This window comes from Hyperolius riggenbachi, chromosome 8 (genome assembly GCF_040937935.1).
Source record: "Hyperolius riggenbachi isolate aHypRig1 chromosome 8, aHypRig1.pri, whole genome shotgun sequence".
Classification (NCBI taxonomy): domain Eukaryota; kingdom Metazoa; phylum Chordata; class Amphibia; order Anura; family Hyperoliidae; genus Hyperolius; species Hyperolius riggenbachi.
The window spans coordinates 253,091,178-253,163,266 of NC_090653.1; the positions used below are offsets into that span (position 1 = coordinate 253,091,178).

The 72,089-nt window shown below is 46.8% G+C and overlaps 1 protein-coding gene across 1 annotated transcript; it reads right to left on the reverse strand.

Moving 5' to 3' along the window:
- Positions 1-16,942: 16,942 nt before the first annotated feature.
- Positions 16,943-48,740, reverse strand: LOC137527760 (CCN family member 1-like). Its single transcript, XM_068248638.1, has 5 exons — positions 48,502-48,740; positions 31,754-31,967; positions 27,347-27,718; positions 25,825-26,018; positions 16,943-23,861 (listed from the first exon to the last, which is right to left on the reverse strand). The coding sequence occupies exons 1-5, from the start codon at positions 48,562-48,564 to the stop codon at positions 23,559-23,561; spliced, it is 1,146 nt and encodes a 381-aa protein (XP_068104739.1). The 5' UTR covers positions 48,565-48,740; the 3' UTR covers positions 16,943-23,558.
- Between the last annotated feature and the right edge of the window lie 23,349 nt (positions 48,741-72,089).

Here is a 72,089-nt window from a genome sequence, read left to right on the forward strand (position 1 = left end):
CAGGAGACAGAACAGAAGGATCCCCAGCACTAGCGCTAGGGCGAGTGCGATCCAAACACACGGCAGACAGAACAGATGAGGTAGGCAGAAACAACCGCTGTTCCAACCTACACTCCAGACTCAATCAGAAGGATCCACAGCCGCTAACGCTAGGGCTTGTACGATCCAAACACAAGACAGACGGAACAGGCAAAACAGATAATACAACCTGACTGGACTAGAAGGGGAGCCTAAAGCAACCCCCAGGAATTAACTTTACTAGATAGCAATGGCTGACACTCCAGCAGTGTCCATCAGGAACAGACCATGGAAGGGAAATGTCCAGCAAAGCATTCTGGGAGCAGAATGCTTTTATAGTGCCAGTCATCAAAAGAAGGCAGGTAACGGATTTGCATGACTAATGTATGCAAATCCCTCAGCAACACAAGCTGCACAACTGACAGAAGGTCTCCTTTCCAGAGTCCTGCAGCAAGCAAACCCAAACAATAGTCAAAAGGCTGCCTGCCTGCGCAGGCAGCTGAGCGGATTCTCACAGCACCCCTCCCCGATCTCCTTCTCCCCTAAAAAAACACCAGTTGTTGGCCTATCCCCCCAATCCCCTTCCGTGACATGTAACCTCTTACTGCACCCCTCCAACCCCAACGCACAGTACCAGGCCAAGTATTAAAGTCAGGGAGAGGGCGTCCCACTCCAACACCATCCCCCTGCGCCCCTCCGCTATCCACTAGCTATACACAGTGACAGAGCAGGTGCTGGCTGCATTCAATGGAGTCAGGGCCGGTTTAAGCAACAATGGGGCCCCAGGGCAAAATAAACCTGGGGGGGCCCCCCAACATATACCCCGGAACAAAAATCAGCATTAGGGGACCTTTTTTGCAGCTGGTATAGTCAGGGTGTGAAGTCCCAATCGGTCGGAGCTCCACATTCTGGCTATCCCAGCCTGCATGGGGGACAAGGGGTTAAAAAGTTTCAGGAGGGGGGACCCCACATAATTTAAAAAAAAAAAAAATTCCCACACTCTAAACATACAAAAAAATTTGGGAAAATAGGAAAAAATGCCAGGGATCTTCATACAGCCATATTGCGGCTGTATAGCGATCCCTGGCCAAAGCGCTGCAGCTGCGTATGGACCCCCTGGAAACCCCGTCTGAAAATTTATTGCGCTTTCGTTTGATGCATGTAAAATTACACTACCGTTAGGTTTGCTACTAAAAGTGACATTTACCGCATTTAAAAGTATACTTGTTTCCTTCGAAACTTTCAAATCGATTTTCTCAAAAACTATAAGGTCTTTTTGAAAAATTGTTTTTTCCTCTTATTCCTAATGATCTCCTTAACATGTCCTGCAAATTTGGGGTTTCTAGCATTTAAGGTGGATTTTCTATTAACCATTAAAGTCGGCAGGTTTTTAAATGTGTATTTTTTTCCTTTGAAACTTTAAAGGGAAGGTTCAAGCAAAATAAAAAAATGAGTTTTACTTACCTGGGGCTTCTACCAGCCCCATGCAGCCATCCTGTGCTCTTGTAGTCACTCACTGCTGCTCCAGTCCCCCGCTGGCAGCTTGCCGACCTCGAAGGTCGGCGGGACGCATTGCGTACATTTTTACGCATTCCCGCTAGTGCAGGAACATCAACACATACTTTTTTACGCGTTATTGGTTTAATGCGTACATTTTTATGCATTGAACCAGTAACGCGTAAAAATGTATGTGTTGATGTTCCTGCACTAGCGGGAATGCGTAAAAATGTATGCAATGCATCCCGCCGACCTCCGAGGTCGGCAAGCTGCTAGCGGGGGACTGGAGCAGCAGTGAGTGACTACGGGGGCACAGGATGGCTGCATGGGGCTGGTAGAAGCCCCAGGTAAGTGAAACTCATTTTTTTATTTTGCTTGGACATTCCCTTTAAAATCGATTTTCTCAAAAACTATAAGGCCGATTTGAAAATTTTTTTTCCTCTTGTAGCCACTGGGGGCCCCTACAAGCTCTGGGGCCCTGGGGCAGCTGCCTCCTTTGCCTCTATGGTAGCGCCGGCCCTGAATGGAGTCACATGACGACACAGTCAGTGTCAGTTAGACCTGTCTGTCACTGGCAGCCGCGGGCTTCCTCTTTCCTCCTCTTCACGGGTCCTGTTGTCTCGCCCTCTGGCAGCTGCGTCTCTGCTGTTATGTGACGTGGTTGCCATGGAGATGCCACCAGGAAGTTGTTCCTTCCTTCACCTCATTGGCTCCGTGACTGTCCCTGGATCTGTCGGCGGAGGGGAGGGCGCCAGCAGCCAGCAGGCCGCCAGCAGCACCCAGCAGTCAGAGAGTTACTGCAGCTGCAGTCCTATAAGGAGGAAGTCCAGGGGGGAGGGGCCAGGGTATGTGAGTCACATGAAAGGGGGGGTGCTTGAGTTCCCCCCACAGAGTCCCCCCCCCCTCCTTCCCTGTACATGTGCCTGTAAGCAGACCTGCGAGGAACTAAACGTTAAATTTAGATAAGTTACCTAAGTATTAAGGTGGCCACACACCATAGAATTTTTTAAATATCTGTTCAATTTAAGAATTGCAATCAATTTTTCTGACTGATTGTAACATTTCAAAAATATGACCAATGTACCATACACCTATGTTCAATTTTTCCCCAATTGTGATAAAAAATGATTGGAAACTCTGACAAAATTGCTAGGGTGTGTATATTAATAAATTGACAATCTAACACACACCATACAATCTTTAGAAAGATTGAAAAATATATCTGGCATTCCAGATCGATAAAAATCGAAGAAAACGGGAAATCCGATCGGATTTTTCAGTCAATTAAAAACAAGCTTTCGATTTTTTCGGAAGATCCGATTGTTTTTATTAAATTGCCGTAAAATCTGATCATTTTATTGTATCGTGTGTGGCCACCTTGGTGATTTGCCTTCTTAAAACAGAAGGAAATTTGCAATAATTCAGCTATAAGTGAACATTTGTGGTTACCCACAATGCACTACTACTGAACATGCAAATTATCTCTTTTTTGCCCTGTAAGCCAAGCTAGCATCCAGAACTGCTGGTGTATAGCAAGCATATAGCTTTACATTTTACACATCATCACCAAACCCCACATGTAGACAGCCTGTTTCAGACTTTTGGTCATCATCAGTACATGGCAGGGATTGATATTGTTGTATGGGGATAGGGCTTGACCAGTACAACAGAGTAACCAAGCAGCTCGGGGTGACCCAAACCACTAAGAAAGTATAGGGGGATAAAAGAGACTGAAAAGCCCTTCTACTAAAAAGCAATGCTTGGCGTCATCTTCCTTCTTAAAACAGAAGGAAATTTGCAATAATTCGACTATAAGTGAACATTTGTGGTTACCCACAATGCACCACTAATGAATATGCAAATTATCTCTTTTTGCCCCTGTAAGCCAGGCTCGCATCCAGAACTGCTGGTGGATAGCAAGCCTATAGCTTTACATTTTACACAGCCACACCAACCTCACATGTAGACAGCCTGTTTCAGACTTTTGGTCTTCATCAGTATAGGGCAGGGATTGATGTGGCTGTATGGGGATAGGGCTTGGACCAGTACAACAGAGTAACCAAGAAGCTCGGGGTGACCCAAGTATTAGGAAACCTCCAGAGGTTGGTCCAGAGGTTTTCCAGATCCTCCTACAGCCCACCACTGCTGCCTGGGACCCTCTTCTTCTTTTGTCTGCGTTCCTATCCATGTACGAGCTGCTCCATACTGGGCATCTGCAATTAGAGTCCATGCCTGCAGGGATGGCAGAAACTACCCCAGTGCGGATTTACGCATCGTAGTTCACATGTACGCATCGTAGTTCGTAGGTGAAGTTTCAAAATTACACTTACGAATTTACGCATAGCGAAGTACCGCTACGTGTAGCTTACGCCCACTATGTGTAATTAACATGTGTATTGCGTAGTGAACTGCGAATGCGTAACTCGCGGCTAATTTTACACGTTTGCGATTGTAGGCTTACAAATTTACACTTTGGAAAGGGGAATGAACGCATAGAAGAGTTCCCGGTATAGGCATTTAAAGAGGAATTAATGCGTAACATTTTCTGCATACGGGCATAAGCATCTGCATACACTACTCTTCGCACTACGCGTAATTGCGTATTTTAACGTGTAGTCTACGAAATGCATACGAAACAAATATTTGATTTCAAAGCCATAGTTTGGCGAAGCGTAATTGCGTAAAACTATGCGTAGTTCCAGCGTAGCGTAGTTGGCTGACTACAACCATCCATGCTCGCATGCCCAGTACGCAGCGATGGTTTAAGAAGTAATGGGGCCCTAGGTAAGGTAGTAAATTTGGGGCCACCTTTGAGGGGTTTTTTTTGGTAAGCTGGAGTGGAGAGAGGTGAAAGAAGGAGGCAGGTTGGCCCACTAGGATTCAGGCACCGGCCTAGGTTGCCTGGTGAATGATCCTGATGACGTGGCTATTAACATTGCTGTCTGTTGGATGCTGCCTCTTGCCACCAGCAGGTCCAGTGGGAACCAAACCTCAGAACATTTTCATTGTCCTTTCTTGTCCCATTTATGCTTCAAAGAGGAAACTATTTAACAAGGCATTTTGAGAGCATACAAGTCAGTGGTCACAGTGTTGAGCTGGACCTGAATTCCTGCAATGTTATGTCCCAATGAAGACAATTCAGTTGGATGAAAGTGCACAGGTCACGGCAACCACTGAAAGGCTAGGCTTATGGTAAAGTTGTGAAATACCTTTTGTGTGTTTTTAGCGGGTGTTTAAAATCATCAGCAAACACCTGTTTTTTTCCCTCAGTGTTTACCTGCATTCCATTGTGGTCCTGTGTGAAGACCACAAACAGGATTCTAAACTCCAACACCAATGTGAAGAAGTCAAGGACTGTACTCTGACACCTCTCTATTTGTGTACCATAGTCATTAGAACAAGCTGAGTATAGCCCTGCCTAGCTCAAATTTGTCCAGGAACAAGATACCTGCCATTGAGGTTAATGAATAAAAAAACCTGGCTGTACAACGGAGTTGGTGCATAGGCCAAATAGGGGTGAGGCTATCCAGGGACAGATGCTCAGGGAGTGGCTAGGCACCAGAGAGAAATATTGTCTGTCAATGATAGTGTTACAGGTCTTGGCTCGTCTGTGAGCAAGAGCATAACTAGAGGGGAGCAAAGGGGCCCAGAACTGTGGGGGACTCCAACTACTAACCTTCCCTTCCTCCGATACAGGGGACTATACGTCAGATCAGGTGTTTTTGTGGCTACACTTGTTATGGGTGGGAAGATCATGATGGCCACACTTGTTTTATGACTCTCGTGAGATGGGCGCCAAGAGCGTGATGGACACCAAGTGAAGGCAAGGGAAGGGGCTCCCAGTGAAACATTGGGAGGACCCCATAAAGTTTCCCTGGGGGCCCCATCAGTGCTGGTCGTAATGGAAAAATCTACGCTTATGGATCATTACGCGTAATTTTACGCTATTACGCATTACGCAATTACGGTTACGGCGTAGGAAATTATCTACGGTACATCACTGTAATTACGCATAAACTTACGCAATTACGCGTAAGGATACCGTAATGAAGGCGCTTACACTACAATGTTACGCGTAGTGCCGTAATACCCATTAATTTTTTTACGCATGCGGACGATATGTACGCAATAGCCGTCAATGTGACAGTTATTGCGTACATATCATTCGTATGCGTCAAAACGTACGCTTATACTGAAGGGCGGGAGAAGATACTATTGCTTGCTTAGGATGTTGACTGATTGGCTACTCTTAGAAAATGGGACATTTTACGTTAGTAATTACGCGTAAGTGTTCGTAAAATTACGCATGCCTAGCAATTACGGTAGACAGTGTAATTACGATACCACTTACGGTCTTACGCGTAAATAATTACGCGTAAGACCGTAAGTTACGCGTAACGCTTACGCATAAATTTACATTGAATTACGATGCGTAATTACGCTCATGCGTAATTTCGGCCCAGCACTGGGCCCCATTAATTGTAGTTATGCCACTGTCTGTGAGAGACATGTGACCACTTTGGAAATTCCTTTTCCACCTCACAATAGTGTCATAAGATGGGCAATCGTTTCCATAAACTGCCCTCATCTCATCATGAATTGGCCGGGCACTATTATCCTTCAAATGCAGGAACTTTATCATGCATTCTTTTCCATCTCCAACTTAGGTAATCTCTCGCACAATTTGTAAAAGTATTAAGGATAAAAGGAGCTGATTTTCTCAACATCATGCACTTAGGGACCAATGATGACACTGACAACATGTAATTCATTTACCATTATAACTTCCGGGTGGTAATTAAAACTTTACGATACCCCCTCGTATAATGGAAAGGCTGGTATTTCCACAAATGATAACCATGCTGATTGGCTAATCAGAGCTTCTGGGAGGAGGTGTCTGGTGGCAAGTAGGACACATTAGGCAGTGATATTTGAAGCCTGTTTTTCAGATGTTGAAGGCCTAAAGGCTCAGACACTCATCAAACATAATGCACAACCAACCGCACAGCATGACCAACCGAACAACAAGTTGTTTACACGACAAGTACGTACACACACACCAACCAACTAAACAACCAACTCACTGAAATACTATGCGTACAAATGAAATGACAAGCTGCACAACGTCCACATTCAAAGTTGTTCAAACGCCTTGTACATACCTGGCCAACCTGCAAGATGGTTGTGCAGGTTGATCCGCCGGATGGATTTGGCAAACCACCTGTTATCAGTTGGTCGTCTTGTTGTTTGCCACCTGTACACACGCCCAACTGTCTTCCAACAGGCCAAGTTCAGATGATAGTTGGCCAGATTGTTTGGACGTGTGAAGGAGGCTTAGTTTGAGTTTGAGGCATGTAGTTGACTTGCAAATTTCCCCTGCAACACAATTTCATTCGAGGAAAGTAAGGATCGGGCAACAGTGCATGGATTCAGGGGTGTAACACCAGCCCCCAAACCACAAAGCAAAATGATCATGGAGCAACTTGAAGTTGGGCCAATCAAATGTAGTTCCAGCTGTCTGAATTGGCCCAGTTCCAAGCTACATACAATTTGTAACAAAATTTACATCAGCTCAGAAAATAATCATCTCACGATAATCTCGAATACATGCAATCCACATAAAGTTTCACGCTCTTTTCCTGTTTGTGTTGATTTCCTCTGCGCACTCCAGTTTCCTCCTACATCCCATAGAAAAAACAACGTTTTGTACTAATACAAGGTAATAATACCTTTTAATGGCTAACTGATAGAGTTAAATGATGCAAGCTTTCTGGGATCTAGTCCCCTTCTTCAGGCATATTTCCAGATGTAAGCTGAAGTAAAACACTAATGCAGGTAAATAGTAAACACGAAGATGACAGTTGTTCTGGTTACTGTTTATCCTACATCCCAAAATGTTATGTTCGTTTTCCTTAGACTATAGTAAGGACTAGAGATGGTTAATTCAAGTTTGCATGCAAGTTGTATGCAACTTGGAACTGAGCAACTAAAATGCATGCAAGCCAGAATTATTAGTATCTCTAGTACATTAGACTATGACTATGGTAGGGATTAGATTGTGAGCTGAGGGTAGTCAGTGACTTGACTCTGTACTCTGTAAAATGTTGCAGAAGATGTGAGTGCTATATAAATACATAATAATAATAATAATAATAATAATAATAATGATAATAAAAATAATATGGTAGGACATAAGACTATGGGCTTGATTCACATAGCGGTGCAAACTGTTAGCACGCTGGTGAAAAGCCCCTTATCATGCCTAAACTCAGTTGACTATGACTATGACTATGGTAGGATTAGATTGTGAGCTCCTCTGAAGACAGTCAGTGACAAGGCTATGTACTCTGTAAAGTGCTGCACCAGATGTCAGTGCTATATAAATACATAATAATAATATGGTAGGGCATTACTCTATGACTATGGTAGGATCAGATTGTGAGCTCCTCTGAGGACAGTCAGTGACATGACTATGTACTCTGCAATATACCTCAGAAGATGTCAGAGGAGCAATATAAATACAGCAAATGACATGACTATGTATTCTGTTAAGTGCCGTAAAATATGTGAGTGCTATATAAATACATAATATTATGGTAGGACATTAAAATATGACTATGGTCGCATTCGATTGTGATGTTCCCTGAAGCCAGTCAGTGACATTACTATGTACTCTGTAAAATGTTGCAGAAGATGTCAGTGCTATAAAAATACATAATAATAATAATAATAATAATATGATAGGACATTAGACTATGACTATGATAGGATTAGACTGTGATCTCCTCTGAGGACAGTCAGTGACACAACTATGTACTCTGTAAAATGCTGCAGAAGATGTCAGTTCTATATAGAGTACATAGTTATGTCACTGATTGTCCTCAGAGGAGCTCACAGTCTAATCCTATCATAGTCATAGTCTAATGTCCTATCATATTATTAATATTATTATTATGTATTTTTATAGCACTGACATCTTCTGCAACATTTTACAGAGTACATAGTAATGCCACTGACTGTCCTCAGGGAACATCACAATCGAATGCGACCATAGTCATATTTTAATGTCCTACCATATTATTATGTATTTATATAGCACTCACATATTTTACGGCACTTAACAGAATACATAGTCATGTCATTTGCTGTCCTCAGAGCAGCTCACAATCTATTCCTACCATGGTCATTGTCTTATGTTCTACCATATTATTACGATGTATTTATATTGCTCCTCTGACATCTTCTGAAGTAGATTGCAGAGTACATAGTCATGTCACTGACTGTCCTCAGAGGAGCTCACAATTTAATCCTACTTTAGTCATAGTGTAATATCCTACCATATTATTATTATGTATTTATATAGCACTGACATCTTCTGCAGCATTTTACAAATACATAATAATAATAATATGGTAGGACATTAGACTATGACTATGATAGGATTAGACTGTGAGCTCCTCTGAGGACAGTCAGTGACATGACTACGTACTCTGTAAAGTGCTGCAAAAGATTGCCAGTGCTATAAATACATAATAATAATAAGGTAGGACATTATTAGACTATGGCTATGGCAGGGATTAAATTGTGAGCTCCTCTGAGGACAGTCAATGACATCACTATGTAAAGTGCTATGAAGGATTCCAGCACATAATAACATAGAATATAATAGAAGGAGAAGAATGTCAGCATTTTCGCAATAGTGGCGCTTCAATTGTCCTCATAAGATATCACCAAGTGCCAATAAAACCCTTTTCAACCCAAGCCTGAATACTTTTTTGTGAATTCCCAGAGTTGGTCGTTTATTAACCAGTTCAACGATCACATTTTATTGCACGTAAACATTCATTAAGTCGGTAAAGGGTGATAAACGATTGTAAAGTTATGATGCCCAAATAAAAAAAAACATGAATTAGACTTCAGTCTTGTTCCAAGATCCGTTTCTTGTAAACCCCAGGCCATGAAAACATTTTCCGGACAGTAGAAGTCTCTCCGGCAGTCTGCTGACTCAGTGGCTTGGCCGGCTGCAGATACCTCCCCACACCATGTGACTCCCCGGCAAACATCTCACCTACCTCCGAAATTCTGGGCATACCAGGCTGCTGTCCTGACAGCTCTTTCTCAGTGGTCTACCGTCAAAAGCTTCGTCCAGGCAGTACCGACCCCCCAGACTCGGGCCCACCTCCTTTCACAACCAGCCCATATCCGTCTGGGCCCTGGATGTTGGCATTTGCGAAAATTATTCCACGTATGTTACAAATGTCCGCAGCACCTTCTGAGGTGAAAAGTCACGGATAATGACGTAAAAGAAAAATGCCATATTTCGGAAAACAGGAAGAGAAAATGAGGTGTAAGATGTGTTGGATCACAGTACAAGAGAGATGGAATATAAGAAGCTGCTTGTCCTAGATGTATTACAGCACACTTGAAGCATGAGGGATATGGGGGCTGCCATATTTATCGCCTCTTAAACAATACACATTGCCTGGCTGTCCTGCTGATCCTCTGCCTCTAAGGGCTGGTCACCAGATCGGTTCTGAAGCGTTTTTTAAACCGCTTGCAGGGGGGAAAACGCTTGGCTAATGAAAGTGAATGGGACGGTGCACACCAGAGCGGTTCGTTTTTTCCACAAACGCAAACTCGGGGGCTGCAGCATTTTTTAGACTTAATGAATGTTAAAGTATAGGAAAGTGGAAAACAGCTCTGAAAAACACTAGATCAGAGCGGTTTTCCAGGCGTTTTTGTTAGAGAAGCTGTTCAGTAATAGCTTTATTGTAACAATATTTGTAATCTGCTACGCAAAAATGCTCCAAAAAACGCTCGGCATGGTTAGAAAACTTTTTGGTGTGCACTGGGCCTAATACAGTTAGCCATTTGCCCTGAACAAGCATGCAAATCAGTTGTTTCTGACTGAAGTTTGACTGGATTACCTGCATGCTTGTTTCAGGTGAGAGATTCAGACACTACTACAGCAAAGAGTTCAGCAGGACTACGAAGTACCACCCAAAGAAAGCCTAATTTGTGTCGACAAAAAAACAACAACATGTATTTAGATGTTATAAGTAGTGATAAAGTTATTGGCGAATGAATGGGAGGAGCGCTGAAATGTGAAAATTGCTCAGGTCCATAAGTGGAACAACCTGTAGTGGTCAAGTGGTTAATGTGATGTCTATATATTTAATCCCTTGTTTGAGCCTCAGTGTTTTAGTGCCTCTGTATTTTGATCAGTAAGAACCATTAACTAGCTCTACTCAACAGACAGGAGTGTGAACATTTGCCCCCCTGGTGGGTGTACAACTGTGCCTGGTAAACCTCTTTTTGGAAAGGCATAGACATCCCTCATCCCTTGATGCATCATAGTAGTCGGGCCGGTTCACACTTGTAAAAATGTATCCCTGGCTCCGTTTTTGGGCCTGGACCAAAACCGGAGCCACGGTTACCAATGTTAACAATAGTAATATCATAAACAGTTCGTAGTGTGGTTTAACCCCTATCAAATTGTAACAATATCAAACAAACAAAACAGTGGGGGTTTTTTTAACCAAAGTTCTTGTAGTTTATTCTTTCTTTGCAATCTCTCCAAATCGCCAACAAAGTACATGGGCACAAAAACCAAACTTCCACTTCACATACAAAGACTGCCTGACACGTGTTTCGCGACCAAAAGCCGCTTCCTCAGAGGCACATAGTTTACAAACATTTATCTTTCCCGTAGATAAGCGAAAGGTAACACCACGATCTGGAGTTTCAAAAGGAGACTGCACACACATGTGAGTTGTAAGAAAATAGTAGCCGTCTTCACCCAATTAAAAAAACGGATCCGTGGGCGATCTGGGGGATCCGTTGCGAAAAACTGAATGGAAAGTTCGGACTTGTTGGGACTTCACGGACCCCGGATGGGACTTACACTGAGCCCGGATACACGAAGGGGTAGTGAAAGGCTACACAAAAACAGATCTCCCTCTACACAGAGAACTTTTGCACACAAAACAGAGGCACAACATCATCTCTTATCCAATAGAAACACACATGAAGAAAGGACATACGTGTAAACGGACTGGAAACGTTTGCTACAAAAGGACAACATTTTGAAAAAATTATCAGTTTTGCATCAGTTTTTGAAAAAACTGATGTTTGAAACTGATCCGATCTGCAACTGGACAAGTGTGGACTGAGCCATAATCAAATAATAATATAAAAAGATCTGCCATGCAAGTTTCCATTGACTCAGGAAGAGGAAAAAAATGGAACAATTCAAAGCAAGTGCCTGTCAATCAAATTACCTGGCAGCTGGTTAATTAACCAACAGCTCAGTCGCTTTCATTGGCTCAGCATAACCATACAGTAGGGGTGCATTTTACTCACTGCTAGCACAGATACTGCAGGCCAGGCGGCTTGGTTTACAGATAAATCTTCTCTTGCAGGATTTTATGCTCCAGCAGAAGCTGTTTCCTACATGAGCCTCTCCTTTCCTCAGCTTGTTGTGGAATTTGTGAAAGATGCGAGACCCTCGAAATACAGGAAGAATTCTCTTAGTGCAGGGAGGGTTACCAGCAAGCTGTGGGTTGAGACAGGATATCTTGAAGCAATAAAAGGAACACTTAAAACTGTCATAGTTGATGCATATTATACGTCTGATAGGTGGTGGGGGGGATCTGGGGCTAGGTTACTACAAATTAAGGAGGTCCTCATGGAGACTTTAAAGAGAACTTGAAGTGAGGGATATGGAGGCTGCCATATTAAGGCCCAGTGCACACCGAGCGGTTTTTGGAGCGATCGCATCCGCCTATAAAAACGCTTGTCTAATGTATTGCAATGGGATGGTGCACACCGGCGGTTTGCGTTTTTTGCCAAGCCGCAAACGCGCCTCCTGCTGCGCGTTTGCGGTTTTCGGAAGCGTTTCGTCCTCAATGTAAAGTATAGGAAAAACGCAAACTGCTCTGAAAAACGCTAGTTCAGAGCGGTTTGCCAGGCATTTTTGTTACAGTAGCTGTTCAGTAACAGCTTTTACTGTAACAATATGTGTAATCTGCTACACAAAAACGCACCCAAAACCGCTAGGTATGTTTAGAAAACCTCTCTAAACATACCTAGAATCGCTCTGAAATCAGCTCCCAAAACCGCTAGCGTATTGCGGATCTGCTAGCGGTTTTGGTGTGCACTGGGCCTTACTTCCTTTTAAACAATGCACATTGCCTGGCTGTCCTGCTGATCCACTGCCTCTAATACTTTTAGCCATAGAATATTATAAGCAGTGAAAAATGGGAGAGATCATAGGTATATGCAAAAATAGAAAATAAGCTTTATTGTGACACCGAATCCAATCATGTGTAGCCAAATTAAAATCAATTAAAAGTAGCCTGTATTGAATACAGGCTACTTTTAATTGATTTTAATTTGGCTACACATGATTGGATTCGGTGTCACAATAAAGCTAATTTTCTATTTTTGCATATACCTATGATCTCTCCCATTTTTCACTGCTTATAATATTATACAACATATTTTGGTGGGGCTGATCCCTCGCATTGAGGTGTGGGTATTACAATTTAAGGTGGCTGTTGAGGCAAAGTTTATTTATGACTTTTAGCCATAGACCTTGAACAAGCATGCAGATTAAGGGCTGGCGCACACCAAGAGAGCTTCTGAGCGCTTTTAAAAATGCTAGTGCTTTGAAAAGCGTTTGGCAAATGTATTTGTATGGGATGGATCACACCAAAGCAATGTGATTTTTTCCCAAACGCAAACGGGGGTCCTTACTCCTCAAAGTTAATTATAGGAAAAGAGGGAAATCGCTCTAAAAACGCTAGAACAGAGTGATTTTCCTAGCATTTTTTTTTACAAAATCTGATCTCTTCCAGGTCAAAGTGTAGAAGAAGGATAAAATCAATACACAGAACACTCCAAAAATCGCTAGGCATAAATAGAAAATCGCTAGGCACATGTCTGGTATCGCTTTCAAAAATCGCTTCAAAAAATATTAAGCATTTGCAATTATACTTGTGATTTTTGGAGTGCACTAGCCTAAAATGTTTCTGACTGAAGTCAGACTGGATTAACTGCATGCTTGTTTCAGGTCTGTGATTCAGACACTACTGCAGGCAGAAAGATCAGCAGGGCTGCCAGGCAACTGGTATTGTTTAAAAGGAAAAACATATGGCAGCCTCCATATCCCTCTCAGTTCAGGTTTCCTTTAATCCCTCTTAGCCCAATGATCCAATAACGCACACTCGAGTAGTCCCCCCACCTTCCTTGCATATCATTTGCAGCCACCATCCTCTCCTCAAGAGAGTCCACCTTTAAGTACCTCGGGTGCAGATACATAAAGATCCACAAGAATACCTTACACAAGAGGTCTTCTCTCCTCTTGCCTACACCACAGAGAAGTGTATGGATAACCCCTCCTTGGCTGAAATGCTAACGCTTCTAGACAGTGTCAGACTGCGAGTTGGAAAAGCTGAGGATGTCCACTTGCTGGCCAAGCAGCAGTACTCAGGTGTTGCTGCTCACAGTGAAGACTTGCAGCAGGTGTCTATTGAGAGTGATAAACACAGGGTTACTGCTGCTTGGCCAGCAGGTGGATTTCCTCAGTTTTTCCACCTCACAGTCAGACACTGCTTCTAGACGCTCACTTTTGGGTAAGCCAAGAGATTGTGTTCCTCGTTCATATTGTGCTGAATAAGAAACTGATGCCCTTTGAGGATTTAGTAGTGCAGTATTTAGTCCCTCTGATGCAGAGATCGGTATATGCAACTACTGCATGCTATGTGTGCTCAGTTTGGTACTCTCCCTATTGTCATTCACAACTCCCTGGTGCTGGATTTTATCAAAGATGGCCCTACCAAACACCTCATTGGTAATATCTACAAAGTACTAATTGAACATGTTGCTTAAGACAACACAAACCAATCCAGGTCTAGGTGGGCACAACTGGTTAATGACTAGATGATGAGGACTGGGACGAAGCTTTATTTGTAGCCAAGCGAACTTCACCCAACCTGCGTAAAAGACTTACGCAACTCTACATTCTCCAAACCTATTTGACCCTTGCAAGATTGCACAAAATTAATAGAACTCTTTCAGAGGTTTACCCTTAATGTCAAGTCCCCGCCTCGTCCTTTTTCCACCTTATGTGGGAATGTCTCCTGATAGAGGAATTCTGGAGACAGGTGGTCAAATTCCTCCATGAAAAAATGTGATGCTCTGTGTGCAAAGTCCGGATTTACTGTCTGTTGAGCGTGTTTTTGGAGAAAAGCATCCAGGCAGACACCAAAAATGCAACAGGCAAAAATAACTCTGAAATTCAATCTGCTACTAAGGCAAAGTGGATGGAACAAATTTGATACCGCCCTCCTATATCACAAATAAATAAACAAGCGTATCTACATGTATAGAAACATGTCCCCTACATTCCATGAAATATGGGATAAATGGTGGAAACAATACTATCCACATGCATATCTAGAGGGGTACAGGCATGACTCATGCCATGGGCGCAACGCCTGCCCCCTCATGCTGCACTGCCTCATTTCCTATACTGGACGGTTATTTATACTGGGAAAACCTCTCATTCCCTTTACTGGAGGAGTACCTCTTACCACCTAAACTAAGGAGCTACTTATCTGAGGGGACACTTCTCACAACCTATACTGGGGGCACCTCATTACCTATACTGGTACTTGTATATCTTGAGGCAAGTGGCTACTCAACTTCATTATTTTGGGTGCTTGGGACTACTTAGTATTTTTTTTATTGGGGGGGGGGCGGGGGCATGTGACTACTGGATTGTGACTTTTTCTTTAGTTCGGAGGAGGGATGAGGGTCAGCTATAGGCACTAGAAGAAGAGAGTTTGAGTGTGAATGAATGCCTAGTAAAATACTAGCGGCACCACCCGGTTTCCAACTCATGTGGTGGCACCGCAGCACGTACTTCCATTAGGCCACACTACCTATATGGTGATATGGTGATTGGAAGGATGCAGAGATCCTGTTCTACACTGCCACTATTGAAGCTACCCTCTGCTCCGCCATTATTGTGTGGTACGCAAGAGCAACCGCCAGTTAGGGATGCTCATTCGGATTCCGCGGAAATGCAATTTCCGAAATTCCGCCGGAAATTACGGGAATTTCCGCCGGAAATTGCGGAAATTCTGCCCGACTTTAACATCGATTTTCTCAAAAACTATAAGGTCTTTTTGAAAACTTTTTTTGCATCTTGTTCAGGACATTCTGTTTAGTAAACCATGAAAATTTGGTGTTTCTAGGACTTACGGGGGCTTTGCTATTAACCGCTGAATCGGCGGATTTTTACTGTTATGTAAAATGCAGAAAATCTGCATCTGCCTATTTTCCGCATTTACATTACAGTAAAAATCCACCGACTTTAGCGATTAATAGCAAAGCCCACTTAAGTCCTAGAAACACCAAATTTTCAGGGTTTATTAAACAGAATCTCCTGAACAAGATGCAAAAAAAGTTTTCAAAAAGACCTTATAGTTTTTGAGAAAATCGATGTTAAAGTCGGGCGGAAATTCCGCATTGGAATGCGGAAATTGGTAGCGGAAAGCGGAATCGGTATTTGGCAATGCCGGAATGCGGATTTACCGCGGAATCGGAAATTGGAATTTCCGACCATCCCTACCACCAGTGATATGTATAAGCTTCAAAGAGTTAACAGCTCAGCAGAAAGGACCATTGGCTCTCCTCTGCCACCTCTAGACCTCCTCTACACCACTAGAATGAAAACAAGGGCTAACAGGATCTCCCAGGACCCGTCCCACCCAGGCTGCCACATCTTTAAGCTCCTCCCATCGGGCCAACGCTACAGGACCATCCGCCCAAGGACTAACAGGTGTAGAGACAACTTTTTCCCCCAAGCAGCCCTCCTGTTGAACTTCTGCCTCTTGTCGGCATGCTAGCTGCATTCAGGTCAAATTAGCCTGGTCTAGTCACACCTGAGCCCGGGCCAGTAAATAACCCAGCTGTCACCCTGGTGCACTTCTGGTAGAACTCTACTCAAAGTTGAATGAAGTTACTTTATCCCTTGAGCCGCACAATATCCAAACCCGGCGGACTCTTGCAAGAGCCAACCGCACTTTGTACTGCACCGACCATTAAAACTGGAGTTACTTGCCTGCCTTGCTTGTATTATTGTTATTGTCTTATGCCTGTCTTGCTTGTATTATGTTACTGTCTATGCCAATCTCTGTCTTTGCTCTGTTGCCACTGCCATGTGAACCACAACCAATTCCGGGTATGACCTCGGTCACACTTGGCAAAATAAAGATTCTGATTCTGATTGTGGCTGAAGCTAGAGGCTTACTAGTCATCTGATCAAATCAATCTACTCCTACAAAAAAAATGTCCTCAAGGAGAATGCATGGAGAAAACCATGTGTGACAAAAACCATAATAACTCAAAGACACCAAAGTTAAAAACATATGTTTTTATTTTACGTATAAAAGCTTGTAATACTGCTGAACATACAAGACTTTAATACATTAAAATCACAGTAAGGGTACAGTGTGCATTTGTACAGCTGGATATAGTTCAGCACGTCCAATACCACCAACTACAGTGGGCCTCACTGCATACAATGGTCTGAAAAATGAATGTTTCGCCCTCTCCGTACACAATACCAGACTAATGTTACATATTACTCTGCAAATGTGGAAAGTGAATTTCAGTGATCCGCTAGAGCAGATGGTCAGCTGGTCACATGATTATACCGAGAGCCAATCATTCCTTATTTAAGAAGCAGGACAGCTTAATGTTTGGCTGCACTGTACCCCTTGGGGAATGGGAGCATAGCTAACAGAATGCTGTTGACTGGTCCTCAAGGACTCTAAATGGGTCCTTCTCCCTAAGACATGCAAACGGTGCATCGTCCCCAAGGGCACTCACATGGACCATGTCCATAAGACATGCAAAAGCTGCTTCTGTGAAACTACTAATAATGAAATATTTTACATTTTTACCATTATCGTGAGCAAGTAATTATCACCTATCCAATCCATACCTTGTACTGATACAGACAGCTGGTCCAGCATGTTTTGGCCTTCAGGTATGTATGTGGTTCTGTAGTAATAAGGGGTGGGTGTGTACTAACCTAGCTGTTCTCTACAAAGCAAGTTACCTGCAAATGCCACAGGGGGAGGTTGAAAACAAAATAAGGGGGCTGAAAGAGGAGGTTTCAAATGTAGAGCAACATATGAAAATCTAGAGTGTACTGGAGTTCCCAGGCATCAGCTGCCTCTTAGGCAACCAGCTAAGTAAAAAAAAATCCTTGAAAAGTGCCATGGTCATTAAAGCAGTGCGGTGAACCCCACTCTCCCATCCCCTATCCATAGAGGAGAACAGGCTGCTCAGCAGATACTGTGTGCTTGCACAACAATCTTAAAGGGGCACTACAGCAAAAATTCATAAAATTTAAAATATGTGCAAACATATACAAATAAGAAGTGCACTTTTTTCAGAGTAAAATGAGCCATAAATTACTTTTCTCCTATGTTGCTGTCACTTACAGTAGGCAGTAGAAATCTGACAAGTTTTGGACTAGTCCATCTCTTCATAGGGGATTCTCAGCAAGGCTTTTATTCTTTATAAAGATATTCCCTAAAAAGGCTCCCTACACATTTTTTTGGCAGTTGGACAGAGCAACTGCCATTCACTAAGTGCTTTTCAAAAATATATCCTTGAGAATCCCCTATAAAGAGATGGACTAGTCCAAAACCTGTCACTTTTGTCAGATTTCTACAACCTACTGTAAGTGAAAGCAACATAGGAGAAAAGTAATGTATGGCTCATTTTACTGTGGAAAAAGTGTACTTCTTATTTGTATATGTTTGCACATATTTTAAATTTTATACTTTTTCGCTGTAGTGCCCCTTTAAACTGATCATCAGGAACAAATGTTCAGATGACCGTTATCCATGGTCAGGGGCGTAACAATAGACCCTGCAAGGGATGCAGTCGCAGGGGGGCCCAGAAGCCACAGGGGGCCCCGTGGGGGGAGAAGTTTCTTTTTCCCTGTCCTGAGAGACTGACAACTAAGGGCACAGAGAGAAAAAAACTTTCTGCTCTCTGCACAATTGTTCTTATGACTGCATCTGCTCAGCCACTGATAGGGAATCCTACAAAGTTTTGTAGACAGAGATTTGTAGACAGTTCCTATTCAATGTTCAGCAGGGTCTTGTGTACAGCGCCCAGCCCCCAACCTCTCTACCCCTCTCCAAGTGCTCTGTACTGTAGTGATGCTGGAGGAGTCTGGGCACTGAGAGAAAAAGCTTTCTATGCTCTGCACAAAAGAAGGCCCCATCCAAAGTTTTGCAGGGGGGCCCAGTGATTTCTAGTTACTCCCCTGTCCATGGTGCCAACATAACTTTACGAGGGCATAAGGCAACTACATTCCCATTAAACTTAACTGGGGCACTATAACTGCATCCTTCTTTGAAATGTGTTTATTCCTTCCATGTTAAATTGTACTTTGCTTAAAAGAACCAAAAAGTCCCCTTCTTAGAGTGCCATGAACTATATGAATATCCGGTAGTTCTGGTGCTCTATACCTTAACTGGGTAAATTAATTGTACACACTACATGTTTCGGGCAGAGCTCCGCCTGAAACGTAGTGTGTGTCCACTAAGTTCCAATGCAGCTTCTTGCTGCATGCAGCCTTTGAGTGCAGTGTCCTTATTTCGTCATTGTCTCTTGGGATTACAGTGTGGTGTAACTGTTGGACACTGGTCACCAGCTGGCCGGATAATTGCCGGTTCTCTACCCAAAGGTCTGAAGCTCTGCTCTACTTTGATGAATGAAATATACCTTGACCTATGTAAATAAGAGGCTTCACAGATCCAGCGCTAATTAATCTCTGCAACTAGCGTTTAGTCTAACTTAACTCCAACATGAATAGCTACTGCAGTGTGAAAGTCTAAGTAATCACTTAGGGTGCTGCTTACACCCGGGTCACCAGTTTGTGAAAAAATAAAAGATGAAAAAGTTGACAAGAAGGTTTGCCAAAAAACGCCAAATTTGCAGTGTTCATTTCTCCTCTTCTGAAAAAATAGGAGCAATCAATTTAAGCCACCATCTTTTTGTCTACAGGCAATGTAGGTTTACTAGTCACCCCTTTTACAAGACATTGAGGGAAGCATTCCAAATGAAGACTGTCCCTTCAAAAACCAGGATATTTTGATAGCTAACTCTATTACGGTTGTTTTAGCTAGCTTTGGAGATCAGATCGCCTAATGCTGCTATTTATAGTTAGGTTGAAAAGCATAACTGTACAGCTCTCTCCCACCACTACTTGGCAAACTCTGATAGTAGCCATTGTCTATGGTCAATCCATCACAGAGAGACCTTTTACCTATTTTATCCAGAGGTGAGAACCAGAGTAAGGTTTCTTGCCTCTCTTTATAAACATGTGCCTCCAGGCAGCGTCAGTCTGGCTTTACAAGTTATTGTAAGTTCTTTGAGTAAACTGAACAAGCCCCTCGAAAACGATGTTCTGCTTTTGCAAATACTGTATCCTGAGTTCAGGAAGGAGGATTAGTTGAATGGGTAGAAGACTACCTTGGTATGATGTGAAGCTGGGTGGGGGTGGGGAATGTCTCATTACTGATTTTTCAATATATATTTTTGGACGGGAGAGGTGGTGTGTTGCAACTAAGATTGCAACTGAAAAAACAAAAATCTTTTTAGGATGCAGTCAGACCCATCAAAGTGCAGCCTACAGCAACCAGCCTCTCCCTTTCTCCCATAGTGCACTGGGAGACAATGGCTGCTTGCTGCGGCCCAACAATTCTTCCTTCGGACACAGAAGAGAGGCTTCTTTTCAAACAAAGAACAAAAACACAAATTCAATAAAACTCAATGTATTACAAGTACACAGAAAAAAATATTTTACCCTTTAAACAAGAAAAACTAAAATATAAAAAAAAGGCAAACATGGATGTAATGTATACCAGGAAGCAAATATTGCTTAGTGACATAATGTGAGAGCATAGATCTCTACAATGGACACATCTTAACATGGGTAAAGACCTCTCACCATTTATCGTCCTTAAATTACATTTATGCATCGTAAGAACATCTTTCAACATGGACCATTCCACAAGACAAAGACGCAAATGACCACTCCTAAAAGGTCTCATGTATTGAAAATCAGTAATGAAGACTCAACAATAGTGATGGTCATATCTAGGAAAACTCATGCAGAAGCATGTGATTTGTTTGATGAGTTGATAGATTTGCAAAGCTCTGATTTGCTGTGATCACATGAACATGTCTAGCAAATCAGAGACTTGCATATTTATCACCTGACTAAACGGATGACATTCTTCTCCATGAGTTCTCCTAGACATGACCACCCCTACTCAATAACTTCTCCCAGGTGGTTAAGAAGGGTGCAGAAGAATATGTTGAACCTTGTGGGGTGGACCATGTAGGATGATCCGAGTGTGGATCTGTTAAATTAAGCACCAGATGATTAGTTGAAATACTTCAGGAGTAGGGAACATCAGTACCCCTAATCACAGAGTAATAACTTTAGGAAGTGCTTGACTACTTATTGTGTGCCAAAAAACAAGCAATTTTGTCATAAGGTCCTATCAGACCCAAGGTTCAATCACAGGGTTTGGAGGGCTAATGTAGGCTCATGGACGTCAGGATATATGGGACGTGATTTATTACAAATAGGTCTCAAAGTGACCCCAGAAGATCACCAGTGGGGATATCATGAGTGAACTCATGAGCCTCGTGAGGGTTGCACTCCAGAAAACAAAATTGAATCTAGGTTTGATGGATCACTAATGATGGTTCCACTGGGGATCCTTGAAGATCACTGGAAAATTTGGAAATGCTTTGGTAAAACCTGGCCCATAGGCTGTATTCATGAAGTGTTTTTTTTTTCCGGAGAACCCTCTACTGCAATGACTGCCCTGCGCAGCTGTCTGATGCACTTCAAAGTTTTAGGAGACTACAAATATGGGATTTATCTAAGGGCCTGTTTCCACTAGTGCGGTGCGAATCGCTGGGATTCCACCGCTGACAAAATCGCATGCGGATGCGATTCCGCATGCGATTTCGCATGCGATTTCGCATAGGCAGGCTATCAGCGATTTTAACCATGTCACTGCCTGGCTCAATGTACATTAGTTTTAGTGCGAATTCGCACGCGAAATCGCAGCAAAAAACACATGTGCGATTTCCCCTATTAAATACATTGCCTGCGAATCGCCTGCATTCCACACGCAGGAGAATTCTGCAGGCCCTACCGTGCAGAAAAATCCTGCACAGAAAAACGCACAAAAAAACTGACAAGTGGAAACAGTCTCATCCACTTGTATTGGTTATGCGAATCCGCATGCAGACAACGCATGCGGATTCGCTCTAGTGGAAACGGGCCCTTACAGTTTTATGGTCTAGTCAGTAAAGTGTAAAAAATTCTTCAGGTTATGCGATCCGTGAACAATAATCTAATTAGTTAAGACCAGTCTGTTCTGATATAATACAAAATGTTTTAGCTAATGAATTGATAGCCTGGTCAACAAGATGCTAATAATTCCAAGTCAATGCAAGCTTTATGCAGCTTGAAATGGACCAAAGTCCGTAGTTACTGCCCTTTATTGGTCCTTTTCCACATTGCATAAAATGTGCATCAACTCATAATCATCAGTATCTCATTGAATGTCCCTACCAAGTACTTTGGTTTTCTTCTTGTTGGGAAATGAGGGGAGGGGGTTAAGCAGATGTCAATCTGACTTTCAGGAAGACGCTATCTTTTGGTAGATATCTGCTATATTGATTAGTGGGGTAACACATTAAGGGGAAAGGGGGCGAATTGCAGTAAGTCACAAACTAAAAAAGGCCTTTCTAGAAAACTAGAAATTAGTCTATAATCCCCTTATTCACCGCAAACTACGCTCCTCCGACACAACTTTTACACTGGATCATAAAAATGTGAAAGGACAGGTCTCCTTCCACCAGTCACAGTGTTGTCAATTTTCTGCTTTTTTAACGAATGTTAGGAAATTGCCAAATGATTGGGAATGATTCTCATTCCGTGCCTTCAGTATAGTCCAATGCTAAAATTGTCACTCAAACATCTAAACACAGATGGGTTACAGAGGCCTTAAAATTACATCAGATTTATTTGGTCTTTTAGCAACTCTCGTCATTTTTTTTCTCCCTAAGTATTTCATGAGGGTAACCCTGCTAATGCTGGGTTTAGGATTTTTTAATTATTTGGAAGGCAAATAGCCTCCAGTCCACACTTCAATGTTGCATTGTTCACCTGTTGGGTTTAGGACCCCAAGGAAGACAAACGTTGTCTTTGAGATGGTGGGCTAAATCGTTTTGACCACCAGCCAAGGCCTCGGAAGATTGTTTCTACCAGTGACTACATTTCCCACTGGTCAGCTAACACAGTCTTAAGTCACCAACTGTTTCCAGGTACACCTTTAAGACCTTACTCACAAGGACTTTTATAAGTCCATGACGTGGTAATCTACTCTAGGGTTTCACTACGAAGTGAAGTAGTGCCATCTGCTTTATGTTCACCACGACTCCAGGAACTGAGAACAAGTCAACCCAACCGGACTTTGAACATTTACAGCTCTGTCATCACTGTTCTGACAGTTGTTTTTTTTAATGACCTTACAGGATACAAATCCTGATTTTTTTTCCTTGGCTTGTGAATATCCTGCAACAAACACCAGATCGAAACGTCTAGATATACAACATTTTACCAGCTAATGGCTGCATTTCGTTCCTGCACACTGGAATAAGTCAGCTCTGCTGTCTCTCTACCACTGCTAAGCCTGTGGCATGCGTCCCACTTTTCCACCCTGGTGAGCTGAGAAGGAGGTCAATGGAAAGTCATGGGGTCTCTAGACCACTTTTTTTTGGTGCAGATACACCATCCCTGCTTCACCACCGCATTTTTGGCGGTCGGGCCCTGTAAGTTACAAATGGTTCAAGAGTTGGGAAGCCATTGTCCATGGCTCCCACCCCAGAAGTCTGAAAAAAGAAAGGCAAGTTAGTCCAGCTCAGTCTGTAAACTTGTGGATGTCGTTGTGTAACCGGTAGTGGGGATAGGAAAGCTCGCTGTGGTAAGGGCAGTTTTGGTGACACCGACACTTTTCCACCCACATCATGCTCTTCTGGAACGTGTCACCGTCTTCACAGCGGAAGCGGACACGCATCGTCCGGGTCTTGGAGGGGGTGCAACACCGGCCATCCGTGCAGGAGCCGCAGTACTGTGGCTTGTATTTCCGAACGCTGGTGCAGCCAGCGTAGGTGAAGTAAACTGCCTGCTTGGCTTTCTTTGTTCTGGTACATTTCTTGCCATTCTGGAAGAAGAAAACAAAAAGGGTGGCCGTTATAAAATGATATGCACAGGGAAGCACATTTTGATTCTGTTGGCAATAAACATTGAAGCCACCAGAGAAAACAACTTTGCTGTTTGTTGCTGGCATGTTTACGATTTTACACACTTTCTAGCCAACTATTCATCAGAATCCCTGGAGGATTCAACAAAGAACATTACTGAGCTTTTTAAAAGCATTTATAAAATCTTATAAAATCTTATGTCTAGTGATAGTGTTTGAATTTGCAAAGAGTAATTCAACAGAGGCACCCAAAAAATTAATATACACTAAAAACAGTTAAAAAAAAGGGGAAGTGGAGGTGGACTTACCTCCCCATAGACTACTCGATATAGTCAATTTCAAACAAAAATCACTTTATTACATATTCCAATGTGCAACGCATTTCGCACATGTGACCTGCTTCATCAGGCCAAATAAGGAGTAACTGATACGAGCCCTTTGAAATCCAAGCGCCTCTGAATTTGGAAGAATGAATTCAGAAACCCGAATTCTCCTGCACGAAGCTCACAAATCAGTAGATAGGATCACGGTGAGTTCACTCACTTGCGGTTCACGCCGCACTTCATGTCCAAGTAGAAGGAAGAAGCATCAAATTGTTGTGAGCACGGCGTAAATCCCCCTTGACCCTGTCCACTGCTTTGGGTGCTGTTTGTGGGAGAATTTAGGTTTTACTCCCAAATTCAAAAACTAACACTAGTCATTTCCATTTATCCAGAAACCAAAAATGTAACATTTGTGGATCATTAGAGTATAAATAAATATTTTTTGCATGGTTCCATACTGAGGTTCTGGTTTATAGCACACCTAGCAGTGTTCTCCCTGGAACTTTTTTTTACAGCCGGTGGCATGGTAGGGCGTGATGAGAGAATACTGGGCCGGCACTTCTCTGCGCAACTCTGCTTATAGCATAGGAGGAGGTGATCAGATGACAGTTGGGTACTCACCAAAACTAGAGCACCATGATAAAAAAGCCTGGGGAGAACATTACCTATAGGTTTTACATTTTACAGACTGAATCATGTCAGCGTACAAACAGGTATATGTAGCTCCAAGCGATGAAAAAATGGGCGTGGCTCCCAACAAAGGGAATAATATGGCCCCAATCCAGCATCAGATCTCACTGCTCTCCTAACTGCCGCTTAGCTATGGTCACCATGGTTACCTCCGGCCGGCGCCTCTGACATCATGAGAGGTGCCGGGCAGAAGTAACCATGGTGACAGGATGTGAAGCTGGCGGCAGGAGAGCTGTGCAATTCAGCGTTGGATCGGGGCCATGTGAGTTACGGCAGAAGGGACTGGGGGCCGAGGAGCACTGGGCAGCCTGCCAGGGACAGCAAGGCCCCCTCTAAATTTCAAGTGGTTCTGTCTCGCTATAAAAACACGGGCCACCAAACAGTTACAGTACATACAATAGACATGGAGACAATAATATGGTCAATAGCTCACGAGGGGGGCTGCACTGAAACAGCCTGCAGTTTCTCAAGTGTACCTATCACCGGTGGGCTGATATTGTCCTTTACAGAGACCGTCCTATAAATTGGAGGCAGCAGTAACCTAAGTACTGGTCCAGCCCACACGACTGAAACACCTGCCTGCTCACTACACAGTAATTGTGGTGGAGAAAGGTCTTATGTGTCAGAGGTTTAACAACGCCTAAACCTTAAACTGCAGTACAGTAAAACAATCACAAGATGTCACTGTGTGTAAACATGATGGTATTTATTATGGTATTGTTACTTCCTGTATTCTCTCTGTGTGCTCCTCTCTGTTCTAAGTAAGCTGCATTCCTGGTGATGATGGTGTATGATTTATCTCTGCACGTTTTCCTTCAGTAAAGACTTCTAACTTGTTATACTGGGTGCCTATCTGCGTGTACCGACCACTCTGCTCCATCATCATGTAGGATATGGATGGAACACCGTACCTTGGTTTTCGTTGGTAAGGGGTCTTTGCAGGGCCGTATCTGGCACAGGCGCATCTCCTTCATCAGTTTACACTGTGGATTATCATTGGTCACCCTGGTGGACATGCCCATACCGCAGGATTTGGAGCACTGGGACCATTCGGTGGTCTGAATGGCACAACTGGAACGATCTGGCTGTGGATGCGGCCCAAGACCTGAGAAGTACAAGAGGAGAGGGTTATAGAAAACCACCAGCAACATTACATGAAAACCACCAATAACATTCACAGGTACAAGAAGAACCCAAGACCCGTAACGTACAGCAGCTTCTTTCCATAGGATCACATGACACGCATCGGGAGCCCATGGTGAGACACTGCCACACGGTGGTAGGCTGGGGTAGTAAAGAGGAGAGGACGCGGCGATGGACCAGGTAATTGTGCACCGATGTGGTTGCTCTGCATATTACCATGTTGCTGATGCCACCTTCTAGATTTTGCCACCAGAATGCAATGATTCAGGGGGCTTCATGGTAATACCGGTGCTGTTCCTTTCCTTGTATTGGTTTTGATAAATCTGCCCCACTCCTGCCGTGGTTTCACAGCTTCCCTTGCCACCTTTCCCATCCACCATTACCAGATTATATACAGGTCATTATATCTGTAATATGCATATCAGGGCTGGCTCTTAAACTCTCATCTATTCCTTTTAATGCTCATATTCACTGACCAGACCATATGTAGAGGTAAAGAGGGCTAATCTTAAAGCCTAGTACACACCTTCAACTTTGATTGCCTGATCACTGACCAATTTTACCAACTCCATGTAGTACGGTATGAGGGTTTACTTATACGATTTGCTCATAGTATTCAATATCTGCTGACCCTCATATTACATGGAGGCAGAAAAATAAGTCAATCACTGGCCAATCAAATTTGGATATGAGCGTATGCACCCTGATACTCACGCAGCCTGGGTGTGTGTGGGGGTGGGTGGTTGCTAGACTAGATTCTGAACAGACTAGTGCCCTTTGGTATCAGGCATTGCCCATCTTGAGTGGCCATCATCACAGGATTATGCTAATTTTGTATGCAACTGTATGCACCTCCTTAAAAAAATGAATCCAATAAAGCCAAGGAGGGTTTCGATTAGTCCATTTTCAATATGTGTTAATTTGCATACAGAATTTGCATAATTCTTCATCAACTCAGAATTATTTGCACCTCATTGGCCATCCTTAGGCAGCACTTTGTGTATTCTGACTCATCGACTTAGAGATCGGACACTCCCTCTGCAAGCCTGATGCGAGCCTTCAGCTGGTGTGTGGCAGATAGAGATGGTCAATAAAATGCATAAAATTTGCATGCATCTTTAATGCAAATTGTATGATTGAGACTGAGCCCATGAAATGCACTTCCTGATGATTCAAAGTGGCAAACAATGTCCATTAACTCCACATGCAGTTCATATAGAAAACAATTTTAGGAGGTTTATGTTTTGTGCAGTTTGAAGACGTATGTACATTGGTCCGGCGGGCCTTTACCTGGTTCCACTTTGAATCCGTTGCGGACTAGCGTTATGAGCTCGTTGCTAGAGACGGGCTCCACGTCTTCCTGGTCTACCATCTCTTCGGAGGACTTCAGCGAGTCCTCCACGTCTATGTTGGTGGTGTCCGCAGAGTCCTCTGAGATGTGGTTGCTGTCGCACAGCCACTCCTCGCAGCACTGGCCCGGAACCTTCACCAGCCTGGGGTTGATGCAGTCCACACTGGGCAGCGCCATCTCCTGGGGACACAGAGGCATGCAGCCCACCACTCCGTCCATGCAGGTGCACTGGTGCTTGCAGCTGGGCTGGAAGTTCTCACCATTCTGATAGATCTTGCCAAAGAACTCGCAGGGCCGACCTTCTGACTTGGCTGAGAAGACAATGGAAGACATGAGTGAGTCCAGCAATGCCTAAAGTCAAACTTCAAGCACAGATCCAAACACAAGAACTTAAAGGACAACTGAAGTGAGAGGGCTATACCAGTTGCCTGGCTGTCCTGCTGATCATCTTCCTCTAATCCTTGTAGCCATAGACGCTGAACAAGCATGCAACAGATCAGGTGTTTCTGGCATCATTGTCAGATCTGACTGGATTAGCATCATGCTTGATACTGGTTTTATTCAGACACTACTGCAGTCAAATAAATCAGCAGGGCTGCCAGTCAAATGGTATTGCTTAAAAGGAAATAAATATGGCAGCCTCCATATAACTCTCACCCCAGGTTCACTTTAAACGGGGAGCTTAGAAAAGCCAACCGCCTAATGATACAATTTTTCATACAATTGTTTACCAACCATTCTTCGTATGAACGATCAGAAATGATTGTTTGGGACCACTAATGGACAGAAATCTCCTAACCAGTCCCATCAAATTAATGAAATCAATCCAGTCAATCTGATTGGATTGGTTAGGAGTTTTTTTGTCTATCAGTGTACCAAACAATCATTTCCAATTTTCCATATGAAGAATCATTTGTAAACAATTGTTTGGCAAATTGTACCATTAGTGGCCACTTTTAGGCTCATGCAGCCTACCATTACTGGCTTTAAAGGACAGATGTAGCAAGAGGTATATGGAGGCTGCCATATTTAGTTTATTTTAAGCAATACCAGTTTCCTGGCTATCCTCTGCCTCTAATACTATTAGCCATAGCCCCTGAACAAGCATGCAGCAAATCGGGTGTTTCTGACATTATTGTCAGATCTGACAAGATTAGCTGCATGCTTGTTTCTGGTGTGATTCAGACACTACTGCAGCCGCATATGTCAGCAGGGCTGCCAGGCAACTGATATTGTTTAAAAGGAAATAAATATGGCAGCCTCCATATCATATTCTTCTCACGTCAGTAGCCCTTTAAAGGGTACCTAAAGTGAAGAAAAAAAAGAAGTGTAACTTACCTGAGCATCTTCCTGCCCCCTGCTGTCCTTCTGTTTCCTCACTGTTAATGCGCGATTATCTAGACAGCTGCAGTGCTCCTCTGAAACCTAGCCAGTCATTGGCTACTGTAATTTTTACATAGTGCACAAGCACAGAATGCTCCCGTACATGGAAGGGGGATCGGGAAGGGCAATGCAACTGACCAGAGGATGACAGCAAGAGCACCAAAGGACTGCAGGGGGCTAGAAGAACCACATGGGAAGTTAAACTTTTTGCTTAGGTACACTTTAACCCTTTGGGGACCGGCTGCCTAACCCCCCTTAACCTCCCTGGCGGTTAATTTTTTTTTTCCTAATTGAAAAAATCCTTTTTTTTTTAAATTTTTTTTTTTTTGTTTCATGTAAAGCTACCAGAGTGGTAGCTACATGAAACACCACTAGAGGGCGCATGTGGCCCTCTAGTCCGATCGTCGCCGGCATCTATAGCAAACAGGGGAACGCGTATATAACGCGTTCCCCTGTTTGGCTTCTCCTGTCGCCATGGCGACGATCGGGATGACGTCATGGACGTCAGCCGACGTCCTGACGTCAGGCACACCCGATCCAGCCCATAGCGCTGCCTGGAACTCATTGATCCGGGCAGCGCAGGGCTCTGGCGGGGGGGCCCTCTTCAGCCACTGCGTGCGGCCGATCGCCGCAGAGCGGCGGCGATCAAGCTGTGCGCGCGGCTAGCAAAGTGCTGGCTGCGCGCACAGCAATTTACAGAATGAAAATCGCCCCACCAGGGGCTGAGATCTCCCCCTGCGCGGCATAGCCCGAGCTCAGCTCGGGCTTACCGCCAGGGAGGTTAAGGACCAGGCCATTTTCCATGCACGGGGGAGGGGGGGGGGCGCATTTGGGGTGGTCAGACAGCCATATCCCCACTATAGATGGCTGGACATAGTGTCCCCTCTGTGGCCAGGTGTCCCCCGTATTGCCAGTAGCCTTTACTCAGGCTCCAGCGATAAGCAACTCTAGCCCCCTCCGCTCTGGCCAGCATCCTCGCTTGCACTGCTGTTAAGTTCTGGTCGCAGCTTGATGATGTCATCAAGCCAGGACCCGACACTTACGTCAGAGCGAGCAGGGATGCTGGCCAGAGCGGAGGGGAGTGAGGATCGCCAGGGGAACGTCAGGAAGGTGAGTGGATCCTCTTCTTCCCCTCAGACCGTCGCTGCTCTGTTAGTGATCACTACGATCTGCCAGCGATTGTAGTGATCACGTGATCAGGAGCCAATCGCGATGGCTCCTGATCACTGAGGGGAGATGTCAGCTGTCATTTGACAGCTTAATCTCCACTCTCGGGTGTGCAAGATTGCGTTGGGAGTGAAAATGGCAGGTGGTGTAAATCCTACACCTTATCATCAGGCTAGAACAGCCATAAATGCGGCGTAACGATGCCCAAAAGGTTAAAGTACGAGCAACATGAGCATCGTTTAACGCCATCCACTCGTCAGTGTGAACCGACTCGAAAGGGATTTAAGATATGCCACATGAAGGAATGTGGCAAGCTCAGTCATCACACAGGCCTGGACCACTTCTGCCTGGATGTTGTCACTTCTGCAGTCACATACTCCTTGTATGGCAGAGATGTTAATAAAAATGGAATCTGCCTGCAATGAGTCACATGACCGTCACCTGACCAGTGACCCATGTGATGAACCTTGTAAACTCCTTTTCTCCGTAAACAGATTCCGTCAGATCAATAACCTCTCCTGTATACAGGAACTTGGAAGAGGCGAGATGAAGACACTGGAGTCTGCCAACAACTCACAGTCATAGAGTGACGAGCAATTATATCCAAGCAATTATATCCATGCCTGTTTTCTGTTCCAGGCAGACAGATAGATGGCTGCGATTACAACATGCCAGGTGCGCTGTTGACTTGAATTATATCTGCTTTGCCGGATGCCCGGGTGTCAGGAGGAGAGCGAGTGCCAATCTGCTCCCAGCCCAAATATCCCGCTCATCTTTCCCTAATGACTTGTGATAGGTGCGAGTCTAAACTCAGTTACACTGCGATCCGGGTCACTGGCCGTGCCCAGGTAATCAGAGCTCATTGCTCCTGGATGGCTCTGTGCATAGAGTGTTGTTGCCAATTTTCTCTGCAGAAAAACATCTACAGGAAATGGTTTGTACACAGCGCGGTCGGCTATGCTGTTTACAGTCAGCCGTAGGTAGGAAATAAGGGATGAATGCGCAAGGGATTGGAGGATGCGATTTCACAGCCAATCAGCCCCAATCTCTCTCAAGGTGGCCACACACCATACAATAAAATGATCCAATTTTAAAGGACGAATGTCCTGAGAAATCAAACGCTTTTTTTCATCCGTTTGAGAAATCTGGACGAATTTTGCGTTTTTATTCGATAAAAGAAGATCGGCTTTTTCTGATCAATTTTTATGAAAGTTGAATGGTGTAGGGTAGACTGTGTAGACTGGCAATTTCTGGATGTACAGACACAAGCAATGTTTGAGTGTTTGGATGTTTCTAGGTCAAACTCCGGCATGCGGGCCAAATCTGGCCCTCAGGGCCATTAAATTTGGCCCCAAGTGGTTTCTCCACTTTGCATTATGTTTGGCCCACTCTAGACCACCAGGGAAGCTCTATTGGAAGTGAAGCCCTAGATCACGAAGGAAGCCATATGGGGGAGGAAGGGGAAACCACTAAACACCAGGGACCTATATAGGGGAGAGTGGAGGCCACTAGACACCAGGGAACCGTATAGGGGTTGGAAGGGGAAGGAGGGGGGGGGGGCATTAGACAATTAGACACCAGGGAACTTTACAAGGGAGAAAGGTGGCCAGTAGATAATGACAGTCACCCACCTGAAACAAGCATGCAGATAATCCAGTCAGAAACAACTGATCTGCTGCATGCTTGTTCAGGGTCTATGGCTAAAAGTATTAGAGGTAGAGGATCAGCAGGATAGCCACAAAAATGGTATAGGTCTCTCACTTAGTGTTACCCTTAAACAAAACTCTTGAGCTTACCACGGCAGATGCCCATTGTAGAGGAAGGATCGGCCCCGAAGTCACAGTGCAGCCCCTTGATGTGGTCACACGGGTGTCTCAGATTGCAGTCCTGGTTATACTGGCGGGCGCAGACTTTGCAGCACCCGCAGGCGTCCGTCACGAGGCTGATGCCAGGGGCACACGTCGAGGGTTCCTTCGGACACACGCAGCTTGCTGGGCAGGGGGATTCCACCTGAGGGAACACAAGACATTCCTATTACAGCTTCTGCGGTCACAGCGATCTTCTCTGTTTGGAGTACTGCTGCCAGGAAACGATTCAAAATCTCCCACCTTGCTGCAGGCCTAATTAGTTACACATGGCAAGAACTGTTGCTACGCCCCTCATTTTCAACTGACTGGAAGCGGACTGGCACTCCCATCTACCAGATTCTGTTAGACACACTGTGAAATGGCTGTTTTACGTGCACATAAACAAAGAGTGATGAAGCTGAAAATGTGTGCTATTAATCGTTGCAATAAGTAGAGGCAAACATTGCGCTTCGATTAACGTGTTTTTTTAAAAAATGGGATAAAAATAGTTTGTTTAGGTGTTCCTAAAGGCTCATACACACGTCCAACTTAATGCACGACCAACTGCACAACATGACCAACCATAGAACAAGCAGTTTACCTGACAAGTACGTACACCCATGCCAACCAACTACCTACCAACCAACCGACTTAAATACCATGCGTGCAAGCTAAATTACAAACTGCACAATATGGGGTTGATTCACTATCACTATAACTCCCCTTACTGCAAGCTTAACGTGCCTTATTAGTGTTAACGTGCCTTATCAGAGTAGCATAGCGAGCGCTGCAGACTTATGCCTGCTAATTGGCTCCACTCGTCCCGCCCTGAGCCCCTGCGGGTCATTATCCCCGCACTTTAATTGGCCCAATAGGTTGTCTGTCACTTGACAGGAAACTTCACAGGCAGCCTATTGGGCCAATCAAAGTGTGGGGATAATGTCCTTTAAAGTGATTGGACCCACAGGGGCTCCGGGCAGGACGAGTGGAGCTCTCATCATTGCCAATCAGCAGGCATAAGTTGGCAGTGCTCGCTATGCTAGTCTGATAAGACACACTAACTCTGATAAGGCACATAACTCTGATAAGGCACGCTAAGCGTGCAGTAAGGGGAGCTATAGTGACAGTGAATCAACCCCTACAGTATGTCCACATTCAAAAACAATAAAATTGTTCAAAAGACTTGTACACATGTTCCAACCTGCATGATAGTTGGGCAGATTGATCCACCGGTTGAGTTAGCCCCACCTTCTGCAGATTGTACCCCTGTACCCCCCGGGAGAGGACTGATGTCAGGATGGTGAGAGTATGCTTTACGCAATGCATTGTCATATAGTCATATCAGATCTGTCCAATCACATTGACCTGGCCAGACCTTGAAACGGTGTCCAGCAACAGATTATTATTATTATTATTGAGTATTTATATAGCGCCGACATATTACGCAGCGCTGCAGATCTACGTAATGCAACATTAGAACCACAACCACAGAACAATTCAAGTATTTAGAATTTACACCACAATTTTGAGTGCTTTGTTGTGGAAATATAGTTACCCTAAGGCTGCTTTCTCACCAAGACGTTGCGTTTAGGGGACGTTATAGGGCACATAACGTGCCCCTAACGCAACGCCTGGTGGTGTTGGAGCAGGACGCTACCAAGAGCCGCGTTACAAGCAGCTCTTGGTGCGCCTGCTCTGTTGGAGGCGCTGCGGAGACCACGTGAGCGGAGCTCTCCGCATCACGTGGTCTCGTCAGCCAATCAGCGGCCGCTCCAAGAAGTAAACACTGCAAGTGCAGTGAATGTCAAGTAGCCATGTGCCTGGCTATGTAGCGGCCTCTCCCTGCCTCCTCTCCGCCCCTAAAATAAAATAAAAAAAAAAACATACTGAGCATGTGCATACAGTCTAATACGTCTTAAGCCGCTAGAACGCACAGTATGCTGCACTACAAACGAACGTGCAGCGTTACTGTGTAACGCAACGTGGGCACTGTGAACAGCCCATTGCTTTTTCATTGCTGTGCGGTGGGGTGCGTTATAGGCTGCTCTAACGTGCGCCTGTAACGTCTCACTGTAAAGCAGCCTAAAGCAAACCTGAAGTAAACATAAACTGACTAGATAAACAATTCCATCCATGGAAAAAAAAGCCAAAGTCGTTGGAAAAATTAGTGACAAAATCGTGTGGTGGGTACAGGCCTTTATATTATAAGCTTGAGGACAGGTCATCTTTCCCTCCAATAGTATCCTGTGTTCCACCACCTCTTCGATTGTGAGTCTGATGAGACAGGTCCTCTTCCCTATGATTGCATCCTGTGTTTCCCCACATCTTAGGCTGTAAGTCTGATGGGACGGGTCCTCTTCCCCTACTACTTTATCCTGTGCCCCCCCCCCCCACCTCACACACACACACACACACACACACACACACACACACACACACACACACTTCTTAGATTGCAAGCCTGAAGGACGAGTCCTTTTCCCCTTCTACTGTATCCTGTGTTCCCTCACATCATGTAGATCTTTTGGGGATCTCTGTCACCCAAAAGTTTGTGTACCGATAATTGGCGGACAACAGAGCATTGCCGGCGCTGTACAGACGTGTCATCAGCCTCCTGGCTAACAACGCATCTGTTACTATGTGGAGGGCTGATGAAGGGTCGACGAGCAACATGCGATAAAGCAAATTCCCATTGGCGGGTGCTCGGAAAAAGAAAATGTAAATCTAAAATGAGGCCTTGTGAGACAAAAAGCTGCCATTAATAACGTATACATCAGTTTGTAAACTTTAAAAGTGAAATACAATTGACTAAGCCAGTACGGTCTCCTCAAGCCCAATAAGGAGGAGGGAATCTACCAAAATTCGTCAGGCGGCACCTCAGCGAGTTCTAGCGCAGATGTCACACTCCCAGCTCAAGTGACATTTGACTTTGGTAACGTCTTGCACACTAATCCCCGGATGGCAGCCAATTCCCAGATTGGGCGCCAAGGACTGGCGTAAACAAAGCCATGTGACCCCATGAGTCATGGCATGTCTCACCTCGAGGCTGGCAAGCAGCGCATTCTCCGGACAGGGCACGGCGCGGAACAAGAGCCCCCTTTCACTCAGCGCTGTTGTGATAACCAGTTCAGGCCTGGAAAAAAAAAAGGATGCAAGAACGCACAGCAAAATATATTTTCCCAAACCACACAGCCCTATTCATTTAAAAATAGAACGGCTCATGGTCTGCAGAAAATGCCAGAGTTATATATAAACACGCAGGTATGGAATCTTTTTCCGTGGAATGTTTAGGACTAGGCGGCATTTCCCAGATAAGGGGGTCTTTCCTTAAAGAAAAAAACAAATTTAGCAAGGGGGGGGGGGGGGGGGGGAATACAAGTCCACATACTCTGGTTGTGCGTAGATGAGTTTCCTCAGCCGTGAGCTGCAGCGGTTAAATGTTGTTAATGCGTACATTTACTGCCGCAACTGTGACATCATAACTAAGTGGCTTGTGTATAAGATTAGCAACCAATGCGTTGTGTTAGTCCTAAAGACTGTCTATATGGAGTTTGGGTGCACATACATAACTTGATATTGTGATCGACCTTTAGATTCAATCATTTTATTGAATCGGAAGAGAATTGGTGCCGCAACATGGCTATTTTATTGACTTTTCGATCCGGTCACATTGGTTGAAAGGATTGATTGGGACTGCTGGAGGATCTCGGTCGCAAGGGCTTGATTTGGTGGGAGGTGATAACGGCGCTCGATATTGCGATGACTAGCCAGTGTGTATATGTGTCCACCTCATCAGGGCCAGATTTGGCCATTTTACTGCTCAAGGCTCACTATCACCAGCAGCTCCCCCCCCTCCCCCCCACCCCCAGCACTGTCCTTTGCGCTCTCCCTGTCCTGTGGGTACCGCTTGTCCTCTGCTCTTGTCTTGTGCTGCCCCCCATCCTGTGGGCCACTGCTAGCCCCTGTGGAAGCAGGGCAGCCACTGACTGGGTTTGTGACTGTTGTGGTTTACATGTTTGACAGTTTAACAGCCCACTGCCTGGCAAGGAGTAGGTTTCAAACAAGGATTTCCTGGTCATGGCCATGGCCTTTGTGGTCCTACCTCAAATCTGGTCACGTGCCCCATGCCTATGTGCAGTGTTAAAGGCTCACCTGTCCGCCACTGTGAAATCCTGGCCTCTTCCGGAGTCAGTGTGAACGGTTGTAACAAGTGGCACAAAGCGCATGTTTCATGCTGAAATGTATTGGAGATCTGCATGCAGTGTGTGGGCAGGCAATAGAGCCCTCTCTAATCAGTTTTTGATCAGAGAGATATCTATCTAAGGGTCAATCTGGCCATACAGTACATGAGTGATGTATGACCACATTTTGTATTTTCTGCCTGTGTTTGTGTAGGGTCCTCCTATCCCCCCATACCAGCCCCTGATGCAGTGAGAATAGTTTATGAGCGAGCCCCTCGGGGGTGGGGTTAAGCTAGGCATAAGCAATTTTGCAGGCATACGCAATATTGCAGTTAAGCTAGGCATACGCAATTTTTTTTTTCGATAACTGGGATCACTGTGATTGAATCTGTGGGAAATCTATCCCCCAACATATCCAGTTGATGAACTTTTGGTCTATTTTGGACAGTTTTCAATCAAAAGTAAGATTGGATATGTTGCATAATTCCCGTGTGAGTGGGCAGGGGAGGAGCAGCGGGGAGGACGATGTGTTGCATTGCATCAATTTTAACACTTGCAGTGAAACCCAATGCTCAATAGATTTCTGCTTAGCAGCTAAGTTAGCATTAGGAAGTCTTGAATCAGAAAAAAAAGAGCTTCACTTACCTGGTGGCTTCTGCCAGCCCCCTGCAGCCACCCTCTACCCACGCCGGACTGGAACGATCCTCCAGTCCCCTGCCGCAGCTAAGTATCGGCAACTGCGCCTGCGCGGCCCTGGCCACATGCGTCGCCGTGAGCATCCTGTGCATGCACAGTACAATAAAATATTGACTGCGCCTGTGCAGGTAACTTCCAGCTACGGGAACGCAAACGAGGACGCACGTGGCCAGCACCATGAAGGTGCAGTGGCCATCGACTGCCAGAATCGAAACTGAGCCACAGCAGGAAACCAGAGGATCGTTCAGTATCGGCATGGGCACAGCCAGGACACCTGCAGGTAAGTGAAACTTTTTTTTAAAGGATACTCGAACTGACTAGCGACATGATGAGATAGACATGGGTATGTACAGTGCCTAGCACACAAATAACTGTGGTGTGTTCCTTTTTTTCTTTCTCTGTCTGAAAGAGTTAAATATCAGGTAAGTAAGTGGCTGACTCAGTCCTGACTCAGACAGGAAGTGACTACAGCGTGACCCTCACTGATAACAAATTCCCCTTTTTACCTCTTTCTTGCTCTCAGAAGCTATTTTCTAATAGGAAAGTGTTTTATAGTTGGAATTTCTTATCAGTGAGGGTCACACTGTAGTCACTTCCTGTCTGAGTCAGGACTGAGTCAGCCACTTACATACCTGATATTTAACTCTTTCAGGCAGATTAAGGAAAAAAGGAACACAGCATAGTTATTTGTGTGCCTGGCACTGTACATACACATGTCTATCTCATCATGTCACTTATCAGTGCGGGCATCCTTTAAGGTAATTTCAAGTTCCCTGTAAAATTGGCCAATAGATGGTATCATCTTGATTTAAAACCTCCACATATTTCTACTGAAATGCGCTGAGATTGAGCATATGTTGTAGAAATTGATTGCTAAAGCCTTGTTCACATCATAAATCGCAACCGCTGATGCCTCATTACTTGTCCAATTCACTTAAAACCAGTAAATAGCATCACTTACTTCCGGGCCACTAGGACAGGGATCTGATTAGTGAGGATTGCATAAAAATTTCACAAGGACACCATCAATCCATCCACTCATCCTAACGGTTTCGCTAATGTGTCATTACCCCTGATGACGCATCACCCCCGAGGACCAGGCCAACAGGATTACACATGACCAGGGCTGACATTTTGAGAACGCCTCCCGCATTTCTGTAGCAAGGGATATATCCAGGCACACGACACCCGTATAAGAAGCATGCATAAGGGGGGCAGCCGGGATCCGGATGTACATGGATGTACTCAGTGGCATAGCAACAGGGTGAGTAGAGGTAGCGCCCACATCGGGGCCCTTGGGCTAAAGGGGCCCACCCCTCAAACACAGTATTAGCTCTTAACTGGACCTTTGCTGATAATATTCACTTCTATAGATGATTTGAATAGCAGTAGATCATTAACACACAGTTCCCCATCCCCTTCTTGCACCTCTGACACTGTGGTTGTCCTTGATTGGTTTTGGTGGGTTGTATCAATTGTTATCTATAGCATGTTTGGGGGGCCCCCAATGCTAAACTTACAAAGGGACCCACAGCTTCTTAGCTACGCCACTAGATGTACTTGGATGAGGGGGGCTGCTGTACATGAATGTTACACATGAAAGGAGGGGGCTGCACAGGGGTGTAACTAGAAATTACTGCCAACTCCATCCCCCCCCCGTGAGATTTTGAATGGCCCCCCTCCCTCTCTTTCTGCACAGGTAAACAGAGAACCAGTGTTATTCAATTGGCTAGTGCATAATTGAATGTGTTTTCTCCATGCAGATAATAACAGACAGCAGTGAAGCACTGCACACATTTGGCCCATATGCAATTAACTTCCTCTCCTATCTCCTAGGAGATTATTTCTATCTTCTCTTTAAACTAACTTTTTAGCATTTCAATATTGAAAAGGTAGCCAAAAGTTGGTGAACAGGTGCTATCAAATGTATTTTTAGTATTTTCTTGCTGGCTGGTGGCTTAAAATTCATTTTATGGCAAGTTCTGAAAATATCACCTAGGAGAAAACTTAGGTGAAAAAGTGACTTGCATATGGCCCATTTTCTCTATCAATTACATTAGCTTCTGTGATAAAACGTACACGTTTTCACACATACAGACACACATGGGCCCATATGCAATTCACTTTTTCACCTGAGTTTTCTCCTAGGTGATATTTTAAAACGTGTCAATAAAATGCGGATCAGTGAATAATGGCGCACAGCGCCTATGCATAACAATGGCGCCACATTAAAAAGATACGCTTATCGCTATTTATCGTTAGTACTGCATAATAAAGGCGCACAGGGAAAAAAAGATGAAAAACGGCACACACTAACGTTATTTATCAATAGCGCCGTTCATTTGCCAAACAGCAGACGTTATTGCGCACAGTAACGTTATTTATCAGTAGCGCCCTACATATGCCAAACTGCAGAAGTTATTTAACTGCAAAACGGTGAATGGATTTAATGTAGCACTGTCAAGGTTAGGGTTAGGCACCACCAGGGGAGATTTAGGGTAAGGCACCACCAGGGGGGTGGTTAGGGTTAGGCACCACCAGGGGTTGGTTAGGATTAGGCACCACCAGGGGGGTGGTTAGGGTTAGGCACCACCAGGTGGGTGGTAAGGGTTAAGCACCAACCGGGGGGGTCTTAGGGTTAGGCACCACCAAGGGTTGGTTAGGATTAGGCACCACCAGGGGGGTGGTTAGCGTTAGGCACCACCAGGGGGGTCTTAGTGTTATGCACCAACCGGGGAGGTCTTAGGGTTAGGCACCACCAGGGGGGTCTTAGGGTTAGGCACCACCAGGGGGGTCTTAGGGTTAGGCACCACTGGGGGGGTCTCAGGGTTAGGCACTACCAGGTGGGTCTCAGGGTTAGGCACCACCAGGGGGGTCTTAGGGTTAGGCACCACCAGGGGGTGGTTAGGGTTAGGCACCACCAGGGGGGTTTAGGGGTTAGGGATAGGTCCAGAGAGGGTTCTGTGTGTTAACGCTAAATAACGATAAGGCTTTAACGCTAAATAACAATAAGTCTTTAACGTTAAATAGCGATAAGCGGCAAACAGATTAGCGGCAACACCATGCGCCATTATTCTCAGGCGCCATTTTCAGGTGGATCCATAAAATGCATTTTAAACCACCAGCAAGCAAAATAAATAAATAAATAAATAATACTCCAAAAAAATGTGATAGTACCTTTTTACCTACTTTTTGATACTTATTCCATTGCAAAGTGCTTAAATCAAAGATGATTTTTTTTTCTCCTAGGAAAAAACTCAGCAGAAAAAGTGAATTGCATGTGGCCCCTGGTGTGCAGAAAACACATACAGAACTTTGGCCCTGTACTGGACGAAAAAAGGTAAGATACAGCACCCCCCCCCCCCCCCCATATACTTAGTAGGGAGGATGGTAGAATGTTTGGTTTTAGCATTTTCAGTGAATGGAATTAAATTACATTCTATGACTGTCACGAGAGACTCAGAAGTGCAGGGGAAAAAAATGCCAACCCAGACTGAGGCCGCAAACTGTTTTCAGCAGACATTAAGTCACTTCAAGCCACAATCTCGAGTGGAAAAACATGGCTGGATTGTGTCGAAGCCTCGTTTTCGCCTTAAAATGATTAGCAGGCGCTTGAGAAGTGAAGGACGGATTAGTAATATCTGATAAGGCCGTCATGTCAGAAGCAGTTGCAGCTCTGAACTCCCTGCACAAAAACAACCCTGCAGAGCCATACGCAATTCTCAGAGCGCAAGACACTTGGGCGGGAGCCAGGCCACGCAGGAGAGGAGTACATAAGGTCGCCCGTGTCGCTCCTGCAGCACCCCTGGAACAAGAAGATAAAATAAATAAGTCTGTAACATGAGGAGGAATTACAGATCAGCTTGGAGGAAAGAGAGAAAGATTGCTTTCAGCCAGCGCATGCATTCTTTCAAATGCCGCTATGCAGTTATGGCATAACTCTCCCACTTAAAGGGGCACTATAGCGAACATTTTTTTAATTTAATATATGTGCAAACATATACAAATAAGTACCGTACGTTTTTTAAAGAGTAAAATGAGTCATAAATGACTTTTCTCCTATGTTGCTGTCACTTACAGTAGGTAGTAGAAATCTGATAGAAGCGACAGGTTTTGGACTAGTCCATCTCTTCATAGGGGATGCTCAGGGATTTATTTATTTTTAAAAGCACTTAGTGAATGGCAGTTGCTCTGCCCAACTGCCAAAAAACTGTGTGGCGAGCAGGGAAGCTGGCTAGCATCATTGTTTAAATCCTTTTTAGGGAATATCTTTATAAAGAATAAAAGCCTTGCTGAGAATCCCCTATGAAGAGATGGACTAGTCCAAAACCTGTCACTTCTGTCAGATTTCTACTACCTACTGTAAGTGACAGCAACATAGGAGAAAAGTAATTTATGGCTCATTTTACTCTGGAAAAAAACGTACTTCTTATTTGTTTGCACATATTTAACATTTTACAATTTTTTCACCATAGTGCCCCTTTAAGGTGCTCATTAATGATACAATTTGTCCTTCAGATTCGATCTTTTGACACACTTTTTATGATCGAATTGTATAGAAAACTGCTCTGTTTTTGTTGCACAAATCAATGTAATTTATTCTTTAGTCAATCGGAAAAGGAAAAATTATCGATCAGAAAGTTGGATTTTATGATTAAATTGGAATGTGAAACATTCTTAAATTGTTCAGTTAATGGGAGCAATTGATAGATGCCTTTCGTTTAGGAACGATTGTTCAAATTGTGTCGAAAGATCGCATCTGATGAAAAAATGTTACCTTTAATGGGCACCTTTAGTCAGTGTCCTTACCAGAGCTCCGACACAAAAGTGGCCCTTTTACACTTGCAGTTAATTCCTGTGGCGCGTTACCTGATTTTACCACAAGGGACAGCAAGATCGATTGAAGTCTATGGTCTATGGACTTTCACACTGATTGTGGTCCGTAGCAGTGCGCCGGGAAGTATCCGATCTGATGCAAGGGCAGCAGCGCATTACTGCAACCACCACGCTTCACTTACAGAGCTTGGAATAAAGGAAGTCTATGGGCAACACACTCGCGTAGTGTAAACAATGATGCACACCGATGGGAATCCCAGTGATGTACTTCCTGACCAGCAGGGCGGCGCTATGCATATGACCCTGTCGGGGCACTCTGCTGCAGGGTCATATGATTGTCATTTTTTTGCATTGCAGTGGGATGCAGTAGGAGCATTGCAAAAACATGTAATTCCGGCCTCAGACTAAAGCCTTGAATTCACATACGAGTATTGACGCCCGCAGGGATCGGGACTTGGGCGAAAGTTCAGGGTTGAGTGTTGTACAGACACTTTTTGTTGCTATAGGGGGGTGGGAGGCACAGTGGAAAGATGGTGTAGGATGGAGGGGTAAGGATAAAGAATGGAGCAGGAGGGGGCGAATTTTGGCCTGCACTTGGAGCAGATGATCTGGCGGGGGTTCCAAGCTGATGCAAGGTGAAACATGTGCATCAGGTGCAGAGATTGCAGGGGCAGCATGTTTGTACTGTGTTCACACTAACAGCATGCAGTCAGAGTATGAGGAAAAGTAAGAGGAGAGGAAGGTGAAGAGGTCATCAATGGGGGAAAGCAGCTTGTTGTGCTGTGTTAGGAGTCTGACAGTGAGTGAGGAGGGGGGAGGCAGGAGAGCAGCAGTTTCATTTGACTCGCACAGCAGAAGGGAGGAGGTGGCACTGACTGAGGAGTAATGGAGTGGCTGAGGGTGAGCAGTTTGCTTGTCACAGACTCACAGCCAGCCAGTGTACTATTGTGTTGAGCTGCAGCATGTCATGTGAGAGCATTAAATGAAGCAGAGTAAATTGTCGGGTGCTGTGCGATCATTCCAAATCACTGGGGCACATCCTCACAAGTTTGCCTCAGGCAACAAAAAGTCTAACGCCGGCCCTGTGCATGCCACCATTTTACAAACAAACAAGCAAACCAAACAAACACTTTTGGGTGGAGTTGCTCTTAAATGAATCAGGCATACTTATAGGAAATCTGATTTACTTACCTGGGTGTGAGGATCTGCTCGGCTGCCTGCGCAGGCAGGCAGCTTTTTGACCACTGTTCAGGTCTGCATTCTGCAGGTCTCTGGAAGAGAGACCTTTTGTCAGTTTTGCAGCTTGCTGCTGAGGAATTTGCATACGGTTGTCATGCAGATTGCCTAGCCACATCCTTTGTAGGCTTGCTCTATAAATACCATGTGTTATCACAGACCTGGGCTGGTCATAAGGGTTTGTCCTGTGAAACACTCCTAGAGTATCAGCCTTGCTCATTGTTTGAAGATTAGCTTAGAGTAATTCCTGGGACTGCACTAGGCAGGTTCCCTAGTGCAGTTAGGATTGCATATCTGTTTTGTTTATCTGATGCGATTGTCCTGTCCCAGCGGTGGTCGACAGGAGATCGTTCTGATCTTTGTTCTTGGAGTATAGCTGGAGCAGCGGTTGCTACCAGCTATCTCATCTGCCTGTCTAGCTTGGATCGCACTCGCCTTGCGCTAGTGCTGTGGATCCTTCTGTTCTGTCTTCCTGGATCGCACTAGCCTCTTGCGCTAGTGCTGTGGATCCTATCTCTCACTTATTCCTGTTTTCGTGTATCTGTCTTGTCTGCTACGAACGCTTGCTGGAGGCTCGATGAGGTAACCGTTTAGCAAGCGCTCGCGTCCTATGTTTCATGTTTGTCTGTCGATGGTTAGTTAGGCGTGCTTGTCTCTGTTGTGCTTAACACGCGGAGGCCGCGCATAAACGCGTGCACTGTTGCGAATGAGTGCGGTGTTCGCGTTTAGTTTGCGTTTGTTATTTTCCTTATCTCCTCATTGTATTATTTGCTGTGCCTTTGCTACTCTCGTGCTCTGCCTTGCTGTAGCCTTGTGTCACCTCTGGCAATCGCCTCTCTCGCGATTGCGTTCCTACTTCATATCTGCTGTTGTGTATGCACTGTCGCGGGTTGGCGACTAGATTGGTGCACACACATACCCTCTGTCGCTTTGCTCTCTCTCTTTCAGAGCTATCTTGCCCTGCGTTTCTTCCCTTCATACAATTCCTGTCTGGCGTCTGTGGCAGGGCAGATGATCTGTTCCTCTGCACTCCACAGCTCCATCTGTGGACAGGAATTTCCCTCTACAGGTGCATTGCACTTTTTGCTGGGTTCCCTCAAATTATACGCTTGTGGAGGATTTCCGCAGTGTCAGCGCACGTCTTGTGCGCTGATCACGGAGAGAATTCCACAAGTGTTACACTGGGGCTTTCTCCAGCTGTCCCACGCCCACAGCTCCGTTCGCACCCACGGCGCCGCTGTTAATCAAGCCCACGTTGTCCACGGCGTACTGCGCAGATGCAGTAGTCCTGCGCTTGTGCAGTGCGCCGTGAACAACGTGGGTTTGATTGACAGTGGCGCTTCATGCAGGTGTAGTGAGGATGCCCTCGAGGTCGCCCTCTGCACTGTGCGGGGACCCCAGGCCGGCGGCTGCCAACGGAACTGTTGGCATGGAACAGACAGCTGCCAGGGGCTGGAGAAAGCCCCAGGTAAGTAAATCAGATTTTCTATAAGTATGCCTGATGATTTCTGTAAGGTGGCCATACACTTATGCCTGTCAAATCGAATCTGACAGGAATCTATCTGATGTGTGCCACACACTAGGAACAGATTTCCAATAGATTTCAGAATGAAATCTAAAATCGATCTAAATGCATTATTGGATCATTAGATCCAATGCAACTCTATGGGCCATCGATCTGCTGCCAGCAGCAGATCGAACCTAGATTTTCCATCCTGTCAGATGGATCAAATTGAAAACGGCCGCAAATCGATCGACAGATTTGATAGAATCGATTTCCGATCGATTCCATAGAATTTATTGATGGATGAAATCGACTAGTGTATGGGCCCCTTTAGAGAAGATCTCCTCAAAGTTCCATGGGACGGCAACAACAAATCCATAATCTCTTTAGTCCGAGACTTTTGTCTAGTGAGGCGTCTGTCTTATTCATTACATATTAGTCATACCTTCCAAAAATTGTTGGTGGACCACTTCAGATAATTTGATTAAAGGAGGTCGGGAGGGCGGGCAGGGGAGCAGTGCCTGATATAGCTTGCACACACATCTTTGTGAAGTCCAGGTTCAGGCATAGATTATAAGCATAAATCACCGTTTTATGTGAAGTATTCAGCCACACCATTTTATAGATCCTTATTTCCTCCTCAGGAATCTCCGGTTTCCTGCTAATTATGCCCCACCCCCTTTCCATCCCAGTTGAAACCCCAAATGTCTGTCAGCAGGGAGGTGGGGCTCATCTAACAGACCAATCACTCTCCTTTCTTTATGCCCATGTGACTAATGCCTGAATGCACCACACAGCCCGCTAGGCCACTAAGTTGGCGATAGTCTTCATGAAAGCATAAAGGTCAAGTGACTGGACTACCAACTTAATGATGCTACCACTAAACATCATCACTGTAGCCAATGCTGGTGCCCAGTAAAAGCAGTGTAAAGTGACTGGACTACCGACTTAATGATGCTACCACTATACATCATCACTGTAGCCAATACTGGTGCCCAGTAGAAGCAGTGTAGAGGAAATTTACACAACTCTTGGCGTATTCGTAATCCTTAAATAGGAGCGTCAGCACCAAACAAGCAAAGCCAAACCTGCCCATCTCTTCTGACTCTTCTTGAAGAGCTGTGGAGGCTGCAAATATAGTTTGACGTTCCTTCAGTGTCGCCCGAACCCAAGGATAAAAAATCACAGAGGAAGCCATCCCGGAGCTCTTGAAACACAATCCTGGCATGTGAGAGCGACTCCGAATATAAACAGCCAGAGCCTAGAAGCACAAGAGTGGCAAACACTGTTTACAAACTTCCAGAAACACTTTAAGGTGCTGACTTGAGCTCCAGTGCCAACACTGTACCACGGCACCCTGCCAAGTGCCTCGGCTGCCCAGCACCTTCTAAAAAAAAAAAATAATTATATCCAGAGATTGGAGTTCCTACCTAGCAGCAGGGCTGTATTTAGCCTTTAAGAAGCCCTAGGCATGGGGCACGATGACACTCATTCAAAGAGGGTCCATCACATTCGTTAAACAAATGTTATGTTAAAAATGGAAGGTGAAAACCTGCTGAGGTTTATAGTCTAGTAGTAGCCCGTGTTCTCAGTTACAGCCAACCAATCAAGAGGAAAGAGGCCATCAAGTATTACTTGAGTTGGAGACAGTCATTATTCCTTGGACCATTCACAGAACTTTCTCCACCTATTTCATTTTTGGCCAACAGAGTTACCCCTCAAATGCTCAGAAAGAGGTTGACTTCCAAGCCCCTTTTTTAGTCCATTTGATAGGTTTAATTCCAGAACTGTTCAACGGTCTCCAGAAAAGGTAGAGGGGGGAAAAAAAAGTTCACACAAACTTTACTCAAGGCAATGTTTTTGAACAAAATGTGAAAGAACTCTATTTCCATTATTAATGATTAGATTTATGGTACCTTAATTTCCTGACCAGGTGATTTGAGTAACCTTGGTGAGAAACTCTCCTTAAATTGCAAAATTCATAAAACCTAAGAGGTTCACTTCCATATGGACTTGCTTATGGACTTCAAAAACAAGGGGGTTGGTTGGGATCCTACTTTAAATACTATAAGGTTGGGGGATTTCAACCCTTGACAACATTGTTTTATGTTACAGTGTTCTGCATGATATGCCAAGGGTACATTTCTTCAGGACTCATGAATTTAGAAAGCCCACATAGACATTGCTCACCCTTTCTACATGCTCTCTTATTGGCCATCTAGAGCTGAAAGCAACTTTTCCTTAGTTTTCCTCCCTGTGTTCTAATCAAACCTTTGTCAGACTTCTTAGGATACCATTTTATGTTTCTAAAGAATCCAGAGGATCCACAAAAAAATAATTTTCTGGTTTCTCAAGAGATGACCATAATCTCAACTTTACCTAAAAGCTGCCCATTTATCGTACGGCAGAGGAAAAGTCCAACAGTCCCCTCGTTAATCACTGCAATCAAATCCTTTCGTTCCAAGTAGCAGCTACGACTAACTAGCAAGCCCTCCCACATCACTGGTCTGACCGCAAGCCACAACAGCACGCTTTTACTGCTATGATTTGCTGCCGAAACAGAGGCCTGTCCAACAAGTAAGTTATACTTCCCCCTAGAAGCGCCCAGACATCTCCAGACCAATCAAAATCCACCACTAGCTAGGACTTTGATCTCATCATAACACAGCCATTGACCAGGATGGGGGCAGAAGAGGGACTCTCTTATGGCGTAGACACAGAATAAAGCGTTTGTTTTTGTTTAATCTGGAGCCAGACACGTGGGTGGCAGTGGAAGGATTAGTCGCACCAAAATAGTCATATTTATCAGCGCTTAACTTGTATCCAGTCACTCACTTTCCAAGGCCAGTTCACGTGACATTCTCAGGAAAACAAAAAACAACTAAACACAGGAACTTTAATTCAAAACCTTTAAGACATTGTACCTCACTTTTAACAGATAGCATAGTAAAACAAAATGTTTCCTATTAAAACTTAGCCCCGTTTGGTGATTTTAAACTTTTTTTTAAAACCCATTAGGGCAGATAAGGAAAGGATAGGTGTAAACCAAAAAACATACAAACCCAAAAAAACACAAAACAATAATCAGCAGAAACTAACCAATCGGTCAGTTATCAACCAAACCTTAACCCACTGAAAGCTGATTCGTTATGATGGGTTCCAGTAACTCAAAATGATCAAGCTTACTTACTAACTGCAAAGCATGTTATTGAACTTTTAACAGAGTTTAGACATTTGGTAGTTTTTGCTGTTGGGTAAAGATCAACCTTACTGAGATTTTGCTCTCTAGACCTCAGGTCCTTGAAATGAAGAGATACTGGCAGAAAGCAGTAACCACGGGAACCCAAACATTTTACTGCAACTAACTTGCTGCTCCGCAAAACTGCATCGATTGACATCAATAAGCCCCATAAAGACTCAAAGTTGCTAATTGCCCAGAAAGCTTCTATCATAATCCAACAGCAATTGTAAGTCCTCCAAGATCTTTAGCCATGGACACATCTTCTAGCTAAACCAATAAGAGCTGATCTGCAATAAATCTTCCTGACATTCTAAACGAGACAAGGCTTCAAGCTTGAATATGGCTAATCATGGATCAGATTGCAAGCTCTTCGGACAGATGCTTACAGGAACCTTGAAACAGTTGACACTGCAATGAGCATCCCTGACAACATAATGATGGGAAGCATCAAGGAAGAATTATAGACTGGTCACAGATCAGATTGCAAGCTCTGCAGAGCAGCACCAAGGCAGATGCTACAGAGACTTTGCAATGGTTACAGCCGCTCTTGTAATACATATTCGTAACATTCTAAAGATACAAGACCTCAAGTCAAAATTATTGGCCAGCCAAGGATCAGATTGCATGCTCTGCAGACCAGCTCAGAGGAAGGCTACAAGGACTTTGCAAAAATGACAACCAAACTTGCAACAACTATTCATGACACAAGGCAGTTAAGCAGGCAAGAACTTCAGGCTAGCTCGATGGATCAGATTGCAAGCTCTACAGACCAGCTCAGAGACAGTTGCAACACTTATAACTGGGCTAAATAGTCCAGTGGCACTATAAAGATAGGAGGCAGCAAACAAGGAACCTGGATCAGATTGCAAGCTCTGCAGTTCAGCACAGAGCTGGATTGCAGAAAAAAACTCTTGGAGAGGTCTGCAGAATACAACCATCCTGGCTGTGTCACTTTGCAAGGACTTTCTAAAGAGGACTGTTACAGATACAGAAACACACTTACCACCAACTTCCCTTGGCAGCCAGTAGCCAGAAGGGCACAGACAAGCAGCAGTCCAGGGATCATGTCTGCAGACAGAAGTCCAGAGGCAGGTAGATGAGAGGATAATAAGGCAATGACAGGACCAGAGATCCTCTGTCACACTAATGAGAGGGAAGAGGGTTTAGGTTTGAGCTGGTGCTGGGCTGCGCTGAGCCACAAATCACCTGCGAGTCTCAGCTGTTCATTGACAACACTCAGCAGCTGCTCTGCTACTTATAAGGCAGGGCACAGCCACGCCCACCCCCCTGCCAGCCCAGGGACCCTGCCTCCCCCCTACTGACTCTGACGTCACTCATTCCTGGCACCAGCTGAGAGAAGCCCAGCCGCAGCTCTGGCAGCTCTGCCCTCTAGAGGCCGCAGGGGAAGCTGCAGTCACACAATTCACTAAGAATAGCAGTGCATAGAGATGCCAGCAGTCTCCACATTCCTGAGAGCCCTTCCTTTCCGTGCAGGACCTGATGCTGGGATTGCTGTGAATTACTTCTGCCATAGGGATCAACACAAACATCAAGAGGGAGACAGATAGTGGTCAGATGTAGTTAAATATAATTATACAAGAATATCTATCATTCTACATCTATCTTGTCTAATTAATGAGTTTTTTTAATTAGAGGGATAATATTTTAATTATACATTTTATTGGCTAACTTTAAAGGAGTACCTCCGGTAAAAAAAAGACAGGCTCTGTGTGAAAGGGAAAAAAAAGTCCGAGCAGCTTAAAAAAAAAGTAATTTACTTGATTCCTCCAGCCCCTAGCAGCCGCTATGTCCCTCGCTGCAGCTCGGCACTCAACTGCTGGCTCCCGGTCCCCTCCGCTGCACAGGACAACCGCCATTGCACCTGCGCGAGCACCGCTGTCAATCACTTGCACATGGTATGGAGTGTCCTGCGAGGTCGTCTTGTGCAGCGGAGGGGACCGGGAGTCGGTGGTTGAGTGTGGAGCTGTGGCGAGGGATATAGCGGCTGCTAGGGGCTGGAGGAAGCCCCGGGTAAGTAAATGACTTTTTTTTATAAGCTGCTTGGACCTTCCGTTTAAAGTTAACCTGAAGGAGAGTAAAATTATTTAAAATAAACACTTGATGTACCTGCAAATGAATATTACATACTTACCCTGCTGGCAGTTCCTCTCAGACACTCATCATTTTCTTTTAACGATTCCTTCCAGGCAGGGCCGGCCTTAGGTTTCACAGCGCCCTGAGCGTAACCAGAGTTTGGTGCCCCCCCCCCCCCACTCATCCTCTTCGCGTGTGAGTGCACCACACACATACACTAATGGGGGGGGGGGGGTGGCGGGGGGACCTGCTGCCTAAATACACTAAAAGGGGATCTGCGACTGCAAGACTAGTAGCCTAAGCCTATATACACTAAAGGGGGGATCTGCCTACATATACAAGACCAGATCCCCCCCTTAGTGTATATGGGCTTAGGCTACTAGTCTTGCAGTCGCAGATCCCCTTTTAGTGTATTTAAGCAGCAGATTCCCCCCCTTAGTGTAAGTAGCCAGCTATAGATCCCCCCCCCCCCCCAGTATAGGTTAGCCAGGTAGGTGCCCACAGTATAGGTAGCCAGTATACTTGCCCCAGTATAGGTTAGATAGGCATTTGTCCCAGCTATAGGTTAGATAGGTAGGTGCCCCCAGTACAGGTTAGATAGGTAGCTGCCCCCAGTGTATAGGTTAGATAGGTAGGTACCTGCAATATAGGTTAGATAGGTAGCTGCCCCAGTATAGATTAGATAGGTAACTGCCCCCAGTAATGATTAGATAGGTAGATGCCCCCAGTATAGATTAGATAGGTAGCTGCCCCCAGTATAGATTAGATAGGTAACTGCCCCCAGTATAGATTAGATAGGTAGATGCCCCCAGTATAGATTAGATAGGTAGATGCCCCCAGTATAGGTTAGATAGGTAGCTGCCCCCAGTATAGATTAGATAGGTAGCTACCCCCAGTATAGGTTAGATAGGTAGCTGCCCCCAGTATAGATTAGATAGGTAGGTGCCCCCAGTATAGGTTATATAGGTAGATGCCCCCAGTATAGGTTAGATAGGTAGGTGCCCCCAGTATAAGTTAGATAGGTAGCTGCCCCCAGTATAGATTAGATAGGTAGGTGCCCCCAGTATAGGTTAGATAGGTAGCTACCCCCAGTATAGGCTAGATAGGTAGCTGCCCTCAGTATAGATTAGATAGGTAGGTGCCCCCAGTATAGGTTAGGTAGGTAGCTGCCCCCAGTATAGGTTAGATAGGTAGCTGCCCCCAGTATAGGTTAGATAGGTAGCTACCCCCAGTATAGGTTAGATAGGTAGATGCCCCCGGGAGGGATGGAGGGAAGCAATTTGGTGTCTCAGCCTTGGGTGCTGGAGGACCTTGTCCCAGCTCTACAGGAGTCATTCTGATAGCTGTAGGAGACGGGGAGAAGAAACTAGCAGCTGAAATTCCATCTGTGAATGTGTGCATTAAAACTGAATGCAGTTCTGCTTTCTACTGTAAACTGGCACTTCTCACACAGCAGCATGAATGTCCATCATACAGAGGATGAGATCATTAGGTGACAGCAGATGCTGACTGTCATAACACAAGGTAAGGGAGATGCAGGGATTCGAGTCTCTGGAATTCAGGCACCAGAGCAAGGCCATGCTATGCTACAGACAAGCCAGGAGAGATGATTTACTTTGACATGTGACCTCTTTTCTCTCAAAGTCCTGCCACCCTTCTGATTTTATCTTATCTTAGCGCCCAAGGCCATGGCCTTTGTGGCGTTCTTAGAAATCCAACCCTGGTAATATCCCTCCCATAACATGTACGCTGTTGTAGTACAGTATGTAAGGCAGTGGCATATGCTGATTTCCCCTGCTCAGCACCTCCCTCTTATTTTACAGTATAATGAGGGCAGTTGCACACCGCATACTTCATTCAGGAGGAGTAAAGCAAGTAATGGGCTGTTGGCAAAGTTTATCTGATGCAAGACAGCAAGTTATGCAATAGTCTTTGCAACTGATCCACCTCCTCTCCTTCGTACAGTTGGGGTGTGTTGATTATTACTAGAGCCTTCAAGAGCTCAAGCGGCGAGACTGTGCCATCATTATTTCAGATATATACTTGTACAGACAAGTGTTCAGTACCACTACCACCGCTCTGCTTCTGTGTGCTGAGTGATGTGCACTGATCATACAACCTTATGGAGAATTCTCATACAATTGTGTGAATGTCAGGGTGACCAAATCTCTACTGCAGTGCAGTGCTGCTCCCAGGCCAGATTTATCATGAGGCACACTAGGCATGAGGCGCCAGTGTGCTAAGAGGTGGCTTTCACGTGTTCCCAAACCAGTGCTTACCATTCTGGAGCCCAGCTAAGGTCAGAGTATAGAGAGTTATGATGAAGGCTGGCTTGATGGGCAGTCCCACCCAGCTACAGTGGTGTGAAAAACTATTTGCCCCCTTCCTGATTTCTTATTCTTTTGCATGTTTGTCACACTTAAATGTTTCTGCTCATCAAAAACCGTTAACCATTAGTTAAAGATAACATAATTGAACACAAAATGCATTTTAAATGATGGTTTTTATTATTTAGTGAGAAAAAAACCTCAAAACCTACATGGCCCTGTGTGAAAAAGAAATTGCCCCCTGAACCTAATAACTGGTTGGGCCACCCTTAGCAGCAATACCGGCAATCAAGCGTTTGCAATAACTTGCAACAAGTCTTTTACAGCGCTCTGGAGGAATTTTGGCCCACTCATCTTTGCAGAATTGTTGTAATTCAGCTTTATTTGAGGGTTTTCTAGCATGAACCGCCTTTTTAAGGTCATGCCACAACATCTCAATAGGACTCAGGTCAGGACTTTGGCTAGGCCACTCCAAAGTCTTCATTTTGTTTTTCTTCAGCCATTCAGAGGTGGATTTGCTGGTGTGTTTTGGGTCATTGTCCTGCTGCAGCACCCAAGATCGCTTCAGCTTGAGTTGACGAACAGATGGCCGGACATTCTCCTTCAGAATTTTTTGGTAGACAGTAGAATTCATGGTTTCATCTATCACAGCAAGCCTTCCAGGTCCTGAAGCAGCAAAACAACCCCAGACCATCACACTACCACCACCATATTTTACTGTTGGTATGATGTTCTTTTGCTGAAATGCTGTGTTACTTCTACGCCAGATGTAACGGGACACACACCTTTCAAAAAGTTCAACTTTTGTCTCGTCGGTCCACAAGGTATTTTCCCAAAAGTCTTGGCAATCATTGAGATGTTTTTTAGCAAAATTGAGACGAGCCTTAAAGGGAAGGTTCAGGGAGGGTGGGTAAAAAATAAAAATCAAATTCCACTTACCTGGGGCTTCCTCCAGCCCGTGGCAGGCAGGAGGTGCCCTCACCGCCGCTCCGCAGGCTCCCGGTGGTCTCCGGTGGCGCGCCCGACCTGGCCAGGCCGGCTGCCAGGTCGGGCTCTTCTGCGCTTCAAGGCCCGGAACTTCTGCGTCCCACGCCGGCGCTCTGACGTCATCGGACGTCCTCCGGGCTCTACTGCGCATGCGCAGAACTACTGCGCATGCGCAGTAGAGCACGGAGGACGTCCGATGACGTCAGAGCGACGTACAGAGTGGTGGACCTCAGTCCCCTTGGAAGTCTTGCAGTACACAAATGGTGGACCTTGGTCCCCTTGGAAGCCTCACTCTACAGAATTGTGGATCTCAGTCTCCTTCAAAGTCTCACTATACAGAATAGTGGACCTCAGTCTCCTTGGAAGACTCACTATACAGACTGGTGGACCATAGTCTCCTTGGAAGTCTCACTATACAGAAGATTAGCAAACAGGATTAGCAACTTTATCACTTAAAATTGAGTGACCAGTTGCTGTTGAAATTTGATTTTTATGGTGACAATACCGCTCTAAGCTGTACTGCTAAAGCAGAAGAGCTTAATGAGAGGAGCATGAGTTATGCACATGCTACGCACAGTGGTGCAGCGTAGCGTGTGCTGCTAACTTACTCGCGCTCCTTCTAAGTAATGGCCGCTCCACTGAACCCGCCCTAAGCTCTGGTGGGTCCAGTGGCTTTTACTGACATGATCCCTGTACTATGATATGACCAATAGGCTGCCTGTCACTTGCCTGCGGGCCATCAATCTACCACTGCTTCTCCATTTATTGAGATTTTACATCCGGTCTGATCATAATTTTTACAGATTTTTGGCAACAAGCGATCAAATTTACAATCAATGTGGCATGTCGTGCTATAGATTCCCGACAGATTCGATTTTTTACCTGATCTACCACTTTTCTGTGTTGGTAGTACCTGGCTTAAAGTGAACCTGAAGTGACATTAAGAAAACTTAGATACTTACCTGTTTGAGCCTTTCCGGTTCTCTTTTCCTCTCCTCATTCCCCCGATGTCCTCGGTGAAGCTATTTAACCTCCTCGGAGAATAACTGTTTGGGACTCCTCATGCACGCTTTGGAAGTACACGCGCCCCCGAATACTTCCAAAGACAGGCGGATCCATACTGCACACACGTGAGATGGGGCTTGCGCATGCACGGTGCGGATGTCCCCATCTTCCGGAGCACTTAGGGATGTAAGTGCTTCCGAACATTTGCTGAGGAGCAAGCATGGATTAAGATGAAATGGGGCCCAAGACGAGTTCGTAGTTTTGCCTCCCTCCCCATATGGTCCTTTTGGCAATACGACATGGGTCAGAGAAAATGACAGTTGGACCCTCTGACACCCATTAGGCCCCAGGTGCCTACCTAGTTTGCCTTGTGGATGATCCTACTCTGCTGAGGAGTTTTGAAGGTGCACATTTTGAACTGGGGAGAGTGGTGAAATGAGAGTACGGAGAGAGGACTGGAAGGTTCTATGGGGCATAACATTCAATAAAAATGTCTTTTTCTACTCTATATTACCCATACAGTTATCATATTTGCCTTTGTGCTCAAGTAATATTGTTTGTTTACAAATTCCCAAAGTACAATTTATCTGCTCTGAAAGTGGCTATTGCAATTTCATGCATAGCTGCTGTATTTATATATTAAAATCCATCTAGCGTTTACTTCTCAGCTCTATGCTTCTATAGCAGAGAGAGCTCATTTTCAGCACAGCTAAGAATGTATACTCATTGTAGCAAAGGAAAGGCATCGTTTGAAAAGGGACTTCAACCCTGGACCCTCAGTTGGTAGGGCATCAGACTTTTAATCTGAGGGTCCAGGGTTCAAGTCCCTGTTCAAGCGATGCCTTTCCTTTATTAATTGTTGCAGACAAAGGAATGTAAACAAAAGACAAAAATGTAAACAAAAGATAATGATAATGGTAACTTCTTTGGATGCAGCAGCAAGCTTTCCATTAAAGAAAGTGTTGTGTTTAACTGTTTGAATGCTGTTCTGCTACAATTGTTTGTTGTTTTTGTTTGGTGGTAGTAGATATTATGCTGTAAATAATATGTTAGAACAAAGAGGAAATGCTGAGTTTCATAACACTTTAAGTATCTCAGTCTTCTATTTTATTAATTTTTTTAACGTTGCTTTAGGTTTGCTTTGAATAAACAAAGCTGTTTAAAATCTAAAAACAATGGCAGATTAGATCTGGAATGAAGCTGTGCTCAGATGAATAAGGAGGATTAAAAACAGAACATAACAGGACTTAGACGCCTATTTGTACAAACTCTGTTCGGCTTCTGTAAAGTCTGATCTGTTGCTATGGATTACACGGTCATGTGCCCTCAGAAGTTGGGTGACGCTGCCAGCTCCGGGACATGTGCGCAGGGCACAGAAAGGCAAACGCTTTAAATAAACGGCATGTGTGTGATTCCCGGCTATTTCTGTACCGCGTTCCGTGATGGGACGGGTCCTCATTTGCTGAGTTGGCGCTATTCGCGTTGTACATGGCAACAGACAAACATCTACCGTGCAGCGTCCTAATAATGCTGGACTTTAAAGGAGGAGTTCACTTATAATCTATGTTTGTAAATAAAGTGGTAGCTCAACATAATGCAGGCTTTGGGGTTCAAAAATAGTACTTGAGGCTGCTTTGAGAACCAACTTAAATGTGCCCATACACTACTAGATTTTCCCCCGGCAGATTAGACCATTTTGTGATCAAATCTCCCTACATGATCGATCGGAATTATAGATTGGAAGATCTAGCTTGAAACGGGGGTGGAGCCGGTGCAGCAGGAGGGCTCTGTAAACGGTGACGGGTACCCAGGCCTCCACCAAGCTAAATGTGCTCTCACGGTGACCCCGGTCCGTGCTCTCCAGCTGGCACACTCCCTCTAGCCTGTGTCCTTCCATCTTCATCCTCGGCGACACCCATACTCCATGCCCTGTTGTTACTGACAGCTTTTTATATGAGTACATGCAGAACAGGCATCGGAGTTCGGACAATAGAGTTTGCCCCGCTGCCATGAGGGGCTTCAGGGGGAAGCACTATTGGGTGGGGGGGAGGAGAGACTTGGGGGGCGGGCATCACCAGCTCATTCTATTAATTTTCAAAGATGGCAACTTTTTGAGGAGAGAAAAAAAGGACACTTTAAGACACGCCCCTACCACACCTCTTATCACACCACTGCAATACCCCTCGCCAAGCATACCACTACAAATTCATAAGCAAAATATGGAATTTTAGGATTTAAACCACACTGGTCCTTTCCATTATCACTAGTCTTTCTTCACATTAACATTTTAAATTAGGAGACATAGCTTCTGCTTCTTCGACAACCTCCGCTTGAACGACTCACAAGCTGTTTGGAAAGGGCTCAACTATAAGCCCCCCCCCCCCCAACATGCAATACCAAGCATCGAGCTAGCCAAAGATCTCCGTAACTTCTACTGCAGGTTTGAGAATCTGGTCAAAGCATCGGGGTGGGGGGGGGGGGGGGGGGACAGCAATATGATCTCCACACCTTTTAGCCACTGATAATGATGTCCCAGGTCTGAGCTCACCCCCTCCATGAGTGAGTGAGGCTGACTTTCTGTGCCATCTGTCAACTTTGAACACCAGGAAAGCTTATGGCCATCATGGTGGGTCACCGGCCTGCCTGAAACCTTTCGCACGGCAGCTCACTTCCATCCTCACCTCTATCTACACCAAGTTCCTTCAGGAAGGCAAAGTTCCCGCGTGGTTCAAGAGGTCTGCCATCATCCTTGTCCCCAAAAGAAGGGAATTTTTGACTATTAATATATGGCCCTATCATCCATCATCATGAAGACCTTTGAAAGAGTGGTCCAGTCCCACCTTAAGCTCTCCACATTGCCACTACTGGACCCATTCCAGTTTGTCTATAGAGCATCAATATCTGCCTGGAGATTACAAACGACCACCTAGGCAACCCAAACTTGTACGTCAGGATCCTCCTACTGGACGTAAGCTCAGTTGATGACACATGACACCACCATCGTTGGCCTTGTAATCAAGAATGATTAACAGGTCTGTGGTCAGAAGCTTGACAAAATATGCTGCTGGTGTAGGGAGAACAGGCTGGTCCTCAACATAGCCAAAACCGTTGAGATGATAGTTAACTACAGGAAGCGTACCGCCACCCCTCCACCAATCAACATGGAAGGCACCAAGGTTGAAAAAGTAACCAGCGTGCACCTGCTGGCTCCTCCACCAGGGACAGATACAAACTACAGAGGGACATCAGATCAGCAGATGGGATCATAGGGAGATCCCTCCCCTCAATGGACCTCCTCCATAACTCCAGACTGCGCACCAGAGCGTCAAGGATTGCCAAAGACCCCTCTCACCCTAGCCACTGCTTCTTCAGTCGGCTACCATCAGGCCGCAGGTTTCTGGCCATCTCCACCAGAACTTTAAGGCATAGGAACTCTCCCCTCTGCGGAAAACGTCTTGAACTCCCTCCGTGCTTTCCCACCTCCTTCGTCTCCTCCCCTCCCCCCCCCCACCCTAAAGGCTGCGGCAACTAAACCAAGTTGACTGTCTAGTGAAAAAACACTGCTTTCGTAATGTATCTCGCTGTCACTGCTGTACGTTGATTTTCTGTTTCTACTCAGAGCTACGTAATGTGCCAAACCAAATTCCCGGGCACGACCAAGTCGTGCTTGGCGAATAAATGTTTTCTGATTCTGATATCAATGTAAAGGATGGGGATAAAAGTTTGGACACAATTAAACACTTCCCAGTACAAAAAAAATCTATTTACACAGATATGTACATCAGTCCTGAAAGAAGGACAAATGAAGAAAAAATAGGGACAAATGAGGTTGAAAAAGGGACAGAGGGATTAGGTTCCCAAAGAGGGACTGTCTCTCAGAAAAAAAAGGACAGTCGTGAGCTAGGATATCGTAATGTCTGTCATAGTCGTAGAAGCATCTACAGACAGATCGGCGGTGACTCCAGGGACTTGGGGGGGAACATTAGATGGGGGAGGGGAGACCTGGGGGCCCCTTCAACCAGCTCTGGGACCCCGGGGGGACAGTACAATCTGCAGAAATTCCGTAGGCTTTTAAGGTGGCCATACATTCGTTGACTTGGCAGCCGACTGACCATCCGATTTAATTATTATAATTGAATTGGATGTGAATCGGTGCCGCCAAGTGCATGTCCGATTGACGATGAGAACAATTTCGGCTGTGTGCATTTGTGCGTTTATACATTACCTGTCCTGTGTCACGGTGCCTGCCCATCATCTGAATCCGCCGCTCTTCCATAGCTGTGGGCACAGGGCACACTGCCGAGGTGGCTCATGTGGCAGACCGGCTGATTCCCAAGAGATTTCAGCCTGCAGTATTTGGGCAGCTGACAGATCTCTCTCTGATCGAATCTGATCTCGATTTGTCTCTAGGTCAAATCTGCCAATCATTGCCTGATGTATGCCTATCTTTATAGATTGCGCTGTCTCTCTTGGAAGACAGATCAGCAGTGACTCCAGTTGTAAAAGGACACAGACTGAGTATAACAACTGTGACTAGGATTACTTGGTTACAGTTACCATTATTTAATCAGATCTGATAAGCTGGATGGTTCAGTGGGGGTTTGGCATGTGCTCATTTCTCACATTGGATGACGCATACGATGGTAACTTACACTTGTTGTTTTTAATGTGTTATGTGGTCACACAGTGGGTATGCTGATTTATTAATAAAGTTTTGTATTTTGATCTGTTTGTCGCTCTGTACAGCTTATCTATATCTGTTTGGGTTGCTTGCCTGTTTAACAGTCTTGAGCTCTTACCTCATACGACTGTTTTTCTCTTGATGTGTTTATCAACAGACCATTGTTTACAATCGGTAGAACGCCACATGTTGTAGTTTTTGTCATCAAAGATTGTTGGTGTACTTTTTAGGAGTGAAAGGTTGGTAGACCAGGATGGGAGAGGTGGCAGCGGGGATCAGTGATGGAGAAGCAGGATGGGAGAGGTGGCAGCGGGGATCAGTGATGGAGGAGCAGGATGGGAGAGGAGGCAGCAGGGGTCAGTGATGGTGGAGCAGGATGGGAGAGGAGGCAGCGGGGATCAGTGATGGCGGAGCAGGATGGGAGAGGAGGCAGCGGGGATCAGTGATGGCGGAGCAGGATGGGAGAGGAGGCAGTGGGTATCAGTAATGGTGGAGCAGGATGGGAGAGGAGGCAGTGGGGATCAGTGATGGTGGAGCAGGATGGGAGAGGAAGCAGTGGGGATCAGTGATGGAGGAGCAGGATGGGAGAGGAGGCAGCGGGGATCAGTGATGGTGGAGCAGGATGGGACAGGAGGCAGCGGGGATCAGTGATGGCGGAGCAGGATGGTAGAGGAGGCAGTGGGTATCAGTAATGGTGGAGCAGGATGGGAGAGGAGGCAGTGGGGATCAGTGATGGTGGAGCAGGATGGGAGAGGAAGGAGTGGGGATCAGTGATGGCGGAACAGGATGGGAGAGGAGGCAGCAGGGATCAGTGATGAAGGAGCAGGATGGGAGAGGTGGCAGCGGGGATCAGTGATGGAGAAGCAGGATGGGAGAGGTGGCAGCGGGGATCAGTGATGGAGGAGCAGGATGGGAGAGGAGGCAGCAGGGGTCAGTGATGGTGGAGCAGGATGGGAGAGGAGGCAGCGGGGATCAGTGATGGAGAAGCAGGATGGGAGAGGAGGCAGCGGGGATCAGTGATGGCGGAGCAGGATGGGAGAGGAGGCAGTGGGGATCAGTGATGGCGGAGCAGGATGGTATAGGAGGCAGCGAGGATCAGTGATGGAGGAGCAGGATGGGAGAGGAGGCAGCGGGGATCAGTGATGGTGGAGCAGGACGGGACAGGAGGCAGCGGGGATCAGTGATGGCGGAGCAGGATGGGAGAGGAGGCAGTGGGTATCAGTAATGGTGGAGCAGGATGGGAGAGGAGACAGTGGGGATCAGTGATGGTGGAGCAGGATGGGAGAGGAGGCAGTGGGGATCAGTGATGGAGGAGCAGTATGGGAGAGGTGGCAGCGGGGATCAGTGATGGAGGAGCAGGATGGGAGAGGAGGCAGCGGGGATCAGTGATGGAGGAGCAGGATGGGAGAGGAGGCAGCAGGGATCAGTGATGGAGGAGCAGGATGGGAGAGGAGGCAGCAGGGATCAGTGATGGTGGAGTAGGATGGGAGAGGTGGCAGCGGGGATCAGTGATGGTGGAGCAGGATGGGAGAGGTGACAGCGGGGATCAGTGACGGTGGAGCAGGATGTGAGAGGAGGCAGTGGGGATCAGTGATGGTAAAGCAGGATGGGACAGGAGGCAGCAGGGAGGGATCAGTGATGGTGGAGCAGGATGGGAGAGGAGGCAGCAGGGATCAGTGATGGAGGAGCAGGATGGGAGAGGAGGCAGCGGGGGTCAGTTATGGAGGAGCAGGATGGGAGAGAAGGGAGCAGGGATCAGTGATGAAGGAGCAGGATGGGAGAGGAGGCAGCAGGGATCAGTGATGGAGGAGCAGGATGGGAGAGGAGGCAGCAGGGATCAGTGATGGAGGAGCAGGATGGGAGAGGAAGCAGTGGGGATCAGTGATGGTGGAGCAGAATGGGAGAGGAGGTAGCAGGGATCAGTGATGAAGGAGCAGGATGGGAGAGGAGGCAGCGGGGATCAGTGATGGCGGAGCAGGATGTGGCAGGAGGCAGTGGTGATCAGTGATGGCGGAGCAGGATGGGAGAGAAGACAGTGGGGATCAGTGATGGAGGAGCAGGATGGGAGAGGAAGCAGTGGGGATCAGTGATGGTGGAGCAGAATGGGAGAGGATGTAGCAGGGATCAGTGATGGCGGAGCAGGATGTGGCAGGAGGCAGTGGGGATCAGTGATGGCGGAGCAGGATGTGGCAGGAGGCAGTGGGGATCAGTGATGGCGGAGCAGGATGAGAGAGAAGACAGTGGGGATCAGTGATGGAGGAGCAGGATGGGAGAGGAGGCAGCGGGGATCAGTGACGGTGGAGCAGGATGGGAGAGAAGGCAGCGGGAATCAGTGATGGCGGAGCAGGATGGGAGAGGAGGCAGCGGGCATCAGTGATGGTGGAGCAGGATGGGAGAGGAAGCAGTGGGGATCAGTGATGGTGGAGCAGGATGGGAGAGGAGGCAGCGGGGATCAGTGAAGGCGGAGCAGGATGGGAGAGGAGGCAGCGGGGATCAGTGATGGCGGAGCAGGATGGGAGAGGAGGCAGTGGGGATCAGTGATGGAGGAGCAGGATGGGAGAGGAGGCAGCGGGGATCAGTGATGGTGGAGCAGGATGGGAGAGGAGGCAGCGGGGATCAGTGATGGTGGAGCAGGATGGGAGAGGAGGCAGCGGGGATCAGTAATGGTGGAGCAGAATGGTAGAGGAGGCAGTGGGGATCAGTGATGGTGGAGCAGGATGGGACAAGAGGCAGTGGGGATCAGTGATGGTGGAGCAGGATGGGAGAGGAGGCAGCGGGGATCAGTAATGGTGGAGCAGGATGAGAGAGGAGGCAGTGGGGATCAGTGATGGTGGAGCAGGATGGGAGAGGAGGCAGCAGGGATTAGTGATGGCGGAGCAGGATGGGAGAGGAGGCTGCAGGGATCAGTGATGGTGGAGCAGGATGGGGCAGGAGGCAGTGGGTATCAGTAATGGAGGAACAGGATGGGAGAGGAGGTAGTGGGTATCAGTGATGGCGGAGCAGGATGGGAGAGGAGGTAGCGGGGATCAGTGATGGCAGAGCGGGATGGGAGAGGAGGCAGCGGGGATTAGTAATGGTGGAGCAGGATGAGAGAGGAGGCAGCGGGGATCAGTAATGGTGGAGCAGGATGGGAGAGGAGGCAGCGGGGATCAGTGATGGCAGAGCGGGATGGGAGAGGAGGCAGCGGGGATTAGTAATGGTGGAGCAGGATGAGAGAGGAGGCAGCGGGGATCAGTAATGGTGGAGCAGGATGAGAGAGGAGGCAGTGGGGATCAGTGATGGTGGAGCAGGATGGGAGAGGAGGCAGTGGGGATCAGTGATGGTGGAGCAGGATGGGAGAGGAGGCAGCGAGGATCAGTGATGGTGGAGCAGGATGGGAGAGGAGGCAGCGGGGATTAGTGATGGCAGAGCAGGATGGGAGAGGAGGCAGCGGGGATCAGTGATGGTGGAGCAGGATGGGAGAGGAGGCAGTGGGGATCAGTGATGGCGGAGCAGGATGGGAGAGGAGGCAGTGAGTATCAGTAATGGTGGAGCAGGATGGGAGAGGAGGCAGTGGGGATCAGTGATGGCGGAGCAGGATGGGAGAGGAGGCAGCGGGGATCAGTGATGGTGGAGCAGGATGGGACAAGAGGCAGTGGGGATCAGTGATGGTGGAGCAGGATGGGAGAGGAGGCAGTGGGAAACAATGATGGCAGAGCGGGATGGGAGAGGAGGCAGTGAGTATCAGTAATGGTGGAGCAGAATGGTAGAGGAGGCAGTGGGGATCAGTGATGGTGGAGCAGGATGGGACAAGAGGCAGTGGGGATCAGTGATGGTGGAGCAGGATGGGAGAGGAGGCAGCGGGGATCAGTAATGGTGGAGCAGGATGAGAGAGGAGGCAGTGGGGATCAGTGATGGTGGAGCAGGATGGGAGAGGAGGCAGCAGGGATTAGTGATGGCGGAGCAGGATGGGAGAGGAGGCTGCAGGGATCAGTGATGGTGGAGCAGGATGGGGCAGGAGGCAGTGGGTATCAGTAATGGAGGAACAGGATGGGAGAGGAGGTAGCGGGGATCAGTGATGGCAGAGCGGGATGGGAGAGGAGGCAGCGGGGATTAGTAATGGTGGAGCAGGATGAGAGAGGAGGCAGCGGGGATCAGTAATGGTGGAGCAGGATGAGAGAGGAGGCAGTGGGGATCAGTGATGGTGGAGCAGGATGGGAGAGGAGGCAGTGGGGATCAGTGATGGTGGAGCAGGATGGGAGAGGAGGCAGCGGGGATCAGTGATGGTGGAGCAGGATGGGAGAGGAGGCAGCAGGGATTAGTGATGGCAGAGCAGGATGGGAGAGGAGGCAGCGGGGATCAGTGATGGTGGAGCAGGATGGGGCAGGAGGCAGTGGGTATCAGTAATGGTGGAGCAGGATGGGAGAGGAGGCAGCGGGGATCAGTGATGGTGGAGCAGGATGGGGCAGGAGGCAGTGGGTATCAGTAATGGAGGAACAGGATGGGGCAGGAGGCAGTGGGTATCAGTAATGGAGGAACAGGATGGGAGAGGAGGCATCGGGGACCAATAATGGAGGAACAGGATGGGAGAAGTGGCAGTGGGTATCAGTAATGGAGGAACAGGATGGGAGAGATGGCAGTGGGTATCAGTAATGGTGGAGCTGGATGGGAGAGGAGGGAGTGGGTATCAGTAATGGTGGAGCAGGATGGGAGAGGAGGGAGTGGGTATCAGTTATGGTGGAGCAGAATGGGACAGGAGGCAGCGAGGATCAGTGATGGAGGAGCAGGATGGGAGAGGAGGCAGCGGGGATCAGTGATGGAGCAGGACGGGACAAGAGGCAGTGGGGATCAGTGATGGTGGAGCAGGATGGGAGAGGAGGTAGTGGGTATCAGTAATGGTGGAGCAGGACGGGAGAGGAGGCAGCGGGGATCAGTGATGGCGGAGCAGGATGAGAGAGGAGGCTGCAGGGATCAGTGATGGTGGAGGAGGATGGTAGAGGAGGCAGCGGGGATCAGTGATGGAGCAGGACGGGACAGGAGGCAGCAGGGATCAGTGAGGGTGGAGCAGGATGGGAGAGGAGGCAGCAGGGATCAGTGATGGCGGAGCAGGATAGGAGAGGAGGCAGCGGGGGTCAGTAATGGTGGAGCAGGATGGTAGAGGAGGCAGTGGGGATCAGTGATGGTGGAGCAGGATGGGACAAGAGGCAGTGGGGATCAGTAATGGTGGAGCAGGATGGGAGAGGAGGCAGTGGGTATCAGTAATGGTGGAGCAGGATGGGAGAGGAGGCAGTGGGGATCAGTGATGGTGGAGCAGGATGGGAGAGGAGGCAGTGGGGATCAGTGATGGAGGAGCAGGATGGGAGAGGTGGCAGCGGGGATCAGTGATGGAGGAGCAGGATGGGAGAGGAGGCAGCGGGGATCAGTGATGGAGGAGCAGGATGGGAGAGGAGGCAGCAGGGATCAGTGATGGTGGAGTAAGATGGGAGAGGTGGCAGCGGGGATCAGTGATGGTGGAGCAGGATGGGAGAGGTGACAGCGGGGATCAGTGACGGTGGAGCAGGATGTAAGAGGAGGCAGTGGGGATCAGTGATGGTAAAGCAGGATGGGACAGGAGGCAGCAGGGAGGGATCAGTGATGGTGGAGCAGGATGGGAGAGGAGGCAGCAGGGATCAGTGATGGAGGAGCAGGATGGGAGAGGAGGCAGCGGGGGTCAGTGATGGTGGAGCAGAATGGGAGAGGAGGTAGCAGGGATCAGTGATGGCGGAGCAGGATGTGGCAGGAGGCAGTGGGGATCAGTGATGGCGGAGCAGGATGTGGCAGGAGGCAGTGGGGATCAGTGATGGCGGAGCAGGATGGGAGAGAAGAAAGTGGGGATCAGTGATGGAGGAGCAGGATGGGAGAGGAGGCAGCGGAGATCAGTGACGGTGGAGCAGGATGGGAGAGAAGGCAGCGGGAATCAGTGATGGCGGAGCAGGATGGGAGAGGAGGCAGCGGGCATCAGTGATGGTGGAGCAGGATGGGAGAGGAAGCAGTGGGGATCAGTGATGGTGGAGCAGGATGGGAGAGGAGGCAGCGGGGATCAGTGATGGAGGAGCAGGATGGGAGAGGAGGCAGCGGGAATCAGTGATGGAGCAGGACGGGACAAGAGGCAGTGGGGATCAGTGATGGTGGAGCAGGATGGGAGAAGAGGCAGTGGGTATCAGTAATGGTGGAGCAGGACGGGAGAGGAGGCAGCAGGGATCAGTGATGGCGGAGCAGGATGAGAGAGGAGGCTGCAGGGATCAGTGATGGTGGAGGAGGATGGGAGAGGAGGCAGCGGGGATCAGTGATGGAGCAGGACGGGACAGGAGGCAGCAGGGATCAGTGAGGGTGGAGCAGGATGGGAGAGGAGGCAGCAGGGATCAGTGATGGCGGAGCAGGATAGGAGAGGAGGCAGCGGGGGTCAGTAATGGTGGAGCAGGATGGTAGAGGAGGCAGTGGGGATCAGTGATGATGGAGCAGGATGGGACAAGAGGCAGTGGGGATCAGTAATGGTGGAGCAGGATGGGAGAGGAGGCAGTGGGTATCAGTGATGGTGGAGCAGGATGGGACAAGAGGCAGTGGGGATCAGTAATGGTGGAGCAGGATGGGAGAGGAGGCAGTGGGTATCAGTGATGGTGGAGCAGGATGGGAGAGGAGGCAGTGGGGATCAGTAATGGTGGAGCAGGATGGGAGAGGAGGCAGCGGGGATCAGTGATGGCGGAGCAGGATAGGAGAGGAGGCAGTGGGTATCAGTGATGGTGGAGCAGGATGGGAGAGGAGGCAGTGGGGATCAGTAATGGTGGAGCAGGATGGGAGAGGAGGCAGCGGGGATCAGTGATGGCGGAGCAGGATAGGAGAGGAGGCAGTGGGTATCAGTGATGGTGGAGCAGGATGGGACAAGAGGCAGTGGGGATCAGTAATGGTGGAGCAGGATGGGAGAGGAGGCAGCGGGGATCAGTGATGGTGGAGCAGGATGGGAGAGGAGGCAGTGGCAGTAGAGAGCAGCACAGTACAGGCAGCACTGATCAGGAATGTTACTAACGGTACACAATGCATAAATGTCATAACAGATATGAATGATAGTTTTTTTAATGTACACACTGAGCATACTTTCTCCATCACAATGTAAAATGACATTCTTCCACAAACATGGACATCCTCGTAAAAAGGGCAGCCAGTCTCATAAAATAAGTTTAAAAGGTAATAAGTTTGTGAAGAGGCTTCCCCCGCCCCCGCCACACTTTTATTATACACAAAGCGGAAGGTTTTCCTAGTGTAGATACACAGACGATTTGTCATATTTAAGGATGTCCTAAAATGAAATATGTGAATTATTGCACAATATAAAAGCAATTTTCTAGACACGTTTATAAGATGAGGCACACCTAGGAAAATACTTGAGGATTGAGAAACCCCCTGGATAAAAAGGCTCTTTTTCTAGAACAGAGTACAATGTACCGCCATTCAGAATAATCACCTGATCTGCTGAATTCTATTTATATATTTTAGAAAAAAATGACTTATGCTTATGATGAATAGCCTATAATTCAGCCACATCTTCCTTGCGGGCAGATAGAATTTATCTACAACCTCCCACACCACCACATGTAATTGGCTCACTGCATTTCCCAGATATAGGATTAAATACTAAGCTCCAGTGGCAGGCATCCCTGCACTGTCCTTAGGTTTACTACAGTAGCAAATCTTTCATGAAGTACCTCTGGGGAATGTTGTGTGTCTGGAGGGATGCTTGGGGTGCAGTATCTGACTATAGTGCGAAAATCCAAACGACATCAGCACTCCCGTGTGGCAAATCAAACAGCATGCTTCGTTGTGCTTTAGCTTCCACTCTATGAGCCGACAATTCACACACAGGGTCCCCCTTTATCAAGGGCCAGAGATGTCTTTCATGGATGCTTCTGGGTAATGTTGTGTATCTGGAGGGATACTGGGGTTGCGGTGTCTGACTATAGGGCCAGAGATGTCTTTCATGGATGCTTCTGGGTAATGTTGTGTATCTGGAGGGATACTGGGGTTGCGGTGTCTGACTATAGGGCCAGAGATGTCTTTCATGGATGCTTCTGGGTAATGTTGTGTATCTGGAGGGATACTGGGGTTGCGGTGTCTAACTGGTGATGTTTGTGTAAGTTTCATGAGGGCAGAGCCTTTTTTAGGCATAGGCAAACCAGGCAAAGCAGGCAGATGCATTAGGTGTCACCAAAAGGAGGGGCATCACAGAGCTATTCCTAGTGCAGAGTGTGACGTCACTGTTCCCTTTGCCACAGTTTACCATTCAGCCTCAGACCCTGAGGGAATCCTGGAGACATTCAGCCCTGCAGGCAAGGTAACCTTTTGGATTGGTTGGTGAGTACACACACAGTACAATTTTGATTGTATGTATAATCGATACAATCTGCCATATCCTATAGAGATTGGGTCGCTGCCACCAATTTGCAATAAGCGTGCAAATACATAACCTAACTCTAGGTCAATCCTGTAGGAAAAAGGGTTAATTCAACAACCTTTGTAGAGATAGCAAAATATAAGAACAATAATAAAAAGTGGTTATGGTAACGTTCCCTTAGGAAACATGGAACTCTTTGCAGAGCTTTCAGAACAAGCACTTAGACCAGGGGTGTCCACACTTTTTCTGCTTGCGAGCTACTTTAAAGCTTGCCGAGTCCAGGAGATCTACCAACATTTTACCCCCCCCCCCCCGCTATTGTGAACAGCCCCCAGGTACAAGTGCCCCTTCAGTAAAAATAGCCAGGTATAGATGCCTTTATAATAGGTAGCCAGGTTTATGTGCCTTCAGTGTAGGTATCCAGGTAGATGTGCCCTCAGTGTAGGTAGCCAGGTAGATGTGCCCTCAGTGTAGGTAGCCAGGTAGCTGCTCCCTCAGTGTAGGTAGCCAGGTAGATGTACCTTCAGTGTAGGTAGCCAGGTAACTGTGCCTTCAGTGTAGGTAGCCAGGTAGATGTGCCCTCAGTGTAGGTAGCCAGGTAGATGTGCCTTCAGTGTAGGTAGCCAGGAAGATGTGCCTTCAGTGTAGGTAGCCAGGTAGCTGTGCCTTCAGTGTAGGTAGCCAGGTAGATGTGCCTTTAGTGTAGGTAGCCGGGTAGATGTGACTTCAGTGTAGGTAGCCAGGTAGCTGTGCCCTGAGTGTAGGTAGCCAGGTAGATGTGCCCTGAGTGTAGGTAGCCAGGTATATGTGCCTTCAGTGTAGGTAGCCAGGTAGCTGTGCCCTGAGTGTAGATAGCCAGGTAGATGTGCCCTGAGTGTAGGTAGCCAGGTATATGTGCCTTCAGTGTAGGTAGCCAGGTAGATGTGCCCTAAGTGTAGGTAGCCGGGTAGCTGTGCCGTCAGTGTAGGTAGCCAGGTAGCTGTGCCCTCAGTGTAGGTAGCCAGGTAGATGTGCCCTCAGTGTAGGTAGCCAGGTAGATGTGCCTTCAGTGTAGGTAGCCAGGGAGAGGTGCCCTCAGTGTAGGTAGCCAGGTAGCTGTGCCTTCAGTGTAGGTAGCCAGGTAGATGTGACTTCAGTGTAGGTAGCCGGGTAACTGTGCCTTCAGTGTAGGCAGCCAGGTAGATGTGCCCTCAGTGTAAGTAGCCAAGTAGATGTGCCCTCAGTGTAGGTAGCCAGGTAGATGTGCCCTCAGTGTAGGTAGCCAGGTAGATGTGCCTTCAGTGTAGGTAGCCAGGTAGCTGTGACTTCAGTGTAGGTAGCCAGGTAGCTGTGCCCTCAGTGTAGGTAGCCAGGTAGCTGTGCCCTCAGTGTAGATAGCCAGGTAGATGTGCCTTCAGTGTAGGTAGCCAGGTAGCTGTGCCTTCAGTGTAGGTAGCCAGGTAGCTGTGCCCTCAGTGTAGGTAGCCAGGTAGATGTGCCTTCAGTGTAGGTAGCCAGGTAGATGTACTTTTAGTGTAGGTAGCCAGGTAGCTGTGCCTTCAGTGTAGGTAGCCAGGTAGCTGTGCCCTCAGTGTAGGTAGCCAGGTAGATGTGCCTTCAGTGTAGGTAGCCAGGTAGCTGTGCCTTCAGTGTAGGTAGCCAGGTAGATGTGCCCTCAGTGTAGGTAGCCAAGAAGATGTGCCCTCAGTGTAGGTAACCAGGTAGCTGTGCCCTCAGAGTAGGTAGCCAGGTAGATGTACCTTCAGTGTAGGTAGCCAGGTAGCTGTGCCTTCAGTGTAGGTAGCCAGGAAGATGTGCCTTCAGTGTAGGTAGCCAGGTAGCTGTGCCTTCAGTGTAGGTAGCGAGGTAGATGTGCCCTGAGTGTAGGTAGCCAGGTAGATGTGCCTTTAGTGTAGGTAGCCAGGTAGATGTGACTTCAGTGTAGGTAGCCAGGTAGCTGTGCCCTGAGTGTAGGTAGCCAGGTAGATGTGCCCTGAGTGTAGGTAGCCAGGTATATGTGCCTTCAGTGTAGGTAGCCAGGTAGATGTGCCCTCAGTGTAGGTAGCCAAGAAGATGTGCCCTCAGTGTAGGTAACCAGGTAGCTGTGCCCTCAGAGTAGGTAGCTAGGTAGATGTACCTTCAGTGTAGGTAGCCAGGTAGCTGTGCCTTCAGTGTAGGTAGCCAAGTAGCTGTGCCGTCAGTGTAGGTAGCCAGGTAGCTGTGCCCTCAGTGTAGGTAGCCAGGTAGATGTGCCCTCAGTGTAGGTAGCCAGGTAGATGTGCCCTCAGTGTAGGTAGCCAGGTAGAGGTGCCCTCAGTGTAGGTAGCCAGGTAGCTGTGCCTTCAGTGTAGGTAGCCAGGTAGATGTGACTTTAGTGTAGGTAGCCGGGTAACTGTGCCTTCAGTGTAGGTAGCCAGGTAGATGTGCCCTCAGTGTAAGTAGCCAAGTAGATGTGCCCTCAGTGTAGGTAGCCAGGTAGATGTGCCTTCAGTGTAGGTAGCCAGGTAGCTGTGCCTTCAGTGTAGGTAGCCAGGTAGCTGTGCCCTCAGTGTAGGTAGCCAGGTAGCTGTGCCCTCAGTGTAGATAGCCAGGTAGATGTGCCTTCAGTGTAGGTAGCCAGGTAGCTGTGCCTTCAGTGTAGGTAGCCAGGTAGCTGTGCCCTCAGTGTAGGTAGCCAGGTAGATGTGCCTTCAGTGTAGGTAGCCAGGTAGATGTACTTTTAGTGTAGGTAGCCAGGTAGATGTGCCTTCAGTGTAGGTAGCCAGGTAGCTGTGCCCTCAGTGTAGGTAGCCAGGTAGATGTGCCTTCAGTGTAGGTAGCCAGGTAGCTGTGCCTTCAGTGTAGGTAGCCAGGTAGATGTGCCCTCAGTGTAGGTAGCCAAGAAGATGTGCCCTCAGTGTAGGTAACCAGGTAGCTGTGCCCTCAGTGTAGGTAGCCAGGAAGATGTGCCCTCAGTGTAGGTAGCCAGGTAGCTGTTCCCTCAGTGTAGGTAACCAGGCAGCTGTGCCCTCAGAGCAGGTAGCCAGTTAGCTGTACCTTCAGTGTGGGTAGCCAGATAGATGTACCTTCAGTGTAGGTAGCCAAGTAGATGTGCCCTCAGTGTAGGTAGCCAGGTAGATGTGCCTTCAATGTAGGTAGCCAGGTAGCTGTGCCTTCAGTGTAGGTAGCCAGGTAGCTGTGCCCTCAGTGCAGGTAGCAAGGTAGCTGTGCCCTCAGTGTAGGTAGCCAGGTAGATGTGCCTTTAGTGTAGGTAGCCAGGTAGCTGTGCCTTCAGTGTAGGTAGCCAGGTAGCTGTGCCTTCAGTGTAGGTAGCCAGGTAGATGTGCCTTCAGTGTAGGTAGCCAGGTAGATGTACTTTTAGTGTAGGTAGCCAGGTAGATGTGCCTTCAGTGTAGTTAGCCAGGTAGCTGTGCCCTCAGTGTAGGTAGCCAGGTAGATGTGCCTTCAGTGTAGGTAGCCAGGAAGATGTGCCTTCAGTGTAGGTAGCCGGGTAGCTGTGCCTTCAGTGTAGGTAGCCAGGTAGATGTGCCCTCAGTGTAGGTAGCCAGGTAGATGTGCCTTCAGTGTAGGTAGCCAGGTGGATGTACTTTTAGTGTAGGTAGCCAGGTAGATGTGCCTTCAGTGTAGGTAGCCAGGTAGCTGTGCCCTCAGTGTAGGTAGCCAGGTAGATGTGCCCTCAGTGTAGGTAGCCAGGTAGATGTGCCTTCAGTGTAGGTAGCCAGGTAGATGTGCCCTCAGTGTAGGTAGCCAGGTAGGTGTCCCTTCAGTGTAGGTAGCGTAGGTGCCTCTTACCTGGCTCCAGCGGGGGTGTCTGGGGCTCATCCTCGTCTTCCCTTATCCAGTCGTTGCCGGATGGAGTACACTACACAGCGGTGGCTAAGGGAACGCTCCGGCGGGGAGTAGTTTTGTAAAAATTACCATGTCCTTTTGGGATTGTAAATCCAAAGCAGAAGATATAAAGTTCTAGTGTAATAGTCCAATGATGGAAAGCCTAGATCCTTGATGGAATATGGATACCGCCAGAGGAAGGACTCTTTGCCAGCCTTTGTCCAGCAGCAGTTTTAACTCTTTCTCCACTGGAGGGTGGAGCTGGCAACAAGAAATAATTCCCCCAACCCTAGCAATCTGACCTGAGGCTGAGGTCTGGCCAGGGCCGCACAGGCGCAGTAGTCGGCGACATGCTTAGTCACCAAAACCGAAACTGAGCCGCGGTGGGGGACCGGAGGACTCTGGAGTACCTGCACAGGCACAGGGCGACTGCAGGGGGCGGTAGAAGCCCCAGATAAGTAAAACTGCATTTTTTAACCTAACTTAAGGGATCCCCATTAAACTATGGCTGCCCGATTTAGCGGAAAGATATGTCTGATCAGAGAGGAATCTATTACTGCCACTCACTGCAAATAGATTTTAATAGACTTCAGCTTCATCTGTCATTGCCTTATTATCCACTTTCTCCTAGCGTCATGCACCCAGTTTAGCGCTGATTACCACTTCTCCACAACATGCAGTTAATGTTGATGGATCTGAAGTGATGTCTCTCACCAGACCGTTAAAGATCAGCCGATGGCATGCCGGACTGTCCTTGCTTCAGGACAACCCCATATTGTCCCGTTCGTATGCATGACACAGAAACAAGGTCTATTTTATCGATTTACAAGCTGTTTGACAAGCTGATATGAAATCAATGAACCTTAACCACGTAAGTACAAGCGATCGGCAAGAGCAACGAGAACGTGTGGCGGTGGTGAAGGGAAATCTACTCCCTGGTAGGTATTAGGGGATCAAAACAGGGTGTAGATTTTAATCACCGCCATCTGTAAGCGGTTAAAGGATACCAGAGCCAAATGATATATTAAAAACCGTTCTCCTCCGCCCCCTTCAATTATACCGTAAATTATCCGCTGCAGCATAGTCCAGGTCGCTGCAATCGAGTAGTACTGTAGTGCACAGGCGCGTGTAGCCAGGGGTGCTCTGCACATGCGCATGATGCACAATGACGTCAATCCTCCGTCCTCCTTTTTAAAAATGGCAATGACTCTTTAAAGGGATACTGTAGGGGGTCAGGGGAAAATGAGTTGAACTTACCTGGGGCTTCTAATGGTCCCCCACAGACA

Coding starts and splice junctions, on each gene's coding strand:
- LOC137527760 (XM_068248638.1), bottom strand. CDS start 48,564: ATGATCCCTGGACTGCTGCTTGTCTGTGCCCTTCTGGCTACTGGCTGC. Junction 27,719..31,753: donor TACAATGGGCATCTGCCGTG/GTAAGCTCAAGA, acceptor TTGTCTTCTCAG/CCAAGTCAGAAGGTCGGCCC. Junction 23,862..25,824: donor CCTTACCAACGAAAACCAAG/GTACGGTGTTCC, acceptor TTCTTCTTCCAG/AATGGCAAGAAATGTACCAG.